Here is a 72,089-nt window from a genome sequence, read left to right as displayed (position 1 = left end):
AATCAAAGGAAATAGTTTTATCTCTTGTTTATAAGAGGCTGTTGAAGCAGCCACCTTGAAGCAAGCAAATTAATAAAATTCTTTGTATTTTCTGTAATTACCAAGATCAATTTATGCCTCATTTCCAAGAATACATTGATTAATCAAAAAAGAGGTATCAATACTTGTTGCGGATGGAGTGAGACTACAGTTCACTTGTAAGAGAGAAGCAACAATACACTTTATTGATAGAAAACTGAGTTAACAAAGTTCAATGGTAAATGCGACAGTGATTTAACAAGCTTCGATGGCAAGGTACACTTGATTATTTACTGCATAGAGGACGGGGTCAGACAAAACTGTCAGGGAGACCCTCCCGTTGAGCCATGAGGTTCAGAAAGGACCCCCCTGCTTTCTAGACTCCTTCTCAGGGAGGAGTCTTGGTACGGCTGGATCCAAACCTAGTCCCAGGCTTGGCCAACGGTTTATGTCTAAAGGATTCTCTATGCGCAATTAATCCTTGATATCCCTTAGCTAAGATTTCAAAGTTTAGCACGCTATCAGTCACTTCCCGAGGACCTGCTGCGGCAAGGAATCTCTCAACCTCGAGGAGTAACCTTGAGAGGCGTCCCTACTCCAGGGGAGATCCCGCCGCGCAGCCCGCTGCCCTGCAGGAGAGCTCGACGGGCTCTTGGGCTACTCACGATCTATAGGGGTAAGAGGATTGACTCACAGGCGTATTTGCATACCGGTAACTGTGGTTAGGTGGGCGTATTTCTCACAATAGCCCTTGGTTATTGTGCTGTTATCTGGCTCTTGAATCCACTTCGTTAATGGACGCAGCTATCACTACCAGCATCGGTTAACGACCGCCCCTGGTAGTTATCGCTTGAGCAGGGTTACAGGAGATCAAGGTCAAGTTGGGCAGGGGAGCACACCATCACAATACTTTAAAATGGTATTCAAAATTACATCTACTAAAAATAATTAGATCTCTTAATGATGCTTCGGCAAACGTCTATTTCCTTAATGCTGCTGGAGCCTTGGTGCAATATCACACTGCAAGAACAGGTAGGGCTGAGCAGTTAGTTTGTGCTGTTGTCGCTTTTTCTTATTATTGCCCGTGATAGTTTGTTTAAATACATGAATCGAATAGACTAACTTAAGATGAAGCGCTCAGACAGGAGTCTTTCTCCTTTGGTGTCTTCATAAAGAAATACAATTTCTCTGTGTGGCCTCCAAGGTGAAAGGTATGCTTCCTTCTGGGGCATGGATGGACTCTAATAATAGTCTCAGTAGTTCACACAGTCTCATACCTGCATAGACTGTGTTGGTAGTGTGGGCAGCCCATTAGCATGCTATTTCCTGAGGCCTATATAGCTATATAATAATTTCTTTCTTTGCAGGCAGAAATTTCTTGGAATATCAAATGAGTCTTTGTTTATTTCCCTTGAATAATTTGCTTTCTGATATATTACTTTAGTTCCATCATAAGAGTTTAAATTTTATTTTTTATTTGTATGAATAAGCATAAGCTTTATGTAAAGATCTCTCGGGCCTCAAAATAATAATTTTAGTCAGCTTTGATTCTTAAAGGAAGTTTTTAAATGTAAATGATCATCAGTATTTAAAGAAGTTAAGTATTTAAAGAAGTTAGTGGGTGGTGGTGTTGGGTCGACGGTTGGACTCGATGATCTTAGAGGTCTTTTCCAACCTCAATGATTCTATGATTCTATGATTCTAAGTTCTTTTTGTCTTTGAGATTAATAAATATTTTCTTAAAAATCCTTGGTGGATAATTAACTATTATACAGTTAATAGCAATATTTTAAAATTCCAGTAGCTTATTGCACTCATTATCAGTTATATCGCAAAATTACCTTGCTGTATTTGTACATAAACAAGTGACTATCTACAAAATACTGGTCTCAATCAGATATTTTATGAGACTTGCAATAAAAAAACTAAATATTAAAAAAAACCAACCTTGGTGAAAGCATTTAAGGAAAACAAAAAACATAAGACATACCCTGCTGGGTCAAACGAATATTCCATCTAGTCCAAAGTCTGCTCTTAACAGTAGCAGTAGAATCATAGAATCATTGAGGTTGGAAAAGACCTCTAAGATCATCGAGTCCAGCCGTCGACCCAACACCCCCATGCCCACTAAACCATGTCCCTAAGCGCCTCAGCTACACGTCTTTTAAATACCTCCAGGGATGGGGACTCCACCACTTCCCTGGGCAGCCTGTTCCAATGTTTAACCATCTCAGCAGGAGATGTTCTTTAGGGAGAACATTCAAGTCTGGCCACTAACTGCAATTTATCCCTTTCATAACCCTCCAACATCCATAACATCTGTACTGGGAACAGGTACTAGTGGATACATAATCCTTTTAGTATCCATTTACAATCTTATCACCCTTGAACTTGTCTAGCCCCTTTTTGAACCTGCTCATGCTGCCTGCCTCCGTGAATGCCTGTGGTAGCAAGTTCCAGAAGTTGCTACCCGCTACATTACGAAGTGTTTTCTTTAGTCTGCTGTATCTTTTACCATGTATCATGGCATTTGGTAAAAACCAGTTCTTCATTCACCGTGTTCAGCAGTTTCATAGTTTTGCAAACCTTGTTAATGCCCCCTCAGCTTTATATTCTGCACACTGAGGAACTGCAGCTTTGTTAGCCTTTCCCATAAAGTATCTGCTGACCTCTTCTTGATCACCTTAGATGCCTTTCTCTGTACCTTCTTAGCTCCCTTACGCCTCTCTGCAGTAGATCTAGCATCCACTGAAATTATTTGAAGCACTCGTAAGAGTTTCATTGCATTTTAAAACAGGCCCCAGGCAACTCATCAATGCTGCTTTGACTGCACTTACAGAGTCTTTTCTAATGGCAAAAGAGTGTAAGAAATGTCTAACAAGAGCACACTAATTGTTCCATCTTGTTCACCACTTTGTATCCAGCTAATGAGAGGTTTGGAAGGAAAAGTAGCAAGCATTAGGTTGTGTAACACTGTAATAAGCACTCTTGTTTCTGTGCAAGGGAAGAAATGTATTCCTTAAAGCCTCACGACCGATGGATCCTATTAGAAGTTTTGTCCTAGCTACTGCTACTGCAAGCGTTATCCCTGTTGAGCTTGATTTTTAATCAGCTTTTGCGTCTGTCAGAATAGTAGCCTGTGCCAGTCAGTTTCATAGGTTAATTATATGTTGGGCACAAGAATTTATTAGCTTTTTCAATGTTTAAAAATAAAAGGCCAGATTCCCTTTCTGGGCTATTAACTACACTGATCATAACCAAAGGTATAGCAAAGGCAACTTTATTTGTTCAGAGACAGAAACTGAGCTAAAGCAATTCATCGTTAGCCAAACTGATGTTAACGGAGCCACACTAACTCACACGCTCAGGATCAAGCTCCTAAACTCACATATACGTTTCGTTTACTGATTTTTCCAGTCTACCAGGATGTACTGTGTTGATTGGAGGGCTAATCCCACTTTTCTTGGGTTGACTCCTGGATGGGATGTACATTTGCAAGAGCAAATGTTGCATATAGTTATTTTTGAATTTCTGAATGTCTTTGCACTGGGAACTGACAACTTCGACATTTCCTGTGGCTTAGAGAATCGGAGCATGTATTTATAGCTCTGTGAGCTTGCACAAGATGTATTGTTTCTGTCACAAATTTCTTGCATGAACATGTACTCTGTATGAGGCTGCAGTAAGACTATTGCTTGATTGATAATGTTTGCTTTTGGCCTTCCCATATATATTGAACATGTCTGTGTTTTTATCAGCATCAGGTGATCTTCCAAAAGTGGCAACTGGAACTGTTTTACAAAAAAAGACATCTTTTCAGTATTCCGGGTTCATATAAGTAGTTCTATTCTTTGTTGAGTCTTCAGAAAAAAATATGCAAGTACAGTCTCAGAAGTGAGACGGGAAGCATGATTTCCTTGTAAAAGATACGGCTGAATTAACGGAGGATGAAAGACAAAAATAAGGTTCCATTCTTGAGCAGACTCGGAAGAGTCATGTGAATCCAGGGTTGTGCAGGGACTGTTCCCATTTGCTTTCTTGACGCTGCAGTTAAAGAGGTAGGAAGGCATTATAGCCACACGTTGCTCGTGTAGTGCATTAATGACATAGTTGAGAAGTGAGCTGAAACCTATATTCACGTGTCAGTTTTACAGCCTTACTATAAGCTTAGTAAGTAATGCTTCCTCATTTGACCTTTCTGGGTGACCTTGTTCTCCTCTGAATACAAAGGGAGCTTAAGGAGATTAGGATCTGAAAACTAAGGGTATTGTTTATGAATTATTTATTATGTCACTAAATTATTTATTATGTTGTCACTAACAACATTTACTTCATAGTTTCAAATTGCTTCCTCATGCACCTAGGCTGGCAGTTCACGCAACGCTTGATCTCATCGGGGCAGGTCGTCCTGGCAAAAGCAGCTACGGCTCTTCTCCTGTTGCGGTGACGAGCGCTCACAAGCACTCCATCCTTCTCAGAACACCTTCATCCAAGTGTTGTATAGGCACAGACTGAAGAGACTTTGGCCCTCTGCTGCCTTCTTTGTCTTTAGGTAGCTTTTCCGACGCGTTTTCTCCCTTTCCTATTTATCGTCATGTTCTCCAGTAAAGTGAAGTCCGTTTAGTAGAAGAGAGTACATCTGTCATTAGACCTTGAATTGATGGTGTTGCGTGGAGTTAAGTTTTCTTTCAAACCCTTCACGCAAAGTGTTTTGGCTGTTGCAGGTATTTTCTAATACTCGCTTCAAGTCAGCTGCTTCCGTGAATACCAAGCAAACTCATCTTCTGTTACAGAAAGTCGATGCAGAATGGCTGAGAGCACAGTCAAAGAGAATTTGCTGTGAAGTGTGAACGAATAACTTTTCAGATATTTCATTTTTTTTAAAGCTCTAGTTAATAAGAAATAGAAACACTTTTCATAAATACTTGACCCAATTCTGGAAAACTGAAAGTAATCCTGAAAAAGTCATTGCTAATAACCACCCTGTGAAACCAGAATAATTTAACAGATATGAGAAGATTTGCTCTGAATTTGCACTGTAACAAGAGAAAGAACTTCCTGTCCCTGTGTGCCCACCCCTTCTTCTTACTGCTCGTTTTGGGAACGGGCTCTTTCCTGATACTCTTACGATGGAAATATTACTATTCCCTAAAAGATTGTTAAATTGTGCTGGTAGCATATTTCAGCATGACAATATAAGCAGGCAGCATGATGAATAATCCAGCGGCAAGTCAAGCCTCAGAATCTGGAAAAGACGAATCTCACTAAAAAGCATCACGACAACATGTTTTCCAATCAAGAGGCATTCAGTGCAATCATAGCTTAGAAGATACTTGGCAGGGATATTCATACCCCCTGAGTCTTCTTTAGGGTATTTTGATATTGTTCATATCCACCTGATTTATTCGTGTCTGTGTTTCTGGAATGCTATCATTTACTTGTGACAGCTCTCTCCTGACACTTAAAATCATATAGGTGAAAGAAAGAATCCATTTTAAGTATCTTTTGTATTAAATCAAATACATAGAATCATAGACTAGTTTGGGTTGGAAGGGACCTCTCAAGGTCATCTAGTCCAACCCCCCTGCCGTGGGCAGGGACATCTTCAACTGGATCAGGTTGCTCAGAGCCCCGTCCAACCTGACCTGGAATGTTTCCAGTGACGGGGCATCCACCACCTCTCTGGGCAACCTGGGCCAGTGCTTCACCACCCTCAGCGTAAAAAACTTCTTCCTTCTATCTAGTCTAAATCCACCCCCCTTTAGTTGAAAGCCATTCCCCCTTGTCCTGTTGCAACAGGCCCTGCCAAAAAGTTTGACCCCATCTTTCTTATAGGCCCTCACTTTTACAGCGTCAGATGAGACAGCATTAACAATGCCGTCCAAATAAATAGTAACCGCACAGCATCATCTCTAACGTTTTTTTGTCCGGGCTTACTTCGAGCATCAACTAATTCAGCTGCGTCAGAAACAAAAGAGACTGTTTTAAGTTGTTCTCTCCCCTTTACAAAGGAGGAAGAAGCCAGGCGTGTGAACTCCACGGCTCAGCATTAGAATCATTCTCAGTCAAATTAATCTGAGACTCTAGCAGTTAACGAGTCCTACTTAAAAGCGATTTTAAACTATCAGAAAAAAAAATATTTAAAATTTTAGAATATTTTTTAAAACATCAGAGAAGCAGAGATGACATCTTTCTCGAGGCTGGGAAGTCGCGATGAGGCTTTAAACAGTTTCGCAGTTCTGAAACGAAACATCTGTCTCGAAGCTAAACCCCGGGGTAGGAAAGCAGGGTCCGTCTTCTGCACCGGGCAAACGCCGGTCCCTCTCTTCGCAGTTAAACACCCCCGGGGCGGCCACGGACGCGGCCGTTAGAGGTCACTGTTAACAGGGAAATGGGGGACCCCGCCGGAGCCGGGGGGGGGGGGGGGGGGGGCGGGTTAACCCGGGGCTGCGCGGCCGCGGCAGGCCGGCTCCGGGGGTCGGTCCCTGGGCTGCCAGCGCGGGGGGGGTGGGGGGGTGGCTGAGAGGGGGGCCGAGGGGGTCCCCTGCCCGTGCCTGCGCTGCCAGCCCCCGCGGGGGCGCGGGGGGTGGCTGAGAGGGGGGCCGAGGGGGTCCCCTGCCCGTGCCTGCGCTGCCAGCCCCCGCGGGGGCGCGGGGGGCTCGGAGCCACAGCCAGCCGCGGCACCGTGGGCTTGTGAGGCGGGAGCTTATTTCAATAGAAATAGGAAAAAAGGAACTTACTCCCGCCACTTGATTTGGATTAACCTTTTTGACTGTACTCCCAAACACTGCCTTTGTGATTATCTGAGCAAATTGACACAGGCAGGGGTGCAGCAAGGATGAGTTCCTGTAGGTTTGTATTGTTTATTCTTCTACTTTCTCATATTTAAAATTCGAATCTGCGATTTCGGAGGATTTTAACTTTGCAAGAGTCAGGCAGTTGCTATTTTCTATGTAAATTTGCACAGCTCATGCAATCCGTGAGCTTAGGAATATCACCGCTTTGAAAGAACGAAAAAAGTGGGGAGGGGAGGAGGGAAAGAAAAAAGCAATTGGAGGCTGGAGTAACAAAGAACTCATCTTTAGGACTTCATGCAGCTGAAGAGGAGGTAGCGGGGACCTCCTTTACCATTAACATTACTAAACTATTTTAACACTAAAGGCAATCTGTCATTTTGAGTAAATTCTCTTCTGCTTCTATAAACACAGCCGTAATCAATTAAAGACCTACTTGTGAAGGAGCTATTGTGTGCAGTCCCATTCAGACATTGCTGAGTTGTCTTTTAGCCAGCCTGTGGGGAAACACTGGTAAGGTGATGGGAAAGTTCAAAGTGCCTAACTTTTCAATGTGGATTTTGTTATTGAGACTTTTTTCCTCTCTCTTTTTTTCCATATTGCTTATCATAGCCAGGGTGAAAAATGGGTGATATCTCTCTATGCATTTAACATTTATAACATGTTCTGCTTGGGAGGTTCTGCAAATATTTTAAATGATTCTCTGATGTAATTCCTTGGGGGACTGGACGCATGGCAGCAAATCAACTACTAATTTGAAAGTACTGAAAGAACAAACAAACCCTATAGAAACTATACATACATACATATATTCATATTTATAATTGTGCACACGGGCTTAGTTCCTAACACGTTAGACGCCAGTCCAATGCAATTTTGTGCAGTGAAATATAACCTGATTTACAGTAGTGTGAAGATCAGAATTAATTTCTGACACAAGCCCTTCAAAAAGTCAGAGTTCAATTTCATATTGAAAGAAACAGTCAAAGAGATCATTCCAATGACCCAAATTAGTTTATTTTTTTATTATCTTTCTATTGCACGTGATCACCTGTGCCTTCAGAGTCCATGAATGTTACCAATCTTTGCCGAAGCAACCAAAATAAACAAGGAAACTTGAACTTAACCTTGGTTATTTTGTTCTCTTTCATTTTTCTCAATGAAGGAAAAGGTAAGGTTAAACAGAAAAGTGTGTATAAGGAGACCAAATTCTTACTCTTGTTTTATTAGCTTTTTTCCCCCTGAACATTGGCGTGGATTTTAGGGACATGAGTGAGGACAGAAAAACTGAAATGCAAATGGAGTTAAAATTTTTCCCCATTTCTTTGTGTTTGCATTAAAAATAAATGTAATGAAATTTTAAGAATAGGCCCTGTTAAAAAAAATAAGAGTAGAGATTTAGTGATACTCGTGGAAAGAAAATAAAAGAACAGGGAGATCATACCTGTAGAATCTGGATTTCATTGGGCTTTCTGATGTGTTTACTTTTGGATCCATTGTCAGTCTTCACTGCATAGTCAGGTAGGGGTAAGAGCCTCACAGAAACGTGTATTTGTATCACTCTGGAAATTCATAAACACACTGCCTGGGGACTCAAGAATGACAGTGCCTTATTCCAAGGAAAGTCACTTAAAATTATCATTAGGCCAAGCAGTCTTTTGGTGTGGTGTGAATTATTTTGAAGGGATGGTGAAAAAAAGAAGGAAAGTGTGAAGATGATAAAGAAATTATCTTCCTTAAAAATGTAGTGAAAAACCATAGATTATGACAGACGTACTTCTCTTACAGTGCCTTAGCATCTACCAGTTAAAAGGAACATGAACAGTAGCTTTTTCTAGGGCACTCAGGGCAGACTGAAACCCGGTCGTGTGCTATACTACTGCTAGCCAGCAAACTTTCTAAACTTCATTTTTCTTTGAATGACAGCTTTTTGGAAGTTGTACAGGAGAGCCTTCGTGCATATACCAGGCACTTTGTAGATGAGTCAGGACACCTTAACTAAATCCATTCATTACCCTGTCCCCATTGGGACAGGCAAAAGCTGCCAATTTGATGTTGGTAACGTGGATGCTGCATTAGGGAATTGGCTAAGCCTGCCAGAATTCATTCCTGAACTTTAGCAGCCACAAAAGGGTATTTCTCTGTCGTCTGTAATTGATTCAGAGCCAGGTCCCAAAAGGACAAGCTTCCTTTTGTGTGCCATCTATACCAGGGTCTGAGGACATACAGTGCTACAACTTCTTTTTTTTTTTAGCTAGATCACAGGAAACATCTTTAAAAAGAAAAGAAATAAAATCCAAAATGTCATAAATTATACTCCTGAGCTTTCTAAGATACATTATTTATTAACTTTATTATTACATTCTGGTCCATACTTTCAGAAAACAGTCACAGTCAGTTTATTATAATCTCAGTATTTAATGTCAACAGAGTGTTACCGTTTGGAGATTAAATGAGGTCTGAAACCAAAACAGAGAAGAAATGTATTTGTACAAAAAATAAAATTTCCAGTGCTTCGGCTCACTGAGCACAGTACTTATTATCATCAGTTCATATTCAGGTCAGATTCCTCCTTTCTTTGAAAAACAGGTTGAAAAACCCTTTGAAGACTTCTCCCGTCTTCCCCTTATCCATCTGGTTGCAAATTTACTAATATTATTCATCATTACTTTTGTTTCATATTTGCGTGTTCTGCATCTACTGTGCAATGCACTAAAGATTTCATGACAGTAGATCAAATACTCCTAATAAGGATTATGAAAAGTTGTACACCTTATTAGCATCATCAGTCCATCCTGGCAACATTCTCAACTCATTCTGTAGAAAATACCCCAGAAATTTAACAAGGAGGACTCTTAGATAGCAAAACTGTTGGCCAGTCCCAGTATATTCTTGTAAAAGTGGTTTGCCTATGTGCTTGTGTTTCAAACGGTCTTAAAAATACCAGAGTATTCTCACAGCTTCTATTCCCAGTTTTCACCCTAGAAGTGACTTTTAATTTGTTGAAGCAGGCATCATCTCTCTGAACTTGAATACATTCACTGTATCTTTTCCTTGTATTCAAGTACAAGTATATTCTATTGGAAATGTTTTTCAGAATTCTCATTAAACATACAGGCTTATTCACATGAAAGCACACAAGTGCTATAAATGCTAAGGATAGAGCCAAGAACAGAGAAACCTGTGTGTGGAGGGCTAATCATAGTTCAAACCCAATGGTTTTAGTGGCGAAGCCTTCCTTCTCCTTCCCACCCACTCAGCAGGGGTAAGCAAAAGAACCCAGAAAGGGTGAGGCCCAGTCACTATAAATGTTCAGATGTTTAATGAATGTGCCATAGCTTTCACCTACTAACTGCAAGGCCTTCTCAAGCAGACTCCAAATTCCTGCTGAAATGAAGACTTTCTTTCCTGGACTAGGCCTGGCATTCCTGGGAAACAATGGCCCTTTTCAAGTCGTCTCTGAAATTTCACAGGTGAAGGGAACAGGGCAGTCATTTGATCCCATCCACAAGGAGCCTGTTAGCATTTTAAAAAGTGAAGACAGAGTCTATCATGGAAGCACTGGCAAAACTGGTTAGTGACAGAAAAAGGCAACCTAGACCCACAGCTCAGGAGATCCCTCTGAAGCATAAATCAGTTTGTCTTTTACCTCACGCTACAACTTCTTTCTCAAATTTTTTCAAGCATGGGCTACACGGCCCACAGAGCTCAGGAGACAGGTCTCCAGGTTGTATCACGTGCTTTGGAACAGCGGCTTTTATGCTTCCTTTAGCCAGAACTTCGCTTTGAGAAAGTACAAATTAAGGGAAGCCATTGCCGGGATATAGTATTGTGCGTGGAGAACGCTTATAAGCAATACATGAATTCAGGCTTTTGAAACGTTCTTTAGTGGCCTTATTTCAGAAAGACAAGCATATCACAGTAATTCCAGTTGACCGGTTATAACATCATTATCAAATTCGTTAGAAAACATTCAGAAGTATATTCAGAAAACGTAGGAATGGGATGCTACGAGTGCTACCTGTGCATTGATAGCACAATGCACTCAGAGCATAAAAAGACTGGATTTGCAGATCCCCCTTACTCCAAACATCCAAATACGATATGCTGAAAGGACACAAGGGCTCTCAGTTCTGTGAAGAGAACTGCAGAATGACAGAAGCCTCCCAGATGATTTGGGGCATAGGAGGTAAATATTCAGAATTAGCAGTTCTTAAGATGGAATGTATCACCAATTCATGTTATAGGAGATTATTTTCTTCCCATAGGTTAAAAAAAACCCAAACCAAAAAAAAACAACTCACTTTCATTTAGTAATTGTTATATCGAGAAGTATTTTGCCTCTAAAGTTCAGAGAACTTATGTGCATTCTGCCTACAGCGTGTTACAGGGAATATTATGCTTATTGATCTTTTTGAGAACTTGAAGGTTACTTGAATACGGAAACTCATTAAAGAGTTCGAATTTGAACTACTTTCTGAGAGCAAACCTGGGTGAATTAACCAGGTCATTTGATAAGCAAAAGTACCAGCAAGGGGGCAATATACATGCTTGAGACAAGCCAAATAATGACTGACTAGTAAGGAAGAGACCAGTATTTCATACATGCCTCTGACCTAACTCATCCAGGGGGAAGTTGCCTTGGTTTTATTCAATGTCTATTTTGAAACAGCCGTTTCCTAGTATTACAAGGGGAAACTTGCTTCAGTGTTTCCTTCACTTTCTGTCTTTGTACCATAATGAAGACTAGTGTTTGATTGCTTTTCTCCCATAAAAAATCCAACTTACTGCCAGGGAACAGATTCTTGTTTAACATTTTTGTGTGAATCAGTGAAGAAGCCCATTTTCTCAAGCGTAAAGAAAAGTGAAAAACAATTAGCTTAACTAAAAGCCATTTTAACACTACGGCCAACCTGCATTTCCATCTTGAGTCCAAATTTTGCTCTTCGACAGAAAGAAGGTCTACCTTTTCAGTTTTCTGGTCCACGTCATTAACAGAATAATTCCCTTTTCTCCTCAGGAAAAAGTCAAGTTCATAGGTAAGCCGATCAAGGAATAGTTAAAGAGAAAATTTGAGGCGGTTCATGTGGCTAAGATGAGAAGCCATTACCTTGTGTAACCTATAGGAATTAGGAGCAGGTTTGTACTTAACTTTTAAGTCCATCTTGGTATAATTATTTATAGCCATTTCACTGAGATGCTCAAGCCAAAGTGGACTGTAACCACTGAGAAGAATTTCTGAAGGGAAGTAGAACTTCTGTAACTTACTCTTTCCTATTTCCATCCTTCATTTCCTCTTCTCTCACAGCATACACGCATATGGCCTTTTTTGAGTCTTTTAGGCAAAATCACTGGGGCAGAGATGTTCATTGGTGCTCATTGCTATGTAAAGAATATACTTTTCAGTAAACATGGGATGGGCATACTGCCCTACCTCAGGCCTGATAGTACAGGTTAGAATATTGCTGGGCCTACGCTGCAAATTCTCAGCAGTGAGTTTTGCTGTTGTGAGGATACCGGCAACATCATCAGTGGTGCTTACGTTACCGTTGATGAATACCTGGACAATTATTATATTTGGTCTTGTATTCCTTGAGCTCTTCCCAGCATACTTTGCCGTTACTGGAAAAACATATCTAGCTTCCTGCCTAGTGTCTCGGACACCAAAAAGCCGAAAATCACACCCCCGGGTTTCTTTCCCCGTTGTTGGCAGCTGCCTCCACATCATGAGGCTTAGCAGCAGCACGCTCGGAAGGAGGCCCTGAGAGAGACAGCCAGCGCGGGCAGGGTGAAGCACAGGGGGAAGCTGCCAAGGAATTGCTTCTTGGGTGAACAGGGAACAAGGGAGCTCTGGAATGTGCTCACAGGACTTGTGCTGAGGTGCTTTCCAAAGAAAGTGGGTCAGTCATGCCACCCTCACAAAGACTGGTACAGTCTCCCGCAGGGAGAAGATTATTTTACACGGGCGCTCCACCCATACTGGCAGAGAAACAGGGCTTATTGGCACAGGGAAGGACTAGTTGGTGGTCAGCTCTCCATGGGGCAAGTCTGACTGAAAAGGCTGGAAGCACTTGCAGAGGTATGTGAGGCAAAGAATGGTGTTAGAGTACTAATTTTTTTTTTTTGTTGTTGTTATAGAATTGAATTTCATAACTACGATACTGGGTAACACAAAGGGCTTTACAAGGACCTGAATAGCTCTTTTGGCAGCCTTGGTCTTGCTTTACCGCAAGAAATCCTCAAGATCTTTCCATCATTGTCACACCTTGGAGTTCCCTTCCAGTTTTTCTGCAAGTCTCCCTTTTAGTACTGAGTTTGAACTGTTGATGGCTTGTGACTCTGAAGAAAGCAGAAGGAGGAGTACCTTGCTATTTGGGGTATCATTAGTCCCATTCAGTTCCTTTATTTGTACGTGTGGAAGTTGGTTTTTGCTCGTTTGCTGGAACTCTGTTTCACCACACTGCTGTTTGAGTTGGCAGCATTATACTTTTTATTAGAACAAATGTAGGTCCAGAAACTGATGAAACAGAAATAGAAGGTTCACTGTAGTCTACTCTTTTCAGGGAAAATAAACATCAGAGGATGCTTAAAAAAAAATCCCATTATATATCTTCCTGATTAGCAGCTAAAATCTAAATGGCTCCTTCTTACAGGCAAGACTAATCAGAAAGATTATACTGAGCTTTGCTTAAAGGAACCTATTTACATCTCTGTTTTTATTGTTTTCACAAGTTCCCACTACTTCAGAAGCATGGAATTGATTCTATATCTTGCTTTAATGCTATGTGTTTCTGTAAGGCTCATCAATTAGAGAATGAAATCCTCAGGATTTTAGAAAGCAGCTACTGCAAGCAGGTTTCCTTTTCCTTTTCCTTCCTTTAATGTAATGGAAAAGAGGGGGGGAGCGTCCCTCAAAAGAAGGAAAATAGTTTTAAACACTGAAAAGGCTATGTTCAAGGTTTTGTAGGAATTACAACTGGGAAGAGTAAGACAAATATCATTGATGATATCAGTACTAACTTTGGGAGAATGTACTGTGTATTAGGGTTCTTGGTGAGACAGACAATGTCTGTCTGTTAGCAGCTACTCTGGATATTTTCCTTCACTGGGCTACCCAAAAGCAGCTATGCTCACTTTTGAGTGCCAACCACTGGAGATGGGCTAAATTTGTAGTACCCATTACCTGGAAAGAGTACCAAAATAGCCGCGTGAAACCTGACCCACACGGACCCTCAAAACACCAGGGCTGAGTGTTTGCTGCTCAGACCTGAAATGTGCCCTCTCTTCCCCACCTCCCACCCCAGCTCTCCCCAACTCTTGGAGGAGTAAATAGGGCCATTCATACAACAGAGACAGAGAAAGAATTTTGAAACTTATAAAAAACTCCCAGTATGTAATGATACCTCCTACAGTGCTAACCACCATACTAATGATGAAAAAGCTACACCCTGCATGTGCAAACTGGCATCCTTTTTACTGTATATTGCTTTTTATCCTTCCATGAGGCTTAAAGTCAGTGGTAAAACTCCCATTGGATCCAGTTGCCATTAGATTTCTCCAATCATGTATTATAGCTAAACATACATAGGCATTTTTCAAACATAGCACTATATATTCCATCAATACACTACACTTTAATTGTCCCTCACCCTTTGTGTATTATTTAATTACTCTAAAGGCTGTTTGGATCATGGGATATTGTCTGCCTGCATGTGTATGTAGGCAGAGCTAGGCTTAATGTGAACAACATTAAAAATATTAGTAACACTGTCCTGCCGAAGTGTCTAGTCTAAGATTATATCAACCAAAGCCCAAAGATTGTATTCAACTCACATGTGGGTTTGTTGGGGCTGGTGTAACATTTTGGCCATAAGCGAACAGAAAAGGGTTCTGCTCACGAGACCTGCTCTCTTCCTACTGAGATGCTTTAAAGCTTAAAATACCTTTCTATTTTTTCCTTACTTTTCCTCTTCCCATTCTTTCCTTCCTTTCCTCATTGGAAGCCATGCAAGAAATCAATGCTGATGATAGGGCAGGGAGCACAGTAATTATGGTCCTATTAACGTTTGCCAATTTTGCTGGATATCTTCAGCTCTTACGAGACTGGATTCTAGATGATCTGTAGCAGAAAAACACAGGATTGGAGGTTTTCTTTCAGAGTCGTTGGCAAGAATAATTGCTCTGGTTCAGAAAATATTTTGGGGGGCAAGTAATATTAGTACCCTCCTCAGCAGATTCTGTAATTGTAACTCCACATGGTAGCGAGTGGGAGAGGTAAGAAAATGTATGGTGTCTCCTCGAGTGAGTGCTAAAGGAATGAAGTGAAGTGCTCATTAGCACGGAAGGGAGAAGAAGGGAAGGGTAATCCTTCCTTCCTGTCACACCCCCAGCACAGAACCAGGGTAGATGTTATCTAGCACATATAGGTTTGCTTTTAATGACAGCATTTCATCAGGAGTGAGTATTTTTGCTTTGTTGACTAATTCCCTTTCAGATTTGCACTGCTACCTAACAAGTGGATACCTGTCTCATAGGTCAGGGTTAGTTATGAAGCCTTGCAAAAACACCCCCCCCCTCAGAATACAACAAAATGGAAAGAAAAGAAGGAAAAAAAAAAAAAGCATTTGTCACTTCTGAGCTGTTGGTAACCCAAGGAAATCTTTTAGAGCGTGTACATTGCAATTACACCCTGCCCAGACAATAGGCCTAGAAAGAACCAGCAGGATGCAGCTCATCCACAGAGCAATTTTCATCACTTCCAAGCAAACAACATCAGACTAAAATCCTCTTATCCCTCTGCAGGAATGAAATACATAAACAATCTCTGAATCAATTTAAGATGTAAAACAGTCTCACTGTATTAGAAAAGCCCAAGGACGTTTTGACTGAACTTCATTCTTTGTCAACAGCAGAAACTGCCTCATAATTAGTTAAGTATTAAAGCCTCTCTCTTTTCAAAATAGCTAGTATAAAAATTAATTGTAACGAAACTACAAGGAAAGTTGCATTACTGTCCAAGAAAATAACAATTTAGAATTCTTATTATACCGTCAGTCATGTTTTTGTAGGAATATACTGATAGTGGCTTAGCAAATGACAATCAAATACTACATTTCTTGCTAGCTTCACAGAACAAGTAGTATATTTTCCAAAGAATGACAAAGGTGCATTATTGTACAGTATTAATGGGATCTCACATTATGAGCAGTCCAGCACTGAATTATAGAGATCTGTAATTTCCATCATACTAATAGTCAAATACGATCCTAACATCAATCATTTTGTTTGTTGAAAACAAACAAGTAATCCTTTGTTAAAGCTAAAGTCTTTCAAGGTTGAACAGTAAAGAATTAAGAAACGTGCAAACATATTTTAGTTGCTATAGAAGGCATCTCCTTCATTTATGCTTTGGAAAACAGAAGTAATTCCACAGAAGTTAGCAGAGTTATTCCTAACTCAAATTTGTGCAAAGTCATTATGCAAGTCATATGTTATGGAGTTTATAATGTTTCTTTAAATAAATTTGTGATGTGGGTTAAATGGAGTCCATGTAGCATCCCAGGTTAATAATTTTGGAGCGTGAAGACTCATTAAAGATGAGTGACAAATATTCACAAACCAAAATTTTTATCCAATGTTCTTATTTAATTTTCTGGTTAAATAACAACTCTGTACTGTGATAAGGTTTTATGATGCTTTAGTAAGATAATGGGGGTGGCAATTGTTTTTGATCTTCTCCTGAAAATGAAGCAAAATGTAATCAGAATGTTCAGATAAGGATTTTGCCATGTAGTACATTTGTTCCCTGAGTTTTCTATAATTATTATTCTTTTCATGGAATTTCATCTATGTTTTATATGACACGGGGTGTGAAATTTAGGACATGAGCTATGAATGAACAATTAACACTCCTTTTGACTAGTTATTATTATGTTAATCCTATATTGGAAGGTTGCTGTAATTATCTAGTCATGAATGACACCTTTTAAAGGAAACGTTGTGTTGAGGGGTGGACATGTAGTGCGACATTCCGCAGATCAGGAATGCAAAATAAGGCTTGGAGTTTCTTCTGACTCACATCAGTCCCATTTTGATTACATTATCTCTCAACGTGCATCATCTGTATTAATGAAATATGGTAACTGGTTTCCGATGATGTATGTACAAAGCAAGTTTTTAGAAAGATTCTAATCCAAAATTTGCTATGCCATTGGGGCCCTTCTTTTGACTCAAGTCAAGAAGTCCATACAGGATGGATTACATGTACTACCAGATAATTCCGATTATGAGTGGCAAAGAACTGAATATCCTAGTGCACAGCAAGTAAAAACTGAAGTGATGCATACCTTTTAACAAAAAGGAAAGAGAGAGGCTTCAACATAACACATTTGAAAGAAAACGCATCATCATTCTAACCTTATGACCACATTTATGTCCACTATCACTGGTAAAAAACTGTAATCACCCTATTGACAACATGCTGTCAGTAGAACTGGGACTAAACAGCTAGTGCGGAACCGAACTGGAAACAGGAGTAATGCCCCTTTATTGCTATTTTCCTGTGTTATTCTTTTAACTATCCTATGTTATTCTCTGGAAGAGGTATTTTAAGCATCCATCTCACTTTTGTACCTCAGAAAACATGGTATTTTAATCTTAGAGTAATGGGACTTTTCACATCATGTTTTGGCATCACCTTAAGAGCCGTTGAAAACTGCAGAACATCATATGCCCAAAAGCTTTGATCTCATTCACTTCGAAAAGTCACAAAGGCAATAATGCCCAACTTAAAAAAAGAAAAATAAGAGTGGGCAAAGGGAAGCAACTAGAAGTCTGTTTGACCTCTAAAACAAGGGGGATTGTTGGCTCAAATCCTTTGAAGTATGAAATTAAGCAACAAATGCCAGGCAGTAGGTTTTAACTGAGTGAGGACTACAGGAATTTGGGTAGCCTGTTACTCATTCCCTTTCTCTCCTCTTCTTCATAGGTGTATAGCAGCCTCCCATCCCAGGAGGGGAAGCTAAAACCTACTTTTCTAGAATTGTAGCATGATTCCCCCAGCCTACCCAGGTCTTCCAAAGCCCCTTCAGGAACCTTTCTCAAAGGCCCACTGAAATGGGAAATTAAATAAGCTTCTCTAGATTCACTCTTCTCCAAACTTGTAGGGGAAAATAGAGCAAATGCCCTGGGAAGTATTACTTTATGATGTATCCCGTTCACTATGGAATTCCCTTCAGGGAGTACTCTGTGGGCAGCCCAAGTTGTAGAAGAATTTAGACTCCTTTTCCTCTATCAAGTTCACAGCTGGGCTTTTAGAGGATTCTGTGATAACACCGCAGCAAAGCTACACCAAGTTCTGGTACCTGGGAGACAGGAGTGTTGACACAGACGGAATCAGAACACTCCCTTAAAATACATTTTAAAATGTCATAGGCTCCCTTCCACCTTTGTCCCCCCCTCCACTCAATTCAGTTTATGAAAGTCATAGGCCTAAATTAAAGAAACCACAGATTTTTGCTATGCAGTGTAATAAATGGCTTAATTGAGCAAAAGCCTTACTTTTATTCTCACAGTGCTGTGAATGCGTTGCTGATGATCTGCTTGTCTCTGCACAAAGTCGGGAGATGGAAATGCAACTTCACTAACTGAGATGGTAAATCTGTAACTCAGCCTTGTAGATTCACCTAGTTTTACTGTTAGGATTGAAAAGCGAAATTGGTACACTTCTTTTACTAAGCTTTCAAGAGAAAAAGTTCAGAGAATATCGTGGTAAAAAGGAACGTCTAAAAGGGAAGCAATTCATCAGAAGTAGTTGTACAGTAGAAGACACTGCACGGACCTTTTCCCTCTGTGCTCTGGGTCTGTATGGGCCCATTATGGGAATGGTATGGATGCCTGATCCAAGCTTACTTTGACACGGCCAGTTGAAAGACTCCAGTTCATTTCAAGGGGCATTTTTGAAGAAGCCTCAATAACTGTTAAAAATCCCTAATGTCCGATGAGTTGTTTTCAGTCTGCTTCCTAGCTGAAAGATAGGCACGTCGCATAAACCTCGATCTGCATGCTCGTTAAGTTACTTCTATTACAATTTCCATGCCTTATCAATCTTTTTTATTTTAAAGACCGAGCAAACCTCTTTCTCTCAATTTGTAAGCAATATTTCCAGATAAATATTGAAACAAACACCATGTAGATGAGGCCCGCCCTTCTGTCCAAAGAATATGTGGGGGCATGCTGTGGGTGTCACTCTTTGTTCACCTGTGAACTCTCCAGATTATTTTTCTAAATAAATATTTCATGATTTGAATGCAGAGGTAAAAATACAGCGACACTAAAAGGCTTCAACAAAAGTTCGTTTGTACAGCTTACTAGCCCACTATACCTTTGTAAAGGCTATATATGTTTGTAAACCATAAATGCTGGAAGAGAATATATATTACTGGGTCTCTGAACAAGGTTCAGAATGAAAATAGCTTAATTTAAGGTCCTTGTACTCCATCTTCAGCTATGTCTGTTTCGATTTTCCTCTTTATAAGATAACACACATTTGTCAGTGCACATGCACACACATGCATAAACACACACGACGTGAGTGGATGCTAAATAAACAGCCCTATAGAGGGAGTACAATATTTCACTGACTGTAGAATGAAGCCCGATTTTATTGGCAGACTTCAATGATGCTAGACAATAAAACATTTGTAAGTTTTGCTGCAGACAGTCTGGCTGGCAGTTTCAGCAGCTCTAATTTATTGTGAATAAATAATTTCCTGGAATCTCTGCGGAGTCATTTTAATGCTCCGAAAAAAATTAAAATCTGGCACGCCATTAAATTTGTTTTCCGTTGTTTTGAACCAAAAATACTTAAAATGAAAGAATTAAAAAGACCCACCCTGATTTCAAAGATAGTACTTTGTAAATGTCAGATCTCCCAGTTTCACACTGGTTTTACACATGAAGAATTTGTGTTTACTTCATCTTTATATTTAAAGGCATGCCAAATACCATCTGTTTGCAGTTTCTTTTTTGTGTGTTATTTCTCAGTTCCAGGCAGAGAAACTGTCCAGGTTAAAGAACTCCCATATTTCTGCAGAGTATATTTAGACTCTGTTTGTGTTTCTATCCTACCGTAAATTGATTATTACTTGTAGCACGACGGTGATCAGACCATTTTCAAAGGCAGTGCATTCTTGAAGCAGAAACAGAAATTCAAAAAGGCAGTGTAAAAACCAACTTCAGAATATGTTAGAAGCCAACTGTAAAAATATAGACGGAGTCAATTAGTTGATTCAGTTTTGCTGCCATCAGCAAAAAAAAGAAGCTTTAGTTTCCACAGTTGCTGAGTACATTTTTTCCATGAGGCACCTCACAGTTCCTGCCAGTGGACTAATATATAAGTACCTATTGCACTTTCATTCAATTCTTATTACCTTGATGTATCCAAAAGATTCCGAAGAAGAAACTGAACCAATAAAAGGGATCAACTTTTATCACCAATAGCATCACTTAGATATCTAACGTCATTCCAAGAGCCTGTACCACTTTTAGTTTTGTTGATACTGAGCATAAATAATCTCCATACAATCCACAGAAGTATAATAAAGCTAAAGTCTGTACTGGTAACAGGGAATTGTAATGGAAAACACTGGGTAATTTTAATTGTAGGTCTCTCTACCTGTATTGCCCAAAATGTTTTCTACAGACTAGTATCGCTGTGAGGAAACAACCTGTAAAACTGCAAGTAAATTTGAGAAGCGGAAAAAGGCTACACGTACATTTTGTGTGGCTGGATAGCACCAAAAAGCTAACTGCGGATTTGAACGCTAGTTCAAAGAAACAGAGGACCCTCTCTTTGTAGAGAAATCACATGGCCCTCTGTTCCCATATAGTCACTATTTCCTATTTGTTGCCTGTCTTTATAGGGAACTATTTTCTAGTGCAAGCGCGAAACCAGCATCAGTATCATCAATTCTCAGCCAGGGTGAAAGCCTTCAACACATTTGGATGAAAATGGACAATAAACAGTAACAGGCTTTTGCCTGTGCCCTAGTAGAGAGCAATATACCTGCCATTAGGTACTGCCACATCTATTTCTTTCAGTTGGCACTAAGAGTGCAAAAGTTATTACCCGTAGCAAAAGGTCCTTCCCTCTGACGGCGGAGAATCAATCTCAGCCCCCGCCAGTAGTATTACTCACAGTCCACTGAACAACTGGGCTACAAGCAGTACAAGCCACAAATTTCTGATTCCTTTTGTCTACGTCCGCTCAAGTCGTTGAATACTCTGTGAATTCAGTGAGACAGAGATGATGAAATTTTCTTATAGAGATATTTCATTCAAGTTTATTAAAGTTCAGTCTCAGTCCTGCTGTTTTTTGGTTGCTCAAGCCTACACACGGCATCTTTCCTCTGCTTCCCTTGTTGCTGAAATGAGATAATACTTCCTCTCTTGATATTTGCTTAGCAGTTTAGTATCTAGAAATGCAGAGTATACTCTAGCCTTCTAAGAATGACACAGGATACACTTCCTAACTTACGGGGACTTTGAGAGTCAGCACGTGTACTGCAAAATCCATATAGGCTACCTGATTCCTTATTTCAGCGTGTAAGGCAGGAATAAGACACTTCAATGTGGAACACACATTGGCATTTACCAATGCTATCAGCTGTTGCTTTCCAATAGTACGGTCTTCCATTGATTTCAGCACAGCTTGAAGAATGGTGTAGTGGGGTATAGTAGCACTCAATAATTTTCACCCTTAAGAACAGACAGTTTTCTGGACACAGTGAAGTAAATCTTTGTTATAAATGGCATCTAATTGAAATTAAAACCAGGATAAAAACACATATCACTCCAAGTATTCGTAATCCAAATATTCATACCAATCACCAACACCCTTTACAGATAAACAGAGATTCCAGGTAATTTTGTGGTATCTGAACTATTTCTAGGTCATGAAACACTATGATGTTCAGATGCGCAGTCTGTGAATCTAATCCATCGCAGATAGTTAATTTTCCTGAATTAGTCTAAAATTTGGTACTAGTTAACTTTGTCAGTTTGTGGGTCATCATTTTTATGTTTTATAGTGTCATGCAAAAAACTGGATGTAATACAAATTGTACAAATAGGTCAACAGGACCAGGTAAATCTTTGCGCTGATAAATTCAGAGGTCAGTCTTATAATACAGTACTTTGGCACTGTGCTGTTGCCAGTTCTAGATACTTTACAGTCACTGACTGTTAACTTGATATTGACTTCATATTAAATGTTATTTGCAGAACACGCTTGTAGGACACCTGTATTTCTATTAGGTTACGATTTGTAATTTACTGTACTTAAGTCCGAGCAAATCCCATAGTTACTCATTTGAGTTCCTGAGACAGCCAGAGTCTCGAAGTGGAATTTCCCTCTCCCCACCCTTGAAGTGATCACCTCAAAAAGCACCCAAGCAGCCTGTTGCAGCAGCTTTCAGAGTCAGTCAGATGTTTGCCAAAGAAATTTGGTACTCAGAATTTATCCTCACGTTTGACCCGTCTCTATTAGCATTTTCCTTGGCTTCACATTGCTCCTTTTTTTGACTTTCTCACCCCAAATTCACATATCTAAGGATGCCTTTTTAGCACGCCTGCAAAACCATAGTAGATCTTCTGGTTCAGAGATGATTCTATCAAAATATTTTCTTCTTCTCACAATGTCTTTTGTCTCAGAGATGTTAGTGTCCCTATTAGTTTACATTTAAGATTTTAAGTTTAGACAAGTTCCTTGGGATGGAGAGTTGTTCAATCATGGAACAATAACATAAAGGTTTGGTGCCCTTTCTAACATGCATTGTTTTATTGTTTTATAATAAAACAAATATTTGTTAGGAAGAGAAGAAAAATTAAACAGTCTTCACGATAAAGGCCTCCAAAGATGAAGGACCTCAGAGAACTCCGCACAGTCTCTGACTGGGCAACTAACGTACTTTTGAACCTGAAAGGACGACTGCCTGAAAGGTCACAGATTCAATGCGTATTCTCGGTTGCCAGAATCAACATTTCCATCTTTTTTTTTTCCCGTTCTGTGAGAAGAGCTTCTATTATAGCTATGCACAAAGGCTTTTACTACAGTCTATAGGTTTGTATTAAGAAAACAAAACGTGCAGTTGCTCTTAAAAAAATGGGACTTGAAAAAAGCAACTCCTCGATTTACTTAGTCTTTAGACTCACTGATTTATTATTTAGTAAAAAGTTGGAATGAACTTAGTCTGAATTCAGGAATTAGTAAGCCCACTTTCCAGTTCAGAAGGAATCTTTTTTTTCCCCTCAGTTCACTGCTGTGTTATTTTTTTCTTTTTTGCTTCTTTATTCTATAAAAGATACAATATAATGCATATATAAGTCTATGTATTCTTTATTTTGTACGAGTGATTCTTTCATAAAGAATATCTGTTTATCCCACACTGTTAGAAGGAAACTGTGCTGCCTAGTAGTCTTTTTAACAAGTGTTTTGAAAGCCAACTATGTTCAGGATACATTAATACGAGGAGCTTTTAACTGGCAAGGATGAATGAGAGCCTGGAGAAGGAGCAAAAGTTAACCTCTAGATCTCTCATGCATTGAAGCTTCGCTCTAACCTTACAATGAATAGAACAGTGCAGGTGGAGGGTGGAATAAGAAGCAAGGAGATAATAGAAAGGTAGATTTACATCTATGCTTACACAGGTATTGGAAATATTCATCAAGGAAAAAAATACAAAGAGGACTACAGCGCATTGCTTCCAGTATTTCTCACAAAGGGAGAAATAATTATTTCATGTAGGTGCCTTGTCCAGATATGTCTTGCCGTAACTCCTATGACTCTTAATTACTGGACATTTTTCTAAACGTTTGTGTTTTGTTCTGTGTTTCCCCCCCCCCCGCAAGGCATGAATGAAACACAAGGCACACAGCTATCAAGTTTAGGGTTATATTAGACTTCCTATGTCAATGGAAGGAAAGAGACTCATCGAAAGGGTATTCAGAAGAACTGAATAGATATCTAACAGGCAGTATGAATATCTTTCATAAGGATACAGACTCACATATTCATACTCATAATCCATATTCAATTACTACCGCAGTAGTGACAGGAATTTCTCAAGGACATTTGTAAATTTAAAAAAAAATATTGATATTGATTCTACTGAATGTGTTCCTTATAAGCAAACGTAACAGACAATGAATCTAATTTCAGAGAAGTGTAATTTGTATGTTCTGAGACCTAACAATAGTAACCTATCTATTGTATCCATTAGATCATATTCTGCTCTTCTGAGGAAAAGATACTGTTTTATTACCAAAATTTAAGAAATTAGTGAAGAGAAATTGGTTAGAATGCTACTATGAAATAGTCTATTAAAAAGAATCTGGGTTTCTTAGAAAAAATCTTGATACAGATTTCTACTTGTAAGTTAATATATATGTGTATTTAGTATTTCTCTTTCCAGTTGGAAGCAATTCTTTTGCATTTACAACACAGTTCTGAGCACATGGAATTCAATAAAAACATTCTCATCAGCTTTAAGTAGATTTTGGATTAGGCCTTTAAAAACAAAAGGAAATACTATGTAAGTCTCTAGCAGTACTGTTTTGCTAAGTATGAAATCTTTTAGAAATAATTTTCAGAGCAAATTTTGTTTGCCTGAATGTGCATAATTTTTTTTTCATGTTCCATGAAAAAGTGCAGAGATGGCTAAGGCCAAAAGTTTGAAAAATTCAAGACTAAATACCTGGATATAATTATCATATATGCTCACTGGTTGGTTTGCAATTTCATCATATATTAGCAATATATTTAAAACACGTGACTGTTCCTATGGGTTCTTTTTAGACTCCTACTATATAGGTTGATGTTTAATATGTTTAATAGTAAATCTAAGACTTTTTAAAATGCACTGCAGTGTGCTCTAACAAGGTGTTAAAACTTTATTTTCTGGACACCACGTATGAAGTTCTGACGTCTTGCATTCTATTTTATGTTCCAAGCATTCATTTGTAGAATAATACAAAGATACTCCATAAGTAACTACTAGAAAGGCTATGTATGGCAAAGGTACCTGCTGTACTTTTTATGAGACAACGAATGTTCTTTGAGACTCAATATCTCCTTGAGATTGCCTAGAGGGAGAAAAAGTCCTCTCCTGTTCATTCCTAACCTTTTGGAAACAGTCAAGTAATTGATATACAGTGAAGTATATTTTATATGTCATTTTATTGCCGATTGGGTAGAACAAAATTTCCTTGATTTCTATAAGCACAAAATCTATCACTGCTGTGATATAAAGTAACCTAGAAGACGGTATTAATGAGAAGTGGAATGGTGTTTTTTAGCATACATCGTGCAAGAGATGACACTGAAACGACAAAAATATATAGTTCTAGGCTGGATCTTTAATATTTAATACCTCTTCTGAAAGAGGTATGTCTGTTTACCAGAAACGCAAGAATAGTCAATAGAATTTACCTACTCAGGAAGGCAATAGGTTCTTACTAAACTAGGTAATGCTGTCTGCTAAGATACCAGTTCCTGATGTTGTGTTAAACACTTTTACCAGAAATGGACAAAAAGATAGATAATGACTAATTGGTTTCAATGTGCAGAAAGGAAGATTTTGGTTAGAGATTGGGGAAAAGCATTCAAATCATAAGAACTTGGAGAAGTATCATATTTCCACCATAAGGAATCAGTCAGATGGGCGTTCTTCAGCAATGAAATAAATATATATTAAATCTCTTTTGGATTCTTCCAGCCATACGGTAAACCTTCACATTGAAACTAGAGGGACAGCAAATCTTGAGAATAATGAAAAGGCCAGTCATTAGCACAGAATGATCTTCCCTACTTCTTCTTCTTCGTGTAGGTGCTTATAAAATTTTTAAAAAATAAAATGTTTTTCTTACAGGAATTAATTCAGGGAGCTCTTTTGGCCTTTTTATGTGGCAAGACAGACTAGATAAATGAAAGACTCCCTTGTGGCTTTATAGAATGTAACATCCTCTCGAGTGGCAAAAATGCCCCAGGCAGCAATGAGTTTAGCAAAAGAGTTTCTCAGTTATTTAACTGGGGAGGGTGATGTACCTATAAACTGTGGTTAGGAATCTCCGGCAGATCTCTGAACTGAACCCCCACTTCCTAATTTTCTAACCAATGCTTTAACTGGAGATTTTCCGTCCTCTTTCCAAAATGCATAGTAAACAAACCCAAAGGGAAAATAAGCTAGCTAATATACCTTTGCAAGTATAAGAGGTATAAATTAGCTAGCAGACCAGGGTAGACGCTTCATTTGGTTATTATAGTTACTGAAATACATTGTTTTGGACCGGCAAAATGGAGACGGTGTCCAGTTTGTTTAGCAGCACTGATACTTGTCACTCAGGAACAGAAACTGGGATCATGGGAAGATCTGACCCGAACTGGATTTTATTGCAATGACGTACAGAGCTGACGGAGATATTTCTGAAACTGGAAATTACAACCCACAGGAATTAAAGGATTTAAAAAACCCTGGTGAGATGTAACATTTCTTAAGAACAATAGATTACAACATTTTTATTCTGTACTGCTTTGGATAATAAGCTTAGTAAGTCAGTTTGTTTGTCTGCATATAATAAATAAATATGCATATAATAAATTAATATGCATGTTGTTTCCTTACTCATTAAGTCTTTACATTCAGCAGATGAAAATCGCTTTCCTCCAGAAAATACACTTGATTATAGATGACTGCCAATGAAAAGTAAACAGCCAGCTCCAATGAAGAAATGTGCTGAAAGCAAATACCTTTTGAACTCTGAATCTTTATTTCCACTCTTTATGGAAATAAACACATTTATGGTTTGTTTATTGCCTGCAGAAAGAAAGCTTGTTCATCCTCCTCCCTTCCACCCCTTTCATTTGCTGGTCTAGCTACCGAGCGGAGCCTAATCACAAGATGTCTGTGTATATCAAGCAGATGTTCATGGCAACAGAAAATCAGTGTCTGGCATGCAGTTATATTACGTTTTTAGACTGCACTGAGCACACTTACTTGAAAAGCAATGTTTTGTGTCACTGTATCTGTATTTCATAATAAAGAACAAGTGCCCATGTCAAGTTATGGATCACCTCTATTGTCATTCCACAGCAATGTGTTTTACAGATGTCTGCAAATGAATTTTAGGCTGAACTCCCTTTGCTTCTGAACCATAAGGAAGTATGATATGCTATCTGTCTGGTATTTAGATATTAAATTTTGTTTGAAGAGCAGTTAGAATCCCCTTGAATTCATTTAAAAACTCCTGTATAAAACAAGACCTCTGGCAGTTGAAGTCTGACCGATGGGTCTGACAGGTTTTCAGCACATTACCTTTAGCTGGTGGTGATGTAGTAACAGCACTTTATTTCCTGTGAAGCCAACAACTAACTCTTAACTCCATGTGAAAACTTAGACGGGGCTTGTCAGCTCCTCCATGGCACCTCATGGCACTCTGCCCCTCTTGGGATCGTGGTCTCTAGCTGTTATTATCGAGAGGGACAGTAATGGAACAGCGGCAGCACCGGGAGCCGTCCTTTCAGACTACGTCTGACACAAGCACTGAGTGTTACATTATCTGCTTCAGTGAAGCAGAAAGAGGAGACCATCAGGGAGCTGGCTGTGCTCCTTACTTTTCTGTTCTTAGTTTTGGACACGCTAGTGCAACTTGTGGACCGCTCTAACCTCTGCCAGCTGGCAAGAGTTCCCAGAAGACAGTCCGTCAAGTGAGGGTAGCTACGAAGCAGCCTGGTATCTCCGCTTTTCTCTCTGCCGTGATGTGTCTGCGCTGCCTGTGATGGGAGGGCTGGCAGCCAGAGGCACTTGCACACTGGCACCGCGAAGGAGTCTTTCCCAATACTGGGCTAATCATCAGCATGGGGAAACGGGGCCTGCATCACCTCTCTGTTCACCACTCCGACTGGTATCAAAGCTGAGGTACACATACCAAGTTTCGTTCCGTCTTTCTGGAGAAACTTTAGAAAAGAAGTTTAAATCCAGGCATTTTTTTCATAGAAGTTCTTTACCACATTTGTTGCAAACAGAAACTCTGTGTTCTGCCACACTAATTCCAATGAGCTACCCTTTCAAACCACAGACATCGCCTCCATTTTATCCTGTACATTAGAACAGAATACTTTGTCAGCCACAAAAAAACAACTCGGAGAGGGATCAGCAGACACGTGGAAGAGCAATATATGGAAATAAAAATCTCTGAAATTCTGCATTAACAAGTAACATGTTGAATTCGTATTTTAAAACCCATGTTGCTGGGCTATCTACCCGATGGCAGACACTGCAAAATCCACTCATACTAGAGATGCTTAAGAAACAGCCTGCTGAAAGATGTCTAGCACAGTTATGCACAAGTGCACGTAGGATCTTCAACTGAAATGACCCGATTGAAGTTGCCAATTTACACATGTAATCTTAGACATAGGTTTTGTATGTGAGTGGATAACAAGGTATGGATACGTGGGCTATGAATATGCACTCCTTCCTACCACAAAATGACACAGAAAATACGTTTCAGACATACCTTGGCAACTGGAAATAGAAATGCCATATGCCAAATATCTAAGCAATTGCCAGACTAGTTCCTTATTGAGCACTGGTCTTCCCTATTGCAAACATTGCTTAAATTGAGACAATTATACTGACTGTCCAGAACCTGGGCTTCAAGCTCAGCTCTGCCAAGCTCTTATTCAGCACAGCGAAGTGGTAGCACAGACAACAGTGGTTCAGGGCTGCCGTGCGCTGGATCAGCTTGAACTCTTTCAGTAATGCAACATATATTCTGGCCTGAACCTTTTCTCCCCTTTCGATCTAAGCTCCCAAATGCCTTTTGCAGTGGGTAGGGTAAGCAATGAGAATAACGGCTGGCATAAACTAACTTCATGCTGTCTACAGCTTACCCTAGGGAATCCTCAATTTCCCTGTTAGGAATATGTTAGGCTGAACGTATTAATGAAAAAGGATTCCACCTTGAGCCAAGGGACTTGTTTTAGTACAACCGCTGTATTATACTTATTGAGGCAGTATGGTAGACACTGGATCTGTTTACTCACATCAAGTATCAAGGGATAACATTAATTTTTTGTGCAAATGTTGTAAAACAGTAGCAATGTTATATATTGATGAGTCTGAACAATAGCTGTTACCTTCCTATTCTTCTAAACAGAGATTTTAAGAGACTTGTGGGAAATGCCCATCCTAGCCTAGACTTTATTTCACTTAGTCAAACTGTAGAAGGATAAACTGTCATCTACTTTGTATTGTGATGCTCCAGTCTTACTTAAGCCCTCAAGTTATACCAACAGCTGGATTTATTCCTCAAACTCTCTTGTCTTGATAATGACAACTCCTTCTTCTCCCTTTTTTCCTTTGGACAAATCAGGAAAAAAGTTCTCAGATCGACTCAGAACAAACACAGCTTTCTTCTTTTAAAAACAAAAAGAAAAAGAAAGCCTGTAAAGAAATATAACCCCTAAATAAGCCTCCTCTTCTGGACAAAGCAAAAGTGCAGGAAATAGACATAGCCTTTGGATTCCATTCCCCTCCAGGGCAGAGACAAAGTAAAGCTTTTAATAAGGTAAGCAGGAGAGTCTAGAAACGTGTTTCTATATTCAAGTGGAGTTTGAAGTGTTTCATCAATTAAGGGTAGATTTCATCTAATTAGTCTGTTCAGCCACTCCCAAGACCTCATTTTAACTTTTGCTTCTAATTCTACGTGCTCCAGATAGGCTTTCTGCAGAGCTAACGGGCACCATCGAGTTGTGGTCCTGCTTTTTAACTCTTGTCTTACTTCACAAAAGCATTGCCAGAAGTCATAGAATCACAGACTAGTTTGGGTTGGAAGGGACCTCTCAAGGTCACCTAGTCCAACCCCCCTGCCGCGGGCAGGGACATCTTCAACTGGATCAGGTTGCTCAGAGCCCCGTCCAACCTGACCTGGAATGTTTCCAGGGACGGGGCAAGTCCTGGCCACATGTTCTCTAGCATGTCCTTTCTGGACTCCATATGAAGAGGATACTGAAGAGCCTGTGTCAAGGGTAAACCTAGAGCCAGAAGATCAACTGTAGGGATTGCTGATTCACACGAAATTCCTGGATCAGCTTGAGACAGGTTTCATCAAGTAGCAGGCACTTTCAAGTAGCAGGCACGTCAAGTTAGCTATCATGCTTATTACTGGAACTAATGGAGGTTACAGAGCCATCGTATGGATTAATGACTGAACCCATGCAGAGGTGAGTTGGTCGGTAGGCTCAATGTGTGTGGAATATGCCAGTTACCTACTCCAGTGGTTTATAGCAATGGCTCATTACAGGAAGGGATAGCATAAAATACAATGTGTATTTTCATAATCAGTTCTGTGCTTAGTGCTATACAGAAATAACAGTTATATTCTTAGGCGTTAAGAAAGGAATTGAGAATGAAACAGAAGCATTACAATGACAGTGTTTAATCCATGAGGCACGCGTGTCTTGAATAACATGCATAGTTCTGGTTCCTCATCACAGAATAAACATGTACAGACAAAGGTATATAGGACAGCAAGGATGCTGATACAGGACTGTCTCCACACAGGGAAGGAGTTAGAACTACACCCTGAAAAGAGGAAAATGAGAAGGATTAAAATAAGTCATAAAATGAATAATGACATGGAGAAGGTGAATAAGAAATTTATATTCTCAGTCTCTCCTAGTACAAGATACAAGGAGCATCAAACAAGGCAATAGGATCAGACGAAACAAAAAAAACAATTCTTCCCAAAACCCATAACTAAACAGTGGAACTCAGTGCCTCAGAGTGCTGTGGATAAAAAATACTTTATAGCTCACTCATGTCTCTGTTAAAGAGCACAAAGAAAACCAAGTCATGTAAAAAAGATTATTATCATGTAGCTATTTCCTCAGAGCAAACCCCACATTATCCTTCTGTAGCTACTCCCTATGGCCCTTATTTTGGTGTTTTGGCTACTGTTTTCTGTTCTTCCCATCTGGTGACCAGATTCATTTGTGCCACCAGAAGACCTTGGGTAATTTGCCTCTTCGACTCTTCAGCTGCCTGACAAACAGGCAAGTGTTTCCTTTCTCCCTACCTGTCCTTCTTCTTGAAAGGATAGAAAGTGGGACAGTTAAGTACAGTGGTGAACAAGAAGAAACTAAAGAAAAACATGCTACTACTTAGTCTTCATTCAAGTCTTTTTCAGTCACGTGGAGTTTTGGAGAAGTAAGAACTGAACCTCAACAGGAAAAAAAATTAGGAGGGAGAGCATCTAAAAGTTTCCTGAAGTACTTCATTCAGAATTACTAATGTTAAAACAGCAAACTGTAATTGGACAGCGTGAAAAAGCCCACTGTAAAATTAAATAGCTGTCTTTTTCCCCCATATTCCTTTTCTGCCTTGGCTGTCCATCCAAATTGGAGCGCTTCAGGGTGTTTGTTTTATACCTGGCACATTTTAGGAACACTATAGGCATAAACAGAATTATTGCTGTTAGAGTGTAAGACACCCTTGACTTCTCTCTGACGAAACAACAGCTCTGTGACTCTGTCACTACCTCATGGCTGGCCTATGACGGGATCAGAAGGTTCTCCTTTGGCTTAAATGATGAAGATCTTGGGAGAGCTTAAGTGGAAAGTTTGCTTTACCATTTTGCAGTTACACATAGGAAATCTCTGCCGGGCTGGATGTTAGACCCCTGAGATAGTGTCTGTGCAGCCAAGGAATCACTTCACCTCATCCCACCACTTACCACATACAGTTTCCCACCCTGGATGATTAATAGCGTGCCGGCCCTACAAGGCAGCCTTGTTCTTCTCCAGAGCTGTTACGCTTCAGTGGGCGTAAGTTTCTTTCAAAAGTGTCAGAATTAAAGACATGTCATAAATGCCCCATTTCGTTTTGTTTCAGGAGTCCATCCTGGTGCTATATTACCCAAGATGTACATCGAAGTTAAAAGACAAGCTTCTTCAGCCAGGATTCTTTTGCCCTTTCTGCCCTTCTCCATCAACATCCCTGATTTCTCCTTTCAGCACTGATGACTCGTAAACTAAATGTATCAGTAAGTACAAGGTTAGTCCAGACAACTCCTTCAGCTGTTCAGCGTCTTTTATTTCACCTTCTCTCTTTCACCTAGTTCATTGTTCAGTTTTATACTCCACTGGAAAAAAAAAAAAAAATCTTCTGACTGCTGTCTCTGTTGCTGCTCTTGTTTCTTTGGGCTGTTTTTAACAGTTGTGCATGGACATTCCTTCTACCGTCTTGCTGTTTAGGACTTGAAAACTGTTAAAGAAGCCCTCTTTCCCCCCTGGCTTCCCCCCAGTCCCAGCTGTGCCTCAGATGAATTAGCTAGGTAAAGCCAAAAGCTCAGAAATGCACACAACCTTCTGCTAGCGCTAATACCCCAGTGTAATTTGCATCACACAATGACAGGAAAAAGGAACAAGAAATAAAAAAAATCACTGACTGTAGAGAGAACAGCGAACTTTTATGCAATATGTAGCATTAAAACTATTTATTACATTGTCGGACACCCTGTGTAAATTTGTTACCAAGAGAATTAATAAATAAAATAATTAATAAAGCTCAAGTACAGGCAGTACTTTAATATCAAGGGAGCCTCTCTAATTTCAGCATTTACATTATTGTCTAATTATGCTTTTTAAAAATGCATACAATAAGATTTTATAATTGTGCTTTATTTATAAAGCAAAATTTATAAATTACCTGGGAACAAAACATGATTTGTTTTGCTTTTAAATTAAAGATGAGCAACATTCTGGGGAAACACAATATTGATTAACATTGGTGTTCTTTTTCATAAATGAAACCTGAGCTTATAAAGATTATGGTTTGAAATATATCATAAAGAATGTTGTCCCACTATGGCCCGCAGCTCTGATGCTGCTGTCTTGATTAAGATAATTTGCAGTTTCTGTAAATTATCAGCTTCTCCCAGCCAATTTGGAGATGCTAGGGCGCCACATGATGCTGACATTTCTTTCCGTAGAAAAGCAGACTTGAATATAAAGCAATAAATAATGCAAAGTGCATATATAGTGTATGGAGCTGCTGATGATCCAAAAGACATTGCTGTTGAAGCCAGAGTTTTCTGAAAGTTTGCAATTAACTTCCTCTGATCGTATAATGATCTAAGAGAAAATTTGAAAAGAAAACGTAAATTCTTCACTGACAGCCCAGTTTAAATATATGAATATGGCACACGGGACAGCAATTAGTGAACAGAGTCACTATTATCCTCTGCAATCATTTCCAAACAAATGAAGAAAGAAGGCTGCAAAGCCATATGGTACATATATTATAAAGTAACCTGTTCCATTCTTTAGACTTACTATTACTGCTTTTGACACAGCTACAGGAAATAAAAAGCTACTGGAATGCAGACCGGGAAAATGTATTCCCAGAAGGCTTTGCAAAACTAGAGGCTGGAATCCTTGAGTGGAAACAGACTTTGCAAAGCAGCCTCCCATTCTCTGCAGCTTAGAGGATCTGCTCAAATGTAAAATACATTCTTACAAACGCGGCCATATTTAGTAGCTGTGCTTTTAAGGTACTTATGGAAAGAAAGGAAAAAAGACTTTGAAAAAGGGGAAGTCTCTTCATGGAGGACTGGAATGTAGACTGGCAAAGAGCTGCTTTCAAGAGAGGAAGCACAAAGTCAAACAATTCATACTTAGTATGCAAGGTTCGATTATTTCCTTTCTCTATCATTCTTCTTAACGCACTGGTAACCTGAATCAAGTATGTTCTCATTGGTAAAGCTGATCTTTTTTTTTCATCAGTGCTTTATAACTTGTGTTGTTCAGCCTAAGCGCTGGACGATATTACCACTTTGAGTCTTTGGTAAATTTGCCTACGAGCAAACTAAAGCGGTATCTTTCTCTTCCGAGACTCGGTGCCATAAAGATAGGATTTGTATGATGTTTCTATCAGCTACGGCAAAAATACTAATACTAACAATACGAAGATTCTGGAAATTAACCTTTCAGACCTTTTGTCAAACAAGTGGCACACGCGTAAGAGAAAATCATAAAGTGCAGTGTTTAAAGTTACTTGGGTATTTAAGCACCCAAATATATGGGGAAAGAATATCTTCAACCAAAGTTCCATATATTGATTTTTATTGTGTGCCTTTTCATATCTTTCACATATTGTACTGCCTCACGAGCTGTATTTAGTTAGCTGGACCTTTTAAAGTAATAGTAAGTCCACTGAAAAAAACCCCATGTCTGATAATGCCTTTGAATCACATCGTTCATCTCATCTGCCTAGCTTTAGATATCTATTTCTTTTTTAGCAAAGCAAGTCATGGAAAATATATTGCTGACACTTGATACCCAAACAACATTACATAGAGGCTTTTTTAATTTCTTAGAATTCCATTATGCAGGATTGCCTTTCCTGGATTGGCCTCTACACAAGAGAAATTCAAAGGACAGATAGAAGAGTTATTTTCTCAAAGATTTATTCTAAACCCCTCTTAAAATGACATAACGTGTGCATTTCAAACCTATGTTTGTTGGTTTGAAGAGGCAGAACTTGGAAGAGCTTGTTAAAGGAATTTATTCAGCCCCAGCATCATGTTACTACATATCAAAAATCTATGGTCCACAAACCAGGTCAAAATTGCTTTTATAACATTGAAGAGTATGTTGCACACATGGTGAGACACTTAAATCAATAATCCATTAAAAAAATATATTTTACATATGATTCTGCTTCAAGATACCTACCATCAGTCTAACATCCTTGCTCTGAAATGGTAATAATTAAACCACAATGAAAGTATACGTACTATAAATGAAACAAAGCTTGATAGTTATACTTAATCTGCCAGTGACTCCAATTTCATTGCCTACCATGGGTACAGTCTTGGCCTCGCTGAAGGCACAGTGTCTAATACCAACGGATTTCATTCTGTATGTTCTGAAGAAATTAGCAAAAATCCTTACATCTCGTCATAAATATAGCCTAGAAACACTTAAGTCTTCACCAATAAAACAACAACGGCCTGTGTATGACATTACATTATTTGGTCATTTGTCATTTAGCTATATTGATAATACTGATAATTGATCATATTGAAAAAATTGATACCGATAACATTGACAATACAATAAAGTTTGCCAAAAATTGCCATCTTGGCAAAATTAAGCTTCTTTATATGGTCCCACACCAAAGCATATAGGCTTGTAAAAAGGGAGGTAATCTGCTGTCTTATTTAAACACATCAGCAAGTATTTATTTGAGTCGTTTAAAGGTATCAGTGCTCTGCTGAGCAGTCACACGTGGCTGCGCTACGCTTACAAGAACCAGTTCAAAAGAGGAGCTACCTATATAAGGGTAGCTGTAGGATATTCTATAAACAGCTGTGTTGGCTGAAGAGAGCAATATTCAGTGGTCAGTCCCAGCTACGCTTTATCACCCTCTGCTAGAGGCTTCTACTCACCAGGATAGCGTTACCAAAGGTCTAAATTTCCCAGAATTGATCTTCTTTTTACGTCTGGAAATTCTGTCTCAGTACAAGCTATGGCCCTGCTGCTAATTACCATTTACTTCGGAAATAAAGGATCATGAAGATGTTCTGACACAGGGAAAAACAGGCAGACGTTAAAATTTGCTGTGTTCATTTTCTATCTTGTCGAGCTGGCTCAACAAGCTAAATGAAACTGGTTTGTTGTGATTACCGTGCACAAAGAGCTAACCTCTCCCCTAAAAATATAAGATTAAACAGTGAAATACTGACAAAAGTAACAGATCTGCAAGGTATTATATCAAAGATGTGGTCACATCCAGTTCTGCTGACACAGCAAATCATGAGAGGGGTTGCACCCCGAGCCCAGACCAAACTGGTTGAACACACAGTTGACCACCTGCTGGAAGGGTGGTGGTCTCGGCTAGCGGGGGGCAACGAGCAGTGGCAGGGTGTAAGCTCTCCTCCGCGACCGTCTGCGCCTGGAACAGGGGGTACGACCACAGACCGCCTTTCCCCTAACCGGCATCCCCAGCATCTCTTCAGTCATCTTACTGGAAACCTGCCTGGTACACGTTGATGGGAAGGGGAGGCAGGCCAGGCTCACCGTTACTTTGCAGCGACGGCTCGGGAAATGAGATCAAGATGATCACCCGCTGAATTTTAACGCTGGTGTTTCTCTTTAGTCTGTCATCTCACGTTCACTGCCTATGCTTTCAAGACTTCTGTGGTATCATAAATATACACAGAGCTATTCAGAACATTAAAGCAAAGGTCCCAAAGATCCTACAACTGAGTTCACGCAGCCCAGACAAAAAATGGGTGAAGAGTGACAACATTAGCTTTCCTTAGGAAGACTGTAAAAAAAAATTTGAGTTTAAAAAGAAGAGAGACAACTGCATACCGGCAAAAAATTATGTTTTCTTCCCTCTGTATTTCATTGTATTTCCAAGAGACAGGGGTGGTAAGCAACAAAGCTAAGACAGAGAGGAGTAGGCAAAGGGAGTAGTAATGAAAGATATTAAGGAACAGAAAAGGAAATTAAAGAGGGTGTAGGCCAAAGCAAATTCTGTTTTGTGCAGCATCTTGAAGGTAAAAACAAGGAGAACGATGTGAGGAGTAGGTGGGAAGTCAATAAATGGGTTCAAGATGCTGAAAGGAAAAGTATTTAGAATAGATGACTTTGGCAGCAACACCTTAGACTGGAACGGGAAAGAACCTAGCCAGGGAAGGCAAGAGTTGTCAAGGAGATGAGGATGAAGCAACAGCACAGGAAAACTACAGAGAGTAATATGACTAAGTCTCCAGAAACCCATCACACTGGCCAGACTTGAATCTACTTTACTGGGATGTATCCTTTGGCTTCTGTGGCTAATGTGGATCTATGTCAGGGCAAAAGACATTATTCTTTAGTAATACCCAGATTTATGCTTTTATATTAAAAAAAAAAAAAAAATCCCCTTTTGGTTGTGCCTCAACCCTTTGTGAAAATGGACACAAAGAACTGGAAAAGTGTATATTTTTTCAGTTAGTGGACAAATTTCCAATAGGGCAGATGCATATAGGTTTGCTCTTTGTTCAAAGGAATGAAACGTCACCTTATTTACAACAAAATCTCAGTTTGCAAAAAAGATGGTGAAGTTTCACTTGGTTGAAATTGAGGACTGCTAGTGACAACGTTACATTTTTTGCAACTGCACCAAAATTAGTAAGTTAGAACAACTGTTGCTGTCGCCCATATTTCTTCCCTTATTTTAGTCCAGAGGTGCCAAATCAGCCCTTCTGGCTAAAAATCCAAAGCCTGCAAGAAGCAAAAGCTATAAAACCTTACAGCTAATAATGAATATCTTGGGTCTAATCCTACAAACGCGCATGTAGGTAATTTTACTTGCATAGTGAATCCCATTTACTTTTCTGGGATTATTTCTGTTACTAAAATTCCTCACTTATATAGGAGTTTATAAGCCTGGACCTGTTCTTCACTTTTTCTGCCATGTGCTGGCAGCATTTTAGTAAGGGAGACACTTAAAAAAGGTCCCAGACAGGAGCGTAAAGAAGTCCAAAGGGAGCAATTAAGAACTGGCCAAAGCACTGTAACAATTAGGATAGCAAGGTTTGTTCTATAACTAAAGCTGGTGACTTCTGTAGGAGCTATATAAATGCACTGAGAGCCCTTTTAAAATTTTGCTCGGCCCTTTCCCTCCTTTTCGCAAATGAATAGAGCTATTCATTTCAATGGAACTTTTGTCTGTGTGGGTCTGGAAAGCTCTGAGCAACTCACACAGCTCCAGGTAGCAAATGTTTGTAGAATCCCAAATGTTAGACAGCCTGTGATACTAATCTGGATGGCCTCAGCACAAAATGAAGTGGCTCAGTAGAGATCACCCACTACAAAGACTAAAACAAAGTAAATGATTGGCCATACCAAATAATTGGATGCTTTTAATAGATTGGAAAAAAGAATCAAAGAAGAATTGGTCTTCCTTTGCCTGGGCCAACGTACAGCAGTATTGGCAGAGATGGAAAAAGGTACGTGACTTCTAAGTGCTGATGTCAAGAAAGAGGAGGAATATAAGGAAGTCCATCATTAAAGATTCAATGTGGTCTTCACTAAAACAACAAAAGCGATAAAACTAAGTGCTTACGCGCTCTCAGGTGCACACGCGAACTGAAAGATCTAACTCTTTTGCCACCATATGCACTTTACTTCCACAGCCTGAGTATCAGTTATAAGCAGGATTTGATGATGTACTCTCTAGTATCTGAAAAGACACGCCAAGGATTAACCTAACTCATGCAGTGGAGCACAGGACACCTGTAAATTTATGACATTTATTTGTCTAATGGCTTCCTCCTCACAAGCTCGGCCTGTCTCCCATCTAGTTAAGATTTCATCATGCTTTCAGAGCCATGAATAACTCCCTCTCATCTATCCATCATTGCCTCTATTCACTTTGTCCCTTTCTGGTCCCATCTCTTTTGGCAGCCTCTACACAATGTTTGCCACTTCAACTCAGGCTAGCCAGGGGGTTTTGTTTTTCTTTTCTATGCGGCTCCCAATTCTTAGGAGTTATCCATGAAGATAGCTCCTCCCTGACATACCCTACAGTAAAGCTGATAATTAGTGAAGAAGTAGAGAGGCAGCTAGGGAATAATTTTTAAATTGAAGAAAAAGGTCCGTAACAAATCATAGCAAGGTCAATGCCTGCTTAATCATTCAACTTACATGTTGAATTAACCTTTGTTTCTTTCTGTCATCCCACGGTTTCCCTTCTGCCTGTGTAGTTCCTAATACATTGCTGACCTTACCAGAGAAAAGCATTAAGAGCACATTTTGGAATTACTACAGTTCTTGAGCTATTCCTTTGCACAGGAATAATTCCCCTGATACTTGATTGCCCCCTAAGGAGGTGCATTTAAGACCCACGGAGCACACAATTTGGTATCTGCATGGAAACAGAAAAAATAAATAAAAGATTTGTTTTCTTACTAGACCTTGGTTACGTGGGTACTGTGTGCGACCATCTCTTTCCAATATAGGAAGGTACCTGTTTGCAGTGAGAAATGATGTATTTTATTTACAGCTGGATTTTAATGGAGCAGGTTTAAGTAGCTTCCAGCTGTCTTTGTAAGGACTTGTCAGAACTTTCCTCTGAAAGGAATCTAGAGATATTCAGGAAATAGCCCTAGCTTTAATAAATCATAAACTGAAACCTGTGAAAGCTGAAACTACACAGTAGCATGAGGTTGAAGGAGGAGGGGGAAAGAGAGAGAGAAGCAAGGAACAGAGTATGATTTGGGTTAAAAAAAGCACTTTGAAATAGAACACCTCCTGTTGTGCAAAATGACTAAGAAAGGCAACAATTATTTTGAAAATTGTGGTGGGGCACAAAGCTGATGACACAAAACATCCACCCTTGCCGCAGGTGAGCAGGTCATGTTTTGCCTGTCATCTCCCAGTGAATGCCTCTTTGGGTGTGTACATATACTTTCGTACACAGCTGTATGTATTGGAGAAGATATAGGTATTTATAGAAAAGGTACTGTAAAAAAAAAGCAGTCAGAACTGTCTTATTATAAAAAAAAAAAAAAACAACTTATCTCTTTTAGGGATGTATTTTGCCCGAAGTTCTTACTTTCAAATTTCCTCACTCCCTTGCTGGCTCAAGAGCATCTTACAAAACAGGAAATATCTATAGTTCCTCGTGAGGGGCCAGAGCCAGCTCACAGGGTACACACGAAGGAGTGGGAGTGCTACGGGCTTTTCTGGACTCTGTTGCAGTCCCATTTCCACATTACCGAGGGAAAAGCGATTTGTTGCTGGGGTACTCCAGAATATCTGATAAAATAGCATCGCTTTATATCAACAACTTGCTTTTAAGATTCTCTACTGGTATGCTCAGAATATGAATCGAGTTCCTAAGATGTAGCTTTAAAAAACCTCGATGAAAATGGACTTTCATAAACCCAGTAAGAAAAGAAAACTCTTTTTCTGTTTATTATAATGGCAGTCAGGAGGTCAGATCCCGTTATCCCCACATAACCCCACTGAACTTGCTCAATGGGGTCGCAGTGCTGCAAGCCCGGGCAGAGCTTAGCCCACTGTGTAAACTTCAGGAAGAACAAACCTTCGTTACAGAGCTCAAAAGAATCCTTGTGCTCTCTGAAGGAAAGGTATAAAGGGGTGCTTGTTAATACCAGTCAACACAGTCCGCTTTCTGGAAAAAGAGGGGGGATCTTGGTGAGAACCTGTGGCTCTCATACCCAGCAAGGCGAAAATTCTCCAAGAGAAAAAATAGCCAGCTAGAATTTTAAAAAACACTACGTGCTCTGTACATCTTTATAGTTGTGTGACACATTCCTATGGGATAGACTTTCTGCAGGAAAAATCAACAGCTCAGTAACTGACGCTGTCGTGTAGCGCTTTTAACTCTTCATCACGTTTTTCCTCTTTAATACAAAATTTATTCTTTTCAGAACTCAACACGCAGGGTATTTTTTTTACCAAACCTCATGTTGTGCTAGTATTAGCTCATTATCTGTGCGAGTCCTGTTTATTCCAAACCCTAGAAATTGCTTTAAACTGTCTCCTGGTATCACTCCAGAGGAAGAAAGAAGCAGCGTGCTTGTGTGCGTGTGGAAGAGAGAAAAAGAGGAGAGGGATCTTTTGTATGGATTTGAGAGAAAATCAAATTTCTTTAAAGAATATTGAAGTCATCTTACACCTGTAGGTCTGACATAAAACCAGGAGTGGATGGTACCCTATTTTCTTTCGCATTTAGCCACCCTCACAAAGAAAGCCCATGCTTTCACCATGTCAGTCACTTGGTCTTGATTACCGCCTGGAAAATGAGGTGAGATCCCTTCATAGGTTAAATAGTACAGCCCCTGGGCACCCTGCACCGTCCGTGCAGGATGCCGGACCACGGCTGGGGATCCCGGTTTGTCACAGCTGCTGCCCTTGCTCCCATTTGCCTGGGAGGGCTTGCTGTCAGCAAATCTGCAGCCCCATTCCCTCCTCCTACCCATCGGCGCCGAGTTAATAGGCTTCACGGTTTTGTGACATGCAGAATGTAGGTGGGTTTGTACGCCTGCGGGAAGCCTCTTTTTTTTCCCCCATTTTGTCCCAGCGCAGACACAGCGTGACATTTGCATTGTTTCTTGGGCTCTGCATGCCTGCAGAGGGGGCCAGAGAATTTAGCAGTCTCTGACTACCTAATCCCAGTGAATGTCTCATTTTAGAAAGCCTCTGAAGTATGTAATAATTTGAACAGAGACAATGGGAAGCACAATGTAACTCAATGTTTTGATAAAGTATTGCCCTCTAAGGCAATCTGCTCATCGCAGTTCGTTCTTTAGTCATTCACTAGCCATTTTCAGTGCTCCTGACTCTGAAAAAAGCACTAATTTTTCTTGTTATCAGTGGTTTATATTTTTCACTTCAGCTTTTGTGGAATGCGTACCAATAAAGTCTTAATGATCGTTGTATTTTTAAAGTCTTGTCAGAAGTTAAATGCAACATGACTTTTCCAAAACAGTATGGAAAAAGAAAAATCACGATCCATCTGTAAATTCTCTGTGTACCACAGTCATTTATTACTTCATACTGAAATTTGAAATATGAGAACAAAGCAGAGGCAAAGCCAAAAAAAAAGCCACACCAGAAAGGAACATCTGCAATATTCTATGAAAAAATGCACAAATGTTATGAATTAAACCTTTTCTGGCTTTTCTTACAGCTGTACAACCTCACACTCAGCAAGGCAGGAAGGACTATCGAAATATTTCCTATTCAATCTTAAAAAGCAGAAGCCCATACCATTTATTGGAAACATTAAATAAAAGTCTGTGGGCTGGCACACTCAAGAAAATTTAACAGCTGATAGCAAATAAAAAGTGGGAATCATAAAATGCAATATAAAGTGCAAGTAATTTCAACTTTCATCTTTAACACAGTCTTTACTATGGCTACAGTTGATTTTGCTAACAAGTGGTAAGGACCAGTGGAGAAGATGGTGCATCTCACAGCGAGAGGGCATACAGAAACTTTTGCAAAAAACATTTTTTTATTGGAAAACACCAGCTTGTGGAAAATGAAAGTGCTCATAAGAACAGGCATGTTTCTGTGACTTTAAATTTTGGTAAAGAATCCTATGGAATTCCAAATGTAATGACATGTGCCTTTTCAAACACTTCTTTTGACATACCAAGTCATTATTTTAGAGGGGAAAAAAAAAAAACAAAACACCAAAGAAATAACCAGGTTGAAATGGTAAAAATTCAGAAGTCATTTACATTCATCCATAAACTCTTTCAGTCTGTTGGTTTATGGACCTTTTCTAAAGTTAAAGCTTGTCTTAATGTTTAGGAAAGGAAACCTCAAAAATCTGGAGAAAAATCCCAGATAAACTGCTTCACGATCAGTAACTGGCTGCTTACACTGAAACATGGTCTGCACCACTGAAGTCAGTGTGAGAAGGATTAGGACTCAAAATAAGGCAAAAACTTCTAGCCACAGAGCAGATACTACAGGGCAAAGCACGCTTCAGGAAGGTTTTGGGTGGTAAAAATCTAGGTTACGTACTTGCTGATTTGTGGATTAGTGTAAGAAAATTAACACAGATATTTCTCTTAACAAGCACGTAACCTTCCTCAATGCACTTTCTAATAGCAGCATAATAATTACTTTATTTTGACAAATATTCATTTGAAATTCTTCTCGTCCGATATATTACCTACTTCTATACTGTAGGATTTTGCAGGCAGCTATCGTGTAAATGCATACGGCCACACTCTGCATCCAGAAGAAAGGGGTTTGAAAAGGAATGTGGTATCTCTGAAATATGCTGTGAAAGCTCTCTCTCTGCAGTGGAGAATGAAGAGTTGCTCATGCAGAATCTTCCGCCAAAGGACCCCTCAGACATCACAGCTGTCATGGCATCGCCCATGTGAAATGCCCTGTGAAACTGCGCTTTGAGTATTCCTTCATTGTACGTTGCTTTAGGGACCCTTAAGCAAGAAAATATCTTGTTTCTAATGAGTGGGTAGAAACTGGAGAGAAATCTACAGTCTTTCTAGGTAGATGCAGAATCCCTGAGGAAAGCTATAATGGAAAATAAATGCTGATGCTGGGGAGACATTTACCTGTAGACAAAAACATTTCCTTATGCTTACGTATACTCTCACTTATAGGTTTGCAGGTGAAACCAGAATTTATTTATAAATAAAATACATCACTTTTCCTAAAAGCTAAAGCTATCCTGAAAGATATCGGTGTTTCTAGAAGTGACACTGAAATGACGAGCAACAAGAAGAAAAAGTCCCAACCGTCAGATAAACTTTATACCAGGCGAACATTATGTGTTTGTGTTAAACACTTTATACCATTACCATTGCTATTAAATACAGTGAATGATGTATTTGTAGATAGGTTTATGCTTTTGGCAAAAATAGATTTATTTGTAAGCCAAAGGCTGGATATTACAGTTACAAAGACTATGCTGTTACCAACACTGGAAGCACGTGTCCATGTCAGAGAGTAAGAATCTTTCACGAAAAATGAAACTGATGAAAGAGTCCGAAAAGCATGCATCAAGAGAAATGAAAGATTTGCAGGATCAAAATAATTAAATACAGAGAGAGCGCACCAAGTGTTTTTCACAGCATATTAAAATCATACATAGAAAGGAGCTGCCTGAGAGGACACAAGCTGGGCTCTATCACTGTCCTCTTCATCACAGAAAGATGAGAGAGAATGTTCGTAAGCGGTTATCAACGCACTAAAAAAACCCAACCCTCTGTTTCCCACCTCTGACTTACTCTTTCTTCAAATCTGAACTCACGGGGGTACAGCGGCACAGTGGTCCTGGCCCCCAGGAGGAATGGAAACGCTAACTGACAACGGCAGGTACGTTCAAGCCTATAAAGAACCATATGTCAAAGCTGCAGATAGTAGTGACGCCTTTGTCACCAGCTGTCAGTCACGTTCCAGCCTTTAAACCTTTATATATATATAGCCGGGGTTGCAGTTTCATGATACTAAAATATTTCTAAAGTCCTGGAGGAGAATTCTATATTACAAACACAAGAAAATGTGTATAAGACTGCATAAATTGAAACGTTCACATTCATTTTCGCAAATAGGGACTTCCCTCAGCTGGCCTAAGGGTTTATGTGCCTTGCGGTCGGGGTGAAGAGAATCGCTGTCTGTATTTGCAGTTCAGCTTGGCACTGAAGTAGCAAATAAACTTTGCCTGTGGCTGCTTTCCAAAGCAAACAGAACTTTTATCTCTACTTGAAACTTTTATTAAAACAATGAATATCACATCTAGTATTTATGAATTCCTTCTGTCCTGCACTAAAATGGCCTATACAGAAGGATAATTTGGGTAATTAGCTCAAACTGAAACCCAGGACAGGGGAAAATTTGTGCACAGTGCAATGTGTTAGGGTGGAGGGGTGATCAGATCTCGTGCTCCTCTGTTCACCCTCTTAACTCTACAGTCTCCAGAAAAAGAAACTTGACTCGGCTACAGTTCTCCTGGGAACCCTGCTCTGGCATGGCTCCCTTTCTTCCATTCACAGTCAACCTCCTTTTAAAAGTCATAATCCGCCCTGGAATCTGGTTTCGTATTTTGAGTCAGAAAAATACTAGCTCGTTCTTCTGTTTATTCCACAATATGCGATATACAATTTTTCTGACGCTATCAAGTATATTTAACACCCCAATGAAGGTATTGGGATCAACTTTTTGAGTGTTTAACACTCATATAAAGCTTGGGCTCTTCTGTACATAGAAAGAGCATTTACTTAAAGTTGGATCCTTGATACTCGACACTGGTAACACACTGTTCACTGTTTCCAGCCATTCATGGATGGGCTCCAGATATTTCCCTGACACATAAAAAAATTGTATTTTATTTGAATACTCTTATAGTAGCTGGAAGCATTTTTCAACAAAGGACCTCACTCAGGGTGATATATTTGGTGAACAGGCTTTCCAAATAATTCTTCATGAGCCTGTACTGTACTACCATATACCGATCATGTACATGTTAGAGCTGTTGCACTCAGCACAGATGTTCCACCAACAGAAGTACTTCAAGCTGACAGATTGCCTACCATTAATCGCGCATTACTAAAGAACCACCCTGTTTTATCTACCAATCCACCGAAAACCAGTTTATACATCTACTGTTACTGTGAGAAAGTAGTGCAGCTGAAATAAACGTTACCGTGCTATGAAACTGAAGTAAAAAGCCAACTTCTAGTTTTGTGGACAAACAAGGGAAAGATTTTAGAGCATGCCAGCTATAACTTCTTGGCTTCTGTTCCCTTAACAAAACAAAATTGGGCATTTCAAGCGCCGGCAGGCATCCATTTGCTCGGGGAGGTAGACTGTCTGAGCAATACTGGATTTTGTAGCACGTGCTCCCTTTCACACGACAGAGGAACTGCAGCGGGTCTATCAGCAGCCCTGTCACACCGCAGCCATATCGGCTCCTGTCAAACCACAGTATCCAGGAAATTAGGGGCGGAAAGACGCACTAGGTCTATTGGTTTGTCACTGCAGGGTATTTCCTCCATTCCTTGTCCAGGTCATTTGGAAGGACAAGAAAATTTCCAAAATCTCACATTTCTCTCCAGAATGCTCTACTATTTTCATCTGTCACTATCACTTTTCTCCGATTTGTGCAAAAATTAGTATTTTTATTCCAGCTATTGCCCACAGTAGCAGAGTCAGCACAAAGCCTTTAATGAGTACAGGACTCCAGTGCTTTTATTGCAAAATATCATTTTTCAGCATGGTGCATTCCCGCTTACATCTGTGCTACCATTTCTCCGTTGCTGGAAGTCATCTGAGAAGAACGCTATGTTACAGAAGATGAGAGGTAGGCAGAAGCACAGCCGCGCTGATCTGGGCATTACTGGCTACGTAGCGGTGGCAAAACTCAAGAACCTACATAAAAAGCTAGTCGGCTAATTGGATGTTAGCCTGAGGTGGTATCTGTGCTGCCCCGACAGCGTAGGCAGCTCAGGACTCTGGTATTTATCTTTCAAACGTGACCCAATTGCCATTTCTTCCATTGCTGATAACACTGTTTTAACCGGCCCTTATATATCAAGCTGTTACGTATGTCAGTTGGATAACGTCTGCTCCCTGTCCGTGATGATGAAGTGTTTCAAGCTGGAGAAAATTTTCCTCGTATAACGGTTCCTGTGGAGCGTTTGCCTTAGTCTTTCTGTGCTGTGCGCTAGGAAGAAGGGCAGCTTGCAGAAGCACGTGTTTTGCCTTATCTGCAGCCTGAGCAGATTCTCCAGGAGGAACTGAGAAGCAGAAAGGGACCCAGGGGTTACAGCAGCATCACTCAATAGCCCCAGTGCCTCTCTGCATTAACACACTTGATTTCGGACCTCCGTTCGGGACCAGATTTATAAGGATGCTCCAGCCCTTTGGGTCTCAACTAAAAATAACTAAAAGATTCAGAGAATGGGACAGAAATAATATAGGAGTGACACAACTTCCATTAGAAAAGTTTAACGTAAAACAGTTTGTGAAGAGAGGGATCCTTCTTCCACTAACAGGGAGAGAATTGCACCTCTTTCATCATCCCGTGATTACCGCAATCAGAAATTACCATTGAGTGTCACGCGTGGATACGTAGAAGCAACAAAAGGCATTGGCTCAGTTCCCCTCTTTTGTGCAGAATGTACAACTTCTGTTGTCTTTTTTCTTATGGTATTGCCAATCCTGAATGAAAGAGCTTACGGATATATAAAAAGATTTGGATGGAAATATAATACCTGCAGTTTTGTAATTTGTCATTTCTAAAAACCCAAAACACCACGCTTAGCCTTTTTAAATTGAAATCTTCAGTTGTGCCCCAACCACAAAAACATGCCTATGCTATCATGGGGACCCCAGCAATTACAGTTTGTTTCTATGATCTTAACTGTATAAAATCTCCAAACAGTTATTTTGGACAAAACATATTTCTATGTTGTTATTAAACCTTTTAAGATCACTTTCTATGAATTCTGTTATTTCAAATAAACAGGTTGGTATTTCAGAGGGGGGTAAAAAGTAGGTAATTTAAAGAACTTGATAGTACCTTATTGGCTTTCTTTTGAAGCGTGCATTAGTAGGCAACAGTCAGATTAACCCAAGTATCTAAGTAAGGTGTGGCCAGCCTGTGGCCGTTTACGTCCTCCCCATATAGATATAAGCTGCTCTAGAGGTGAATCCTCAGTGCTACGAAGTGTATCAAGCTCCACTGTCATGCTTCTGCCAGCTAAGATTAGAGACCTCTCTTATTAGGCATTTTTTTCATGGTATGTATTATACTTCCCTGTCGCTTACTATTATTCCTTACACAGAGCAGAGTTCCTGCTGTAGTCTGGGTCATCAGAGGGATATCTGTTAATATATCTGCTTATATATATACCATACATTGATTTAACAAAACAGTGGTAAGGTTTTTTGCAAAATCTTCATTTAAAATTACATGTGCTTCAAAACATGGCAGGATATAGGAAAATGGGAAATGAGCCTTAGGAAAGTAGTTTAACAGGATGCTTGGGTACTTACCTAGCATTATGCATTAATGGTTTGAGAAAAAAAGATACTCTTTGAGAAAGAATTTAAGAAAACCAGAAATTTTTCTTTCATTCATGCAACCGTGTTTCGCTAGGTGAGGATTCCAGGTAAAAACAGAATGGACATTAAAATTGGTATCATTCTAACTCTAGGTTAGCATGGCATGGATTCAAAATCAGAACGTAGCAGCAACAGAGAAGATACCCAGTGTCTCTTCCAACAAAAATTACCTCTGCTAATATTTATGGCATGAACTTTTCTTTCTTATGAAATTTGTATCTACTCACCCCATTTTTCCCCTGAGGGAACCTATTGCCTTGGTGATGACAGATTTGTTTAAAGAGAGATTTCACCTCAGTAAGCAAAGAAAATCTGCATTTGATAGGCGTAATGCAAGGAGGTAGGGAAGATTTCATTTTCTTGGTCTTGGCAATGATCTTTTTAGAGGAAAAATGCATACATTTTTCTTTGACCAGGGTGCTCATATTATTATTGCTTACTCAAGCAAGTGTTTGAATAAACATGAGTATCAATGAACAAACCCAGGATAAATATCAAGCTATGCTTTTTCATGCAGAGTAATATCAGTTCATTTGTTAACCTGTACTCTTTTTTCAGAGTTTAACTGTAAGCAGCTGTCTACATTTCATCCTAATCATTTTTTAACTTGTATTACCATAAACCAACCTTGATGCATTTATTCAGGCTAGAGTATTCCATAATGCTTTCTTCTCAAACAACAGGCCTGAATTTTGCTTCAGTATTGTAAATAAATTCAGCTCAATGTTACATTTAAGCAGTATAAAATTCCATACATAAATAAAGAGCTTGCAGCAACAGGACGGACAAGATTTTAGAATAGCAATGTTTTCCTTCACATACCACTTTAGTAAAGATTAATACTTTTTTGTTTAAAGGTTTTCAACGTACTGCCTTCCGTCTGAAGTTGATTCCTGCCAAACTGAAATCAGTGTCTGTTTCGTACTTTGGTGTGTAGAAGATGATAGAGGCAGTATTCCACCTACCCCTGCAACCCCCATCCCGTTGAAGACTGGCTACTAGAAACTCTGGTTTCCTGATTACCAGTGAAATCATTCAGAGCACAGAATGTGCTCTGGGTCAATCTCTTTTCTTGGGATGAAAAGAAGCAACAGAGGTCTGTACAAAAGTATGGCGCCCTTTTTTGTGACTATTATTTCTGATTCCAGCTGAATTATGGATCCAAGTCTAGAAGCATGGTGTTCACATGTATAAGTCAAATCAAGGAAGAAGATTTATGAAACTGGTTGAGTGATGTAGGACCATAAACGTATTTAACTTCCAGTGTCAGAAAGCTCATCAAATAGAGATGCATTCTGTCGGTATCTGATTCCGTAAGTTTGAGTTGCGAGTAATTCTATCTGATTTCTGGGGGCAATCGTGTTTAAATAATATCAACTGTGTTGATAAATAACTGAAAATAATAAATTCAAATGCAAATAGGAGGCAGTTGTTCAGAAATTTTGGTGGTTCTGACTCAGCTGGTTTTGGCTGAGACTTTTCTTGGCCTTGTTCTTTCAGCAACAAACTCCCATTAAAAGTCCTGGGCATTTGAAAAGTGCAAGGATGGCAGGTTTGGTGGCGTTGGACTTGCATTCCGTTGTCAGCCACGTCTGAGACAGAGATATAAATGTAATGGTAGTCCCGTGGTAGTGCAGCACAGTAATGACCTATCCAGTCAGTCAAGAGTGGTATGAGATCACTGTATGAAAAAGTAAGCACAACAGATTAATTAGATCAGATCCTCAAATGCATTTTGCCTTTGAAGAAATGCCTCTGTCTTCCTCATCAAGCAATGTCAGGAGAAGCTCTTTCAGATGGCAGTGTGGTTAACGCATACTTTCTCACTGTAGTAGTTGTTCTGTCTTTCCTGTCGTGAGGACATATGGATTTCATTTTGTCACTCTACTCAAGACTGAGAGCAGTAGGGCTGTTCTGTCTGTTTTCATGGAGACAGAACAAGGTCTTTATGGGGAAAAGGAGCCTCATATTTGCACCTTTTAAAAAAAAAAAAACAAAACAAAACTAAAAAAATTGCAGAATAGAAAATTTTAGATAAATTCCTCTTAGCCTTTGACACTCAGTCTACATTTCCCTCATCTTCCAAGACAGATTTAATCAATAGTCCTCTTTGCCGTGTACTGGTAAATGTCTGCATAACTTATAAGCCACAGGCATCCAGGACAGAGTGAAGGAACAAGCAGTACCTGGTTAAGACAGAAAATAGCAAGTGTTTATGAAAGGTACGACGAAGGTTTTCACGCGGCACAGTTTATCCAACTGTGAAAATATTAGTTGGGATATTACTGAGCGGGCGCTCAGAGCTCTTTTGGCCGCTGACCAGGATAAATGGTCCAAGCAGAGGAGCTGACTGCAGATTAGTTACCCATAGAGAAGACACAAAGAAACAAAAGAACCATGACTCAAGAGAGGGCAGCATGTGGGTTGAGAGATTAATCCAGCATTTCCTGAGCTATTTTTCCCTGTGCCCTGCTCCTCAGTGAACTCTACTCTTCTTCCCACCTTCTTAGCTAATCCCACCTTGCACTGTCCTGTGGGTTTACAGCATCTACAGTTGCAAATGTTATCATATCCCTTTCTTCAGGATGCTCTGGTTTGAGAGACAGTGGTATAATTGCTAAGAACAAAAATTATTGCAACACAGGGTTCAACAATGTGACCACATCTTTTCACTGAAAATATTATTTTAAAATCCCAGACAAAAAAAAACAAATATGGCTTTTCTCCTTCACATGACATCTCCCTCAGTCACACTTCCACGATTTTTTCCAGGCTCTGAACGTAATTCTCACATTTGATCCAATTGTGTGTAAGTTCGCATCTCAGATGGTCTTTCTGCACTCATCAGTACTTCAGACTCTCCACTGAACGTCCCTCTGAGACCTTGTCAGTCATCCCATTGCCGTTCTGCACTGTGCTCAAAGAACAATTTCAATGAGATTTATTTCAGACAAAGTGAGAATGAGTTTGTTTAGCTATCCTGACAGGCTGGAAAGATCTCTATGTTCTAGGATACTCCTTTGTATACTAGCTTTTCACCCTGTTTGGGTCTGGCTGAACACCTTTATACAAAGCCAGTATTTTACCACAATCTAGTAAGCAGTATTTTAAAACACTGTAACAAAATTATATCCTAAAACCAAAAGAAAGCTGACATATCCTAAAACCAAAAGAAAGCTGACATATTTGCCCCTCACTACAAGAAGGACGTCGAGGTGCTGGAGCGTGTCCAGAGAAGGGCAACGAGGCTGGTGAGGGGTCTGGAGAACAAGTCTGATGAGGAGCGGCTGAGGGAACTGGGGTTGTTTAGCCTGCAGAAAAGGAGGCTGAGGGGAGACCTCATCGCTCTCTACAACTCCCTGCAAGGAGGTTGTAGCGAGGTGGGGGTCGGTCTCTTCTCCCAAGTAACAAGCGATAGGACGAGAGGAAACGGCCTCAAGTTGTGCCAGGGGAGGTTTAGATTGGATGTGAGGAAAAATGTCTTTCCTGAAAGAGTGGTGAAACATTGGAACAGGCTGCCCAGGGAAGTGGTGGAGTCCCCATCCCTGGAGGTATTTAAAAGATGAGTAGATGAGGCGCTTAGGGACATGGTTTAGTGGGCATGGTGGTGTTGGGTTGGTGGTTGGACTCGATGATCTTAGAGGTCTTTTCCAACCTTAATGATTCTATGATTCTATCCTGAAATCCATATGGAATTGGATGCTCTTGTTTGCTCTTGGTTTTATAAGCAAACTGCTCAGGTACCCTTCAAGGTACAACAATGTGAAACATGGGGTACCTTTGGGTTATTCTCATTGTCCTATATTAGAATGTTCTTTTGTTGCTGATAATCTCAGAAGCAAGCTGGAGATCATCCATTACTGCTTCCAATCCATCCAGCATCTCTAAAATATTAGGTACAGCATCCTTAACTGCTGAAGTAATATTGCACAGAATCCACTGAAATATAAACCTACCACAAAGCTGAAGTTTTGCAGCACTCAGGACATGCTCTGCTCAGCGCTTTTCATATCACAGAAATATACAACCGTAAGAGACCCTCCTCGCAGAACTCACCCCTTAGTGCAATGGAGCATTATCAGCTACACATAGAAGGAGGTTTTGTCTGGCCTTATCCCCAAATGTGAAGGATCGCAAAGCCTCGAAGGGTAGCCTGGTGTCGTGTTCATTTCCCTTTAAGGTATTCTTAATAGTTTTCCTAACTGGGATTTCCTACTTAGTTTTCCTGACATATAAGCTAATATTCCTGTTGTAAATTAAAGAGTGGTGTTCTTATGATTTTGTAGTCAAAGGACATAGAGAATCACCTCTCTAACAAACTTTTGTACATTGGAGGGTCTCACGCTGTAACATAACATTTGATGGCCTTTTTCACAAATCTTTAAGAATTTTGACTTTGCCAACACACGATCACATTTTCAACTGTGCCAACTGCAATATGTGTTTCCTCAGCAGCTTCTAATGTTCTCCTGTGGAAAGTCTGATTTATGTTTTTTGTACACAGATAAACTCAAGTTATTATTGCTAACAGTTGCACGTACATTAATGTTGCACTGGTATCTCCATCAGTATGACACACTGTCTCCTTGCTATCCCGCCTTTTACATATTTCTGTAAAGCAATTTAGCAAAGTGTTTGACAACCTGCTCCATAGACCTCCACTTACGTACCTACATCATCACACATATTTCCATCTCTTACACTCCAGCCTTCTGCTCTGTAAAATAAACCTATCCTGTTCAAATCTACCGTGTCTACTTCTTTATGCTATTTAATTCTCAAAACAGTATGATTGCAAGGCACTTTGACTCTATCAAGGATTTTCTATCATTCATTCTTGCTTTGTTTGAATATTATTTTTGTTTGTAGAACCCGGTAAAGAACTCTGTCGTTTTATTAGCAGCAGCAGCAGCACCTATTAGTGCTGCTTAGTATGTTTTTTAATGTAGTTCTGTATTTCACAGTTCATCATGCTTACAACACGTTTTTGTAGATGGTTGCTCCGCTATATGCATGCTGTGCTTCACACAACCATTTTAGTGCTGTTTTTATTGCAAACAATTCTGTTCTCTGCTGAACATATCTCACTTGTTTTTATGATCAGTTCATATTCCTTAAGTAGATGCTCTTTTAACTCTTCAACTGCAAAACACTATTTTAAGATACCCTTTAAAATTCACATTCCTGTGTTGCAGTAACGATGACAGAACGCAAATGGAATTGTAATTCCCTGTCAGAAGGACAAGTACAAAGGAAAGGATTTCAGTAGGACTGTCACTATTAAAATTCCACTTTCATTCCCTTATTAGCCCATCCACTAACTCTTTAAATTCAAATATTTGTTTCACTCTGCAGTTCTATACCATCGTGGCTAATGTTCTCCTCTGCAGACCATTTTTAGTAGATACGTTATACCTTTCTCACGTCATAATTTTGGGTGGCTTTCCCAAGTGACAGAAAAATTGCAACCCCCTATTCTCATTCTTTGCCAGGTTTCTGTTTAGACAGAATACTTCGCTTACTCCATTCTTTCCAAACACTACATTTTTCATTTTCTAAAGATATTATAATAAAGATATGACTTAGTAGAAGACTGGTATGAGATAATCTTTCAGCTAGCCTAATTTCATAATATGTGCCAAAGTTATACAAAGTTATAATTCCAGCCTGGATAAAGGCCATATATCTTGGTCTTAATGACAACTGCAACCAAGTTTTAGGTATAACTATGTCAAATTCCTCTTTCATAAGTAAGTCTTTTTATATATTTGTTTGAAGACTTGGGGTTTTTTGGTTGGCTTTTTGGTTTTGTGGGTTTTGGTGGTTTTGTTTTTTTTTTTTCCTTCACAAAACTGCATGCCTACTTGGTGTTATTTGGAAAGCTCATTTGAGAGGCCCACAGGACCTTGAATTCCTTCAAGCTTATTTTCTGGCATTAAATCTCTTGCCAAATATGAGCATAGAGTTGTATTTCTACTTAGTAAAGCATTTTAGGCATTAAAATATTGGTTACTAAATATTAAACTGGAAAAAGGAAGCGGTCCTTTACATTTAGCTAAGGTTAGTCAGTGAAAATTGTAGATTTGAAAGGTGTAGTTCTATATTTATTCTAAATTGAATCCACTAAACCACAAACAAATGGTTTTCTAGTCTCCTGCTTCTAGAAAATCAAATAGAAGCTTGCAATTACTTGAACTGCACACCATCTGCTACAACACATATCTGCACACCAGCTTCAGCAGGAGTCAGAGGAGCTAGAGGAATAGGTATGTCTGTGAAGTACATCAGCATTCTTGAGGTTTAACTTATTTCAGAATAACTCTTGTTTAAAATATTGTTCGCGGTGGTATAATGAGGAATTGAGAAGCATTCACAATGTGCTCCTACTTGAGCTCCTACTGTCAAAAACTTTGGCATATAGCAATAACAGGGAGACTTTCCATTAATTTGTTGAATTTGGAGCAGGTCTTTGGGAAAAAAAAATCATTTCCCAGTTCCCCACAGATTTCGAATTTTTATATGGTTGTAACAGTTTGTTTCACTTTGTCCATGGAAAGCTATTTAAACGGGTTCATCAGTAACACAAGTCAAACCGTATAAATTTTAGAACAAGCACTGGCATCTGCTAGCAGCTACTTTCTTAGCTTGGAAAGTTCAGAAGAGCAAGAGCAGCATAGAAACCAGTTCTGTGAGAGAGTACTGAACGTTTCTTTAAGTCAGAGGAAGCATTCTCAATGGCATAAAAAGGCAGCAAAATATCCCATCATCCCTTGAAAAGCAGTTGTATGCTCGTGTTCTGTTGGACACTACTGAAAACCTTTCTTTGTATCTACTGTATATTCAGCTTCCAGTATGAAAACTGGAAAGAGCAACTTTTCTCTCTGTAAGGAATATTTTTTATCGCAAAAATATTTTTACGCAAAGGTAAAATGTTTCAGCACCTTTTTGCAGACCCTTTAGATAAAGTACAAGAATTTGATTACATTGCTAGAAATGCTGTAGGCCAACGTATTCTTTTAAATAAATGCAAAATCCTGACATTGTCAAAGTGATTAAACACCCAATAAAGGCCTGAACTCAAAATGTACCAAACTTTGGTTATTTAGCCTTGTTGATGTATTTTTCTTCTCCTTCAGTTAATCTGTACTGTATCTAATGGATAATTACTTGAGTCTGATATACCATTTGGGTATGTATTTATAGTCAGATTTACCTAGTGAAATCAGAGTAAAATGTGAGAAAAATAACAAATTTGGAAGAAAAATTAATGAAAGCTCTTTTTTCAGAATACACAACTATTAACATTCATGGAAGGATTAGTAGGGCGTATTTCTATCACTTACCACATGCTGGATTTTCTTAAGTAATTGCTATGTTGAGTGCTCAAATTCATTTCCTTAAGTATTTCTTTTATTCTAATAAACTCTTTATTGTCAGTGAGTTTATGAGCATATCCCATACAGATTCCATCACAATGGCTGACGCAATTTGCATTTCCTTTTTAACTGAACTTTTGAGATCTCGCGTATTAGCAGCAATGTTCAAAAATTGGAGACAAAGAATCTTGATCACCTGAGAAATTCCAGCATTTCAACACTTAAATTGCTCCATCTCGATATAGATGATAGAAGAAAATAGTTTCAAAACGGCAATTCTGAAAAAATTAACTTCGAAACATTAGCCTTTTCATGTTATTTTTGTGATATACCTAGAATTGAGTGGGGTTTTTTTCCAGCTTGCGAAAGCGACCTGAAATGTTTTGGTTTTATTAAACTAATTTCTAAATTAATAAATTACTACTGCACCATTATATCTGCAGTAGTACTGCAGCTCCAGGTCTTCCAAATCTTATATAAATTGTGGGAACTATAGGCCACCGGGGAGTCCTATTTAAGATGATAAAGACTCAAAGCAATGTACTGAGAGCGCAACATAGTTATGTAGTTTATGAGAGTGTTTTGAAAGAATAGTTTAATTCAGATAAGAAAGGCTAAATTCTGATCTGGGTCAAGCAGATTTTAAAGAGTTGAATTCATTTTGAGTTTCCTCATCTGAAAAAAAACCTTTAAAAAATTAACGTCCATTAAAAAGTCTAGTTTGTAGAAACAGCATTATCGATTGAGAATATATTGCCACATGAAATTTCCAACCATTTCTAGTTTAAACATCGTATAAAATGCTGCCTCTGCCAATTAGACACGCATCAGTCCTTCAGCACAAAGCCAGTTTACCATGTGATGTTCTAATGCAAAAGGCACGACATTTGTGAAAAGAGCACTGGGTTTGCCAGAGTGAATATTTAGTTATTCTTTAGGTTGTCATTTGTGGGTTTATGAAAGAACAAATGTTAAAAAAGAGAGAAAGGCGTTCTCTCGCAAGTAGAGAGGGATACGGATGATTACAATACGAAGTACAACATAATCATATACTCACTGCACAAAACCGGCCACAGAAATATATAACAGAAATATATACATCCATTTTGAGAGTTACAGCAGATGTTCACCTATTTGAAGTGAAGGCCAACAGCTTTCCCCACCCCCTTAAAGCCCTGCCTAGGGAAAAACAAACAAACAAACCAACCCAAACAACAAAATCAAAACGGACACACAGACACTTTTCCTATATATGGATCTCAGTTCCCCAGCTACTCAACTTGAGGCTTTTGGGTTACAGAAGGACCTAAAAGAGCTGAAAATGTTCATGAGATGCAGGTAACCGCTTTATAATTTATTTTAACCATTGCATTACAAGAGTCTTGAAAATTGCCAAGCTGCAGTAAAAGCCACCCCCACCCCACCTTCTTTTTAAATGTCACCTGCAAAGCAAAAAAAAAAAAAAAAGGAAGAAAAGTTGTTCCTCCCTTTTACTACCTAATGATTCGGTTATTTGCCCACAAAATTCCAACCAGGCTCCTCTCCAGCCTGACAGGATTCAAACGTATATTCCCAAGTGAGAGATGTGGATGTTGGAGCCCATTGCCATGACCAGGTGGGCATTTTCCATTAAACAGACATAGGCTAAAATTCAGAAAATCATCTGGAGAGGGAAAAAGTAGAGGAAGGACTGTGCCAGCACAGGATAGGTTGTGGACTGGCAGTGCCTCCCCTGCAAGGCAGGCGAGGAGGTGAACGCGCTCAGGAAAAGAGGGGCAAAGCCCTCACTTCCTAGGTGAGTACTATTTTTCGCTCATCTGCAAAAAGGAACTAGACAGGAGGTCTATGCTTGAATGGCCTAGCTCCGGATTAGAAAATCCCAAATCGCCCCAGGCATCTCCCGGCATCTCCGAGTAAACTGTCCGCAAGGCAGGAATCTAAGATTAATATCTGCCTTCTGCATTTGTTGTGAGCCAACTCCAAGCAGCTGCACACTGGGCTAATTCAGGTAAAGCATTCACGGATCTCAGGTGGAAAAAATAATCTTTAAACATATAAATTGACATGTAATACACATTTACGAAAGGGCGCTTAAGCCTGAAATATATATAAAATACTAAAGAAGTCCAAGTCTATGATCCCAACTCTAGTGAAAAATACCACTGACATCAGCAGGGCTATTCACCTGAATGTGCTACCGCTAGAAATTGTCAGTGATGTATTTAGAGTCAGTATATCCTTCCAGAACCCATATCTAAATCACACTCCTGAGGGAAGGAACATTTGTGGATTTGGGCAGAGCGAAAAATAGCAAGAACAGACTCTCAGATCCTAAATGTGGCTACCACATAAATTAAATAAGAAAATTAATAGATTTTTAGAGCATGTTATTTCATAGAACTTAATAATGGGCTTTTGAACTGTGATTCCGAAAAAAGTATTGATAATCACGCAAGAAATTGCAGAGATACGTGAAGTGAGGCATATGTGCGAGTGCCTTAGACACAATTTATTGTACTCTTGCTGACGTTAAATAATTCCTTTACCTTTTAACTCTGCCTAGAAGAATATTCTTTAGCTAATCTTTCTTCCACCTTACTATTCTCTCAATATCAGCTCTGTGATTAATTATTTATTACCAATTAAAGAATGACCTTGGGGCAGACACTAAAGCAGTAATCACAGAAAAAGCTCTTAACTTTGCCTATACTCTGGAAAAATATTCTATGCTGTACCTTAAGATACATGGATGAGGGGATCGAGTGCACCCTCAGTCAGTTTGCAGACAACACCAAGTTGGGTGGGAGCGTTGATCTGCTCAAGGGCAGGAAGGCTCTGCAGAGGGACCTGGACAGGCTGGATCGATGGGCCCAGGCCAACTGTATGAGGTTCAACAAGGCCAAGTGCCGGGTCCTGCCTTTGGCCACAACAACCCCATGCAGCGCTACAGGCTTGGGGAAGAGTGGCTGGAAAGCTGCCCAGCAGAGAAGGACCTGGGGGTGTTGGTCGACAGCCGGCTGAACATGAGCCGGCAGTGTGCCCAGGCAGCCAAGAAGGCCAATGGCATCCTGGCCTGTGTCAGAAATAGTGTGGCCAGCAGGAGCAGGGAAGTGATCGTGCCCCTGTACTCGGCCCTGGTGAGGCCGCACCTCGAATACTGTGTTCAGTTTTGGGCCCCTCACTACAAGAAGGACATCGAGGTGCTGGAGCGTGTCCAGAGAAGGGCAACGAGGCTGGTGAGGGGTCTGGAGAACAAGTCTTATGAGGAGCGGCTGAGGGAACTGGAGCTGTTTAGCCTGGAGAAAAGGAGGCTGAGGGGAGACCTCATCGCTCTCTACAACTCCCTGAAAGGAGGTTGTAGCGAGGTGGGGGTCGGTCTCTTCTCCCAAGTAACAAGCGATAGGACGAGAGGAAATGGCCTCAAGTTTTCCTCATTGGACATGAGGAAAAATGTCTTTCCTGAAAGAGTGGTGAAACATTGGAACAGGCTGCCCAGGGCAGTGGTGGAGTCCCCATCCCTGGAGGTATTTAAAAGACGAGTAGATGAGGCGCTTAGGGACATGGTTTAGTGGGCATGGTGGTGTTGGGTTGACGGTTGGACTCGATGATCTTAGAGGTCTTTTCCAATCTTAATGATTCTATACAGTTCTCAAGGGGCGCACCATGGCTTGATTCCCCAGCAGCAGGGGACAGCCCTCATTTCCAGTCGGCATCTACCAAACTACACTGCAGAACTCTACTGCCTGTCCCCCTCTGCTACCTCTGAAAGGAAGCCAGGCCAGGCTCAGGGAATACCGCACGCCCAGGTCTACAGATGTGCACAAAGATTAGCTCCTCTGAATCACAGGGACTCACCCAAGGAAGTTACAACCTTGCTCTAGAATTACTTCAGAATTCTTTTATTCTTAGTATTTCCTTTTCCACATTTAATACTCGTATAGAGCGTGGTATGAACAGCAAACAAGGGTTCCCTGGCCAAAAAGCTCTGAGAAGGGTTGCTTTGAAAAATCTAATTATTCTCAAAAGAAGGAGGTGACTTCTGCAGCAATCTAAGCGCTCTTCTACACGATCAAAGTGTATGTTTTTGCTTCTGACTCAGGAAAAGTTCTGTTCGCTAAGAATAGATTAAACTGTGAAAGGAACATTGATTTGAACTGAGGGAAAAAAAATTCTTTTTTTTTCCCAAATGAGATATTAAGTCATACCAGTCTCTTTTTAATGAAACATTCATGAGATGTGGTCTCAATAAACACGCATTTTTAAATAAGAAATTATTTTATTAAAAGCTCCTGAACAGTTCAAAAATACATATATTGTGCTATAGCGAAGGATCCTGGATCAATTCCTCTCACTACAGTATTGAGAGCCAAAATAGTGAAACATTTCACAAGTTTACTCAGCTGTGAATAATGTGTTTCCTAATCTCATAGTTAATGGAACAGCTGGAGGAACAGGGGGGAAAGGAATGAGTATTCAATTCTGAATTATCATTAGGTAGGAACGATACTTTTTTTCCATGTTTCAATATTTGTTGAGCTCTATTCTGAATGGATATAGATTTTTGGATTAGTCTGAAAAAAAAACCCACAATAAAAAAGTTGATTTATTTCCCCTTGTTATATTCCATAGTTATCACCACAATTCCCAACACACCTAGCAGAGCTGGGCTACATGACAGCTTCAGGAGAAAAATCTCTGCCTAACTCTCCAGAAGATGAATATCAGCAGCTTTTAAGAATTAAGTCTAGTTATTCCAGGGTTACTGTGTGCTAAAATAATAATTAAAGAGCCCATCAGTGTCTCATTTCCTGCAGCTTTTTCACTGAGTCGATCCCTTCCTTGTAAGAAGGAAGTCCTTCCGAAATTAGTGAGAGAATTTCAGAAACGAAGTACAATTCGACATACAGTAAGGGTGGCAAAACTGGACCTGTTCCAAACACGTAAACACATACTGTGTGCACACCATGGAAGACGTGTCGGTAATTTCCTTCATTCATCAGTCGTCCAAGCAAACTGCAGAAGTTTGTGTTGTGAAAGTGGTACCTTCAAGGGACTCAACCTTGCAAATCTTCCTTATGTACAGGACTCCGCTGCCTCTTGTGGGAGAACCTTCACCGTTAAAGGCTGCTTGTGTGAGTAAAAGTGAAAAAATATTTTATTTATCCGTTTGTTTTTCAGGACCAGACTTTACGTGAAGTCATGAACAAGGACCCCACCGGGTTTGTCACTGCAAACACAGAACAAAAAGTTGGGCTTCTCTCAGTTTACAGCCCTAGCTTTCTGCCACAAACAAAGTAAGAAGACCTGCGTACACGTAAAGAACGCACACGAAACTGTGAAGGAAGCAAAATTAAAAGAAAGAATAGCGTGGGGGCAATTCTGGTTTAAGCATGACTGCAAACTAGAAGAATTTTTGCTCGCTCTCTCAATAGGCAAACTGCAATTCACGCGCTGGCCTCGTTCCTTAGTTCTGAGTCAGTAACTCACCAGTACAATTTCCCATGGCATGCAAGCAGTATGCGGCAACCAAGAGAAGGCCTGTTCTTCCCTGTCCCTACCGCTCCCACCCTAGTGCTCAGGTACGCTGGAGCAGGTCGCTCTGATGCCTGTTCATACCAAAGGCTGGCTGTAGAAAGGACAAAACGGCCAGCCACACCACTTAGTCAGCAATCCCCCCCCAAATCTGCAGAGACAAAACGCTTATTCTCCAAAAGCGATATACTCCTGTTAAAAAGTGTGATGAATAATTTTAAGGGTTTATTTGAGGGGGCTGGAAATAAAGGGTGAGGGCACTACTCCTGCCTTGCAACTACTGCTGTTGATTTGCTACTGCCAAGAACATTGGTAAGGCCTCAGCTTCTCAGACGTTTGTGTCTATATAGGAATATAAGAACAACAATCTCTATGTTCTTTTCTACTTTTCCTGTGTGCCTTGATAGCTTTATTTCATTATTTTAAAGCCAGTGTGCATTCATAAGGAGTGCATTGCCACAAGTTTTTCCCATGTCTGCATTTATTTACTCATTTTCCCATAAGAGGAGGCATAAATAACTCGAGAAATGGATTGGACTCAGTTCATGTACTAGTCATGATGTATATACATACTGAAGATTTAAAAAAATGGCTTTGATGTTGCCAGTATCAACATAATCAATGAATAGGTTCTCAGACATGAAAATACAACATTTACCTGAAGGAGAAAAAAAAATGTTTTTTCATCTTTCTATTGTCCTTTTAACATACTCAAATTAAACAGCTTTGAGTGAGGAAAAAAAAAAAGAGAAAAACGCTCTAGATGTAATTGATGTTCTGGGCCAGCTAGTCACAATATGCTGTGTAAGTCCAGTTCCAGTCTTCCTTTTTTGCCCTCAAAAAAAGCCTTCAATCTCTGTAACTAAATACTGCTGTTTAACTTGTTCTTGGATACATAAAACGGTGTCCTCATTACTAAAAAAAATCATTGAAAGCTACCAATTGCACCACCTGAAAATTCCCTACTTTAGAATTCAAGAAAAGAAAATTACTTTTAAGAGCAATAAATTCTTTCAGAAATAATGTAATTTTTGGAGATGATGTTCTGGGAATACTGATGGAATCCTCATATTAAATACAGATATATGTTTGCATTCACACTCAGCTAGATTCAGCTAGCTTGCCACAATGAATTATTTTAAAGGTCAAGGAGCAAGCAGTTTCCATCTACAGAAGTGAATAATGATTGAATAATGTTTTTGGATGTTGCCAGTATTAAATATCTCCAGAGTTTGGCTCACATATCTCTGCCTTAATGTCTAAGGTGACAAGTAAATTCCGCTTGAAAGGCCTATGAAATACTAGTGCCAGCAAATAAAGTCAGTAGACTCGGCACATCCATCAACACCATGTATTGGTCCTCAAAATTGGATTATATATATTTTGTCCTTTAGGCCTCCTACTTTCCATTTCTAAACAAAAGGAGTGAGAAACAAGACTGTATTTCTCTGCCTAGGAATCTTTTTTCTTCTTTGCTTTAAAAAGCTGTTTCTTGTTCACCCGCTTCACATAAAGATTATTATCAAATATTTACTCTGATGGTAATGACCATGTCATATCCTTCAGCAGTAGTGAAAGGATTTTAAGCAACTGAGTGGCTCCTGGGAATGGTAGGGATCCTGCCACCATGTATTTGCAAGTTAAAGGAGACAACACACAGGCATGGATATAAGGAAAAAAAACAATATTTGTCATTCAGTTTTGCTCTTTTACGCACATTTTATGTCTGGGTTACAATTACCATTTTACAAATGCAACATTTACTCTTCAAGATGGGCTGGGGGGAATTTGAAGGCAAAAAGCGTGTTTCAGGTAGGGACTTAAAAATTAAGACCATGTGCAGTGAGGTCTAATTTGAGAGGTCTAACATTAGGAAAGGCAAATGGGATTTTTTTGTAATTAATGTTACACATTTATTTGGCTGTAAACCTTAAAGTTGCTGGTAGATATTAGCCAGCCTTTGGAGGGTGCTTAAATGGAACCTGCCTTGTTTTAGCTCCCTGCAAGATCCCAGTCTGTAGACAAGTTTTGCACAGATCAGTGCTGCCTGACCACAACACAGTCTCCTCTTCTTTTGTATTTCTTAATTGGTATACACTCTAATTAAATGCACATGAGCTTCACAGAAAAGAACTATTAAAGGATTTACGATAATGAAAGTTCTAGCATAAAGGAAAAAGTGAGACGCGTACTTTCTTATTGACAAATAGGTTATACATATATAAGTACATAAATAAGTACAGTTTTGCTTAGGGAGGTAAATACACTTGTAATGTACATTGTTAGGTCCAACAACAAAGGGAACGTGTCTGGGTCTCTCTCATGACACTCTAGAGACTGGAAAGAATACCCCCAGTCATACACGGGAGTCATTCCATGGATCGACATTTTCTGCTAAAGCAATCACTGCTAAAGCAAACACGTGAAACATTGCATTTGGACATAGGAAACATCCTGCAGCAGGTAAATTAGAAATTATTTTTACAGATCAGAAGTATTTATTGACAGTGTGCTACATATCTATGCAGATTTTTTTTATTTCCCACCAGGATCAACATGGGATGCCAGATAACAAGGCCTGTGAAGGCAAAATATTGTTACAGAATTCATGCAAGAGTTCCACATCTGAGTCTCTCTGTGCATTAACTATCAAAACTGCTGACTACTACTTATTTCAGTTGCATCTGAATTATTGCCTCTATCAGAAGTCTCTCAAATTTACTAAAATTAGTCTTTAAAACGTGTAAAAATACACCATTACAATGTTTGTGAACTTGTTTACATAGTTAGTATGAATGACTAACAAAGAAAAATGTGACTCACCCAGATTACAATTAACAATATATCAGTTTCATCAGGAAGCAATAAACACTATGTTGTACCTCAAAGCTGGTATTTTTTTACAGAGGCAGAATGATCTTCAGTAGAGCCTGAGAACCACCCTACCAACCTATATATCCCTCGACTCTACACTAATCAAAGTATCTGAGTGTCAAGTAAAGTGTCTGAAAACAATTAAAATTTCAGTATAATTTAAATTCATTTTAGTCTGGACGCTGTCTAATTTTTGGGCTGGCAGTATCATCGTATTCTGTTAAGGCACTGCAAGGTGCCCACCTCCAGTGGGACACAGATTGGACGAAAGCCAATGGGAAATCTAAGTTTCACATCCTACTTTCACTTGAGATGAAATCCTGCCCCCTCTGGAAGTTAAGGGGAGTTTCGCTCTTGACTTTAGCGGGAAGGATTTAATCTCTGTTAATAAAAGAAGACTTCTTTACTGAGCTCCTTTCATTTTGTATCCTGTTGGCTGATACCTTTTTAAAAAGGAAATGAGATCCGTTCAGTCACAGTCCTTAGTTTTGCAAAGCTCAGGGGGTCCAATTAGAAGTAGAGAGAAATTTAAACAGCTGTATTTTGCCACTTAACCAAGGAAAACTATTTTGTACCAGACACATTAAAAAAAAGCACATTTAATTATGACAATGAATCTGCCAGCATGAAGGAAGTCAAAGTAGCATGGTTAAAAAGTAAATTCTCTAATACAGTACTGTTCAGTTTCATGGGCTTTTAAACTCTTATCTGAACTTTTCCCATTAGCTAACTGAACCATATAATAATTTATCATGATTTTTCCCTTTCTAAGTAGGGAAAAAACAAGTATATTTATTTATACTTGTTCTACTCATTTACCTGTTAGATTACTCTAATTGTGAAATCCAACCGAATTTCACTATTTAGTGACTGACACCAAACACTGAAAAGCATTTAAGGATTCTTTCTGCTAGAGTCCTTCTAAATTACAAAAGGAACCCACGTTCAGTGCTGTTATTTAGTTACATCCTAAAATGTTTCTTGGACTCTCTACAATCATTTTATTCTCATAGACTGGATGATGTCTGCAGCATGACTAGTCCAGACGCTGGATGCACACTCTTCCTGACTTTATAACAAATACTGGTCATCTGCCAAACTCAACTTGCTAGGGCTTCATCTACACTGTAATTGGAATGGAAAAAGCTAGGATCTCCAAGCAGAGAGTTTGCTACAGAAAAGCAAACAAACAAAACTCGGAAGGTAGCCAATAAAGGCACTTAAAAGATACAAACTTTTAGGGGGAAAGCTCAGCTGGGATGGAGTTCAGAATATGAGAAAAAGTTTAAAAGAAATCAAATGTCTTGTTATCACCTACAAGTGGCTCTACTTGTAACGTGCCTGTACCTGACAGATCGCTGTCCTCCCAGGAGCAAAAAGACAATACAACCAAACTTAGTATTTACATTAAACAGGAAAAAAATATCATGGACCACCATGACGGACAGGAGAGGAAGACCAGAGACTGTGATGAGCAGAAGTACTAAGTGAAGTAAGTTTTTGGACATGATCACTAGCATAGTCCACTTCTCTCAGATCCTCCTGGTACTAGTGTTCTTTACTTCTAATCAGGTCAGTTTTGTAAAGTCAAATATCCAATGCGTGGAAATAATTGTGTGCAAAGTCTCTTTTTGGCAGTTTGCTTTTCCTCAGAATGATCCCTCCAGAGTTCTTGAACCCCAAGAACTCACCTCTTATCTTCTTTTACCGGTTTCTTTCTCTCTCTGCTATAAAAGCTCCTTCAACCATTTTGCCATAGTGCAGTCCAACAAACGTTAGGGTGATTCCTGAAGTGTGTGACAATTTACGTGAAGTGTTTCACGTTGATTAATTTAATTATTTTTTTAAAATGAGAAAACCGGGGACTAGCGTGGGATGTTTTCTGCCAAGGGAGAATCTGACTTCCTGGCATAAGTTTTCATGAGAAAAATAGTGGCCAGCTCAGACTCAGGCGCTAGGTGAAAACAGATAACCTCTCAGGTAGAAAAATTTGAAAACCCTTCTATCGCTTCCTTTATGAAACATTAAGACAAGTAAAATATGTCAAAAGCTAAGAGCTGGAAATAAGCAGTGCTAAGTACAGTGGCCAAGTGTGTGATTTTCAGTATAGACTGTTGAACTGTTACTTTTGCACTTCTCTCAGCAGTCTGATCTGGGCAAAGCGTACAGCCAAGTGTGCAGTGCTGGGACAAAGCAGAAGTAATGAAGTGTTACAGCCCAATGGGGAATGTAGGTTAAGGATTTAAACAGGCAAAAAAAGCAAAATGGGAAGGGCTGATGCAGAACAGCCCGTCTGCCAGAAAAAGGAGTAATCGAGAGGGAAAGGCACCTGCGGTAGTCATAGAATCATTTGGGTTGGAAGGGACCTTTAAGGGTCATCTAGTCCAACCCCCCGCCGTGTCATGTCAGAAGAGGCTAGCCAGGCCTCCAGTCAGGGCAGTGGCCAATCATTTGTTAGTATTTCAAAATCCGATTTCAGTTTAAAATTCAGTAAAGCCAAGCTAACGAATCCCGTTCACTGGATTGAACGGTGAATTTGAATAACTGAAGCGATCTGGAAAAGAAAAAGACAAGGTGGAGCTGTGGATATCCCACAGGGAACTTTTAACGATGGCAGTACAATAACAAAAAAACAATAAAATACATCAATGTATGCTCTGTAAAACTGCAGAAGAGTTACTTATATTCTGAAAAGAGTAATGACCTAAAATTATTCCAGCACATTCAACACTAATTATGCAGATCCAGTATAGGATAGTTAAAAGAATGAGAAACTGTTTACAATAACATCTATAAACATAGCAACACAAGGGGTATGAAAATATTTTGCTTTGGATCGTTTAATCTGCGGAATTATTTCCCTTCTTCCTGTTAGAAATACAATACCGAACTGAACGAAGCCCTGATGCAGAACTGAAAGCAAAGGAAGCAGGAAGGATATTAAGACCCCAAAGGTAAATGGGTACAATATGGAGAGAAAAATATAAGATTTAGATCTACAGTCTTACGCTCCAGTCAACTAAAGAAAATGCAGCTGATTTTTTCTACCTTTATTACCCTTCCCCCAGCCCTAAGATTTTAAGTGGGTTCCTGATAAGCACAAAAAAGTTTGGTGCATTTGAAGAATGCATTGAAGAATCTGAAGTTATTGAAACTGGGCATTAAAAAGACGGGTGCTTCTGTCTGAGAATGGCAGCTGTTAAGTATACTGAAAAACACCACACACAAGCTCAGGAATAAACAGAGAGGACGGCATGAGAGAATGAGCAAGACTGCAAAATAAAGGAAGTGCGGTACTACAAAATCCTCTTGCCTCGTTTCATGAGTGTAATGACCCAAAGTCGGAGGCCAATGTCAGGTTTTGGGCACCAGAGTGGCACCGGCTAAACACATCATAAAATTGCCCTGCTCAGGCTTTAGCCAGCTCAGCTACCCTGGATCAGCATATTCTGCTGTGAAGTCCAGGAGGAAAAAAAAAAACCAGTATCTGCTGCAGAGGTAGCAAGAGGACAGCCTGCCAGATTAACTTTTAGAAAAGCTGGGGAAAAATTAAACAAGGCAACAAAAAAGCTATATGTAATTGTGTATGAAAGCTGGGACCTTGTAATGATATCAGTAAAGTGCTTGGGATTTGTGAGCCTAGAAAAATACTCTCTCGTAACAGTAAAGCTAAGGATGGAATTGGTTCAATTGGCTGCTGTAAGGGCATATCAAGAAACCACTTTTTCTGTTATGGGCATTATTTTCATAAGGTGGCTTGCTGCATTTGTATCTCCCAAAATGAACAGGGTAGGGTCATACAGACATATGAGAGATCAATTACTCTAATTAGAAGAGTACCCCGTGATTAAAAGTTTAATAACAAAGACCACCATAAACATCCAGCTGTTGAGAACAGTCCAAGGGGCAGATATTATTACAGGGGTGACTCAAACGTTTTGCTACTCTACTGGAACATCAGAGGTGTGAGCCCTTTCTGTTCAACTTTCAGATCTTCCAAATAGCTCAGCATACAGAAATTGTCTGCTTTTGACATTGTTTCCAGATGTACTCTTGGCCGGCTTTCTTCTTCTATTTGGACTGATCTGAATGACCTGAACCTTGGGAACACAATTATACTCTGGGATAAAAATGTTATTCTCTGCTAATAAAGAACAAAAGGTTGCAAGGCAAAGATATGTGGTGACTTAACATCTAAGCTGCTCTTCATTCCAGAATAAAGGGCAGCAGGAGTTTTGATTACTCCACCCATACTTGAATTTCTATGCATGAACACACTCCAAAATATTCAAGGGGTTAATTAGACGGCTTCTGATTCAGTCTTACAGCAACGAGCGTCCACTGAATCACAGATTAGCATTTGTGTTATTATCATACTGTATTTTCTTGGAGAAAAATAGACTGATTGGAAAAAATACAACTGAGGTAAATAATTAAGTCAAAGCTATAAACTTTGCATTTCAACAGTGGTAGCTAATCTCTCTGGTAGGGCAGGCAGGACATTCATATTACTGGTATGTGGACTATAACTCTAGCATGATGCTAGCATGAGACACACACGCTGGTCTGCGGGCAGTACAATCAATGTGCAACAGATCTGCCCAGAGCCTGCTTTCAGCCCACACCCAAAACCCTTTGGCCCAACAGTAACACAGGCTGGAAACGGGCTGCAAGAGCCAGGGCAAATTAAACATGGCCAGCTCCCAACAGCTGCCATTCCCCAGAGCCCCATGACTGCCTCCTGGCCAGACTGTCTCCTCCATAAAGCCAGACCCACAGCCAGTACTTGACAGGAGGGGACTGCTGGCTTCCCGGGAAAAAGCATCACTGTTAGTGTATCACGGATCCCAGGAATTATCCCGCTGACCCACAAAGACTCCACAAACTGTAGTTTAAGCAACATTGCTTTTGACTATTCAAATTTCAAGCAGCTGGATTCCATCTTCCAATGAACCACTAAGCTAAGAAATCTATTGTTAGTTCAGTGGGAGAATATTTCTTTGGACCAAATGGACAAATGACTAGCCAGTTATAGTACGAGGAATTCTCTGCTGACCTCACGTCACATACCAGGTACATATCTTTCATCTAATAAAAAGTACATTTCATCACTATACAAGAAACCACGTCAATAAAGAGAACAGCACAATACCAGCTGCTAACCAGTTTTATGTCAGTCAGTCCAGCCCAATGAAGAAGTGAAATCTAGACAACACAACACTGCTCATTTAGCAGCGCCCCAAGCCTTACCAGTGTCTACTTTCATTATCGAGTTTATTTGCACCATTCACATTTCAGTTGCCATTTTACAATTTATTTTACGTCTTTTACTGTATTGATTATTTGGGCAATCTATTCCAAACAAAATTCATTCAAGCTACACTACCTATGGATGAACTTAATTCGAGCCACTTGGTGTATTAGAGGAATAAAACGCTGAGAGAAGGCTTCATCTTGCTGGTGGATACCAGGCTGGTTTGTCTTTTAGGGTCCTACTTTTGACACTGGAGTCTGTGGGTCTGTTCTTCATGGAAGAACCATTCATGAGCAGCTCGCAGAAAATCATAACTATTTAGAGCACTGCCTGCAATTTCCAGCTTCCCTTACATATGACTAAATATGAATTCAGTGTTACACAAGCATCTAAAATGAGCCCTCCTCAGCATTCGCAAGTGGCATATTAGAAACACTTGACATTTTAAGTTTCAGGTGTGATACACAAGCTTTTTGAAAGCGAACTTGAAAAGGTACAGCATTTTTCACTGTAAATACATCCAATTTGGTTATTCAAACAATTATCCTATTATCACTGATTTTCATTTATTCAAAACAAAAATGTTGCTCCTTCCAGTGGAAGGTCACTATGAGATCAAATACATTTCACATCTCCCTTTAACAACTGATGTTTTCTTTTCCCTAAGGGCAAACATCAGCATTTGAACACCATAAAGTTAGTTTCCAAGCAGTGTTACTATTTAGCTCGCTAGGAAAATGCACACAATTTGCTTTTCCAAGCACTTAAAAAAAAATATCAAATCGGATAATATACCTGCTGAAAGTGAGCATCATTACCCAACTTTCTGTCACAATTTCCAGGCATTGCTTGGGTAGAATTTGAGAATAGCTTCCCCTCTTAATGTCTGATTTCTACACTGCAATTTTTTTTCCTTCTTGAGAAGGTAAAGCTGAAAAAACATGAGCTCTCCTGCCAGTGGGAATCTCTCTCCCATCAAGAAAGAGGTCAGCAGTTTACAGCTGTGGAGTCAAGTATGGCTCTTTCAGAAATACTTCCTAAGTATTTTTTTTTTGTTTGTTGGTTGGCTTGTTGGTTGTTGGGGGTGTGGGGGGGTTTGGCATGGGGAACAATATTTTCAAAAGTCAAGAAAGAAACAGTTGCATCACCGTAAGGAGTTGTACATACTAGGAACTACAGTCTTTGTCGCATTTTCTTGGTATCTACTAAGACAACCTTTCACATCCACCGCATCCCTGCCCCAAGAAGAGTTCAGCAAGCGTTTGAGAGGGTATGAAGATTTGTCACAGCACTGTGCTTCTGACCAGACACACAGACCGATGATAACTGAGGTCGTGCATCAGCTAGCTCCCGTAGCATTTTACCTGGCTATCTGAATTACTGTTGCCAAAAACAAAAGCATAAGAGAGAAGCAGAGGGAAGTGCTTTAAGTTGATTGTTTCCTGCCCATGCAGCTAGCGTGCTTATTTTGGTTTGTCTTTAGAAATGAAATAGGCTGATATGTTTTCAGCAGGCGGGGAATCAAACACACTAGACCAAAAAGTCAAAGTGAATTGGATGAGTAAACAGAATATATCAAGGGAACTTAACTCCTTGGCAGTGGTACCAGTGGATTCCAGTGGAGCTTGTCTGGAAAATTGGACTCCAGGGCCCAAAGGGATTAATTTTTCATATTTATTTTGCTTTCCTGTTGCAGATTTGGACGTTTGTGCTGTTAGGTGTCTCACTCATTTTCTTTCTTCCTCCAAGAACTGGATAGCAGGTCAGGAAAAAAAACCTGAAAATATGTACTAATTACGCAGTAGGTTGGAAGACTTCCTTTCAACTTGCTACTATAAATAGTACAAGCAGAGCTATTGACATTATTCACTATCAGAAAGGAAATTATTTCTGTGATTATTCCACATATACTGTTTTTCTAAAGTTGTATTTTAAATGCATAAAGTTACTACAATATATAATGAGCTAATAATTCCGTCACATTACTGTTATGAAATGTTATTTCACAGCATCATAAGACTACTTAAAAACACTCCTAAAAAGAGAATGTGAGCACTTGCATACGGTAAGGCCATTTACTAACAAGGACCTGATAACAACGTCCTTCTGGGACACAGCCTATTGTTTTGGGAAACTAGTAATCTTAAATTCAAACTACAAATTACAATGACTGTTGGCATTCCATCAAAGTGAAGCCTTTGCCTGCAAGCATAGCTATTTTAGTTTTGTCTATTGGATTATCAGAAGAAACGAACTCTGGATCCTCTGCGCAAAAGCTCATCAGAAGAAACATGACAACTTTCAGATTGACAACCTTTAGAGAAATACGCAAGGCTTGCAGTATGCTGCTTAATCTTTTATTTGAATGTCTGGGTTTCTTAGGGCCTAAGCAAGCCTCATGTTTAAAGTGGAGTTTCACTGCTAAAAATCCTCTCTAGTCATTTTATAGAATTGTAGAATGGTTTGGGTTGGAAGAGACCTTAAAAATCATCTAGTTCCACCCCCCTGCCTATGGATACCTTCCACTAGATCAGGTTTTTAGTGTGCAAAACAAGATAAAGTAGCTAGAACCCCAAAATAACTATTTCTCTTTAAGGACTTCATTCAGCTCATCTAAAGCAAAGGGGGGAAAAAAAAAAAAAATCTTCATTTACTTCATTCATTCCTGAATGCAGCTCTAAATGAGTGCAAGCTAGCAGATGAGTGTCGAATACTACTACCTCATAGTAAAAACAGTCAAAACACAATCCTACAGATGACTCTCATGCATATTTGTGTTGTTTTAACTAAAGTACAATTTTTAAGCTAAGTTCAGTGAAATTGGTCTTCTATTCGTAGACAGGTCCTTCATCATTAAGAGGTATTTTAAGGCAACACACATTATTACATTATGCCAATTCTCTGTCACAGACATGATTCGTTATGATTTGACTGAAATTTTAATCAGCTGCCAGGAAAGCAAGTCTTCCGTTGATGGCATTCAAAACCAGCTCTAAAAGCCAAGCTGCCTTGGGAATTAGAATTGACATTATTATAGCTCTGAACACAAATACAATGCATTTTTTTATCTTGCACAGCTGAAAATGCCAGTTTTCTATGCCTTGAAAATTAACAGAGATTAATCTTAAGAAACAACTTCAAACTGTATTTACATTTAAATGGGTAAAGTACTACATGTAGATGCAGATAAGCAATGACTTGAACTTAGCTGAGAGGCTTTCAGAACAGCAATTACACTAAAAATCACAGACTGAACCTAAATCAAAGAGTTTGACAAAATTTTATGTGAAGAAGACATATCCTATTTGGAGTATAGACAGGGATGCCAGACGTAACATAAAATGAAATCCTTCCATTCTACAGAGCACAGGTCAAGACTTTGCCAGCAGGTCGTATCACACTCTGGGCATCCCACTTCATGTAAGATGTGTGGAGAGAATCCAGAAGGGAGAAAAAGCACAAGCTTTTCAGGTGTGCAAAAAGCTTGAAAGAACTGGTTTTATTCCAATTTAGGAAGTTGCTCTTCATATCCACAATAAGACCAGATAGCT

The 72,089-nt window shown here is 39.5% G+C and overlaps 1 long non-coding RNA gene across 1 annotated transcript; it reads left to right on the top strand.

The window, feature by feature from the left end:
* The first annotated feature begins 12,843 nt into the window (after positions 1-12,843).
* LOC143160535 (uncharacterized) lies at positions 12,844-60,644 on the top strand. Its single transcript, XR_012995397.1, has 3 exons — positions 12,844-12,891; positions 31,763-31,924; positions 60,057-60,644. It is a non-coding gene; the product is annotated as an uncharacterized LOC143160535 (long non-coding RNA).
* Positions 60,645-72,089: the final 11,445 nt, after the last annotated feature.

Source organism: Aptenodytes patagonicus, chromosome 5, assembly GCF_965638725.1.
Source record: "Aptenodytes patagonicus chromosome 5, bAptPat1.pri.cur, whole genome shotgun sequence".
NCBI classification, from domain to species: domain Eukaryota; kingdom Metazoa; phylum Chordata; class Aves; order Sphenisciformes; family Spheniscidae; genus Aptenodytes; species Aptenodytes patagonicus.
Note: the sequence above shows the minus strand (reverse complement) of the source record. Positions and strands in the feature narration are given on the sequence as shown.